Below are 72,089 nucleotides of genomic sequence, written 5' to 3'. Positions count from 1 at the left end.
ATAAATGAAAGAAAAAGACTGACCTTGGTACAAAAATCTAGCTAATTTAATTTATCATTGGGAACCATATCTATTCCCACCAGACCAGTCTCTCTGCTGCATCATCCCATAGGAGTTCGCTTCGTACCCATTCTGATGGTGATGTTGTCTTTGTTGATGATACAATCCTTGATGCATCCCCACATGTCCACACATCGGCATCGGTACCGGCATCATTGGTGCCCCATAAGGCATCGGTATAGCCATACCCAAATGCCCATTCCCATTGGCACCAGCACCACCACTTCCTCCTCCTCCTCCACCGCCACCGCCACCACTTCCAGTCTCGTGAAGACTCTGCGGCACCGGTGTTGATGCAAAAAGCTGATCGGAAGCTGAAGGGCCTTCGTTGCTTAACCCTTGCATTCTCTTCAAGTAAAGCCGATATTTTTGCAAATGACTGGCGACGTTCTCGCGGGTCAAGCCTTCCACGTTCATTAACTGCATGATTGTTTTGGGAACCGCGCTTTTAATCCCTAGATGAGCCACCACATCAACGAATCTCTTGTGCAGCTGCGGCGTCCACACTAAACGCTGTCGTTTCAATGTCCTCCCCGACGGATCGTCCGAGTTCTCCGTCGTCCTAACCGCTGAATCCGCTTCCTCTGCAATATCCATCTTCCTCATCTTCTTCGGGTCAGATCCGGAGCCCGACCCCGACCCATATCCTTCCGCTTCAACCACTATCGTATCACGGAAATTGCTATTACTGTTATTGTTATTGGTGGTTGAGGAGTGGGCCCCGGTAGAGCGGAGAGAAGAGAGAGTATTGCGAGAAGCGCGGTTGACATCAACAGTGGTCCGACGAGGCTCCGGCGAGATGCTGAAAGCGGAGGCAAGTTCCGGCGGGATTAAGGATTGGGATAATGGAGTTAAATCATCGCAGTTAGGTAATCCCATCTCCCATTCGATAACTCTTTCTTCAACATCGTCGTCGTCGTCATCAACGATGGTGGTGATGGCGTTTGCGGTTGCTTCTTCATCGTCTCCGCCGTTAGCTTCAAAGTCCCTCATCTTCACTTCTTGACCCATATTTATTGCTTTTGGCCTTGAAAATAGGGATTTAAAAATAATAAGAAATGACTTTTCAGAGATGATTGTTTGGATCGGAAATGAAAGAGTAAAAACTGTAGAGATTTTCAAATATTTGCGTGGAAATCGGGGGCTGTTTGGGAAGTAAGAGGGTAGAAGGAAAATAAGGAAACCGAAGAGAAAAGGCAAAGTGCAATATCTGATTCCAGATGGGTCTAGCGGTGGTGCCGACGTGGACGAGTTTTCCAGATATTTTTGATCCGCTAAATATCTCCCTCCCTTCTCCTATAAATCTCAAAATCAGCATTTATCCAATTAGGTTTGGCCACGTAAGTGACATCTGTGCTGTTCGGATGGAACCGGCCGTGCTGGATCATCTTAAATTGATATCGTCGACAATCCGTATTTCTTTCCTTCTATAAGAAAACATTTTATATCTTATCGCATTCTAGGATACTGTTAGTATTTTAATTACATTAAATAAATTTAATTCTCAAGATTTTTTTAATCTATATAAGCTCACTTTTGAGGGTGATTTTGGGAAAGAGCGGATTGGGATTAATGTTAGGACGGTTTTGTCCTTTTAAAGCCAACTAACGAATGAGAGAAGAGAATGTTGGTGAACAGCGTGGAAGGTTGTAAACCGTTGGATGATAAGCATGAAGGAAGACCAAAGTCTGTCCACTTGGACACCAATATTATTTATTGTAAGATTCTGGTAACACTCATTTTTAAACTTATCATCATCTATATTAAATTACAATTCTAGAAAAGCTTTTTATACATGCAAACTCCTGTATTATATTATCCTTCATCATCTACATTGAATATTCAGTCAAATAAAATGTGAAAACTGTAGAAAATTAATGTAGTATGGGTTAAATATACCTCAACTAATGACTTTCTTCTTCTTTTTTTGGAATAATATAAAAAACAATTATTTACTTAACTAGTATTTCTTTTTTTTACTAAAATAGCATGACACATAATTTTTGAACCTCAAATCACATCGCAACTGTTAATTTAGGATTGACAAATATGCACCTGATTCATTGGGACACCAAATCAATAACTACCATATCGATTTGGTGTTTCTCATTTCTTGTCATGTTCGTGCAAAGAGCAAAGATTCTTTGCTGCCTAGAAAGCCCAAATCGACAACCGCTATGCTGATTTGGGATTCGTAGGCATCATAAGATCTTTGCCCCTACATCGACATGACTAAAAGTGTGGGATTTCTGGACCTACCAGACTAAGGGTCTTTGAAGACCCCCAATATTTTGGGAACATTTGGATAAGTTTGAAAAAGAAAATCTAAGAGTTATTCTTGAAAAAAAAACTGAAAGTTAAGTGAAGTGAAGGAAAAAAAAACAAGTTAATAGAGTTTTAAAATTTGTTAGAAGATAGTTTTGCTTAGAGAAGGAGGATTAATATTCCGAGGTGCCGAAAACCAATCACTAGTTTATTGGTAAAAAATACTTTGATTATTATGCATAGATTTAAATTGTAAATGTTTTTTACTTTTTTCAGTCAAAAGAAAATAGTTTACCTAGAAAATATATGAAATTGTAAATGTTACAATGATATATCGATTTTAAATGTTTTAATTTTCTTTAGAAAAAATCGGATTATTAAAGTAAAAAATATGGAAAATTATAAATGCTATTTAGGCTCTCTTTTTTCCTGAATAATATAGAAAAAAAATTAATATACCTAGGTAATATGAGAAATTTTAAATATTATAGACAATTAGTTGGTTATTATTGTATTAATTGGTGGAAGTAATATACTTTTCATAGGAGCAAGGTTAGAAGAGGCAAGTGTCGAGATAAAAAAAGCTAAAAAAAATTTATAATGTAATTATACTATGGTTTTACGATTTACAAATAGTATAAAATGGCATTATATGAAATTATTTGTGACATGAGATAGTAGGGTTTAGACTTTATGTAATATGGTTAGTTTGAAATGGTTAGATGATTTAGGGTTAGGGTATATATTTTAATAAATACAATGCCATATAAATGCTTTCTACAGAGAAAAATGGTTAGGATTATCCAAATTGCGAAAAAGATAAGAATTGAACAACAACGAGAGATTGTTGCTAGTTTGGTAGAAAATTAAGAAATTCTAGGATGGATTCAAACAATGATTGTGTTGTTTCCCACATAATTGCTATGAACCTCATTATGTAGGAGTTAATTTGGTCATGTTATATCGGTCTTAAGTGGGAAGTTCAAAAATTTTATTTCCTAAGGGAAACATTTATATACGTCGAACATCTAGGTTGGATAGTTTGTGGTTTAAGGTATCTTCCAAAAAAATAGAACAAAACGATATGAGATCTTAATCAAAGAATTTGTGAAGGTTGTTGCAGAGGATGGTGCAAAGATAACTTCCCAGTTGATTACGGGTAACCATATGCGAACGAGAAATCCAAATCCTCCTTATTTTCCATGGATGAGGAATTCAAACATCGATGGGCTTCCGGACAATTTTATAGACTCCATTCTTAAGCTTTGTAAAGAGATTAAATCGAAGAAATACGGAGGTGCATAGGGTTTTTGGTTTATATAATTAGTGTTTTGTGAACTAGGATTTATGCTTGTTTGAAATGTATTTTCCTGTATTGAAAAATGCGACATTATTATTGTATGAACTTGGTTTGGTTATTATATGATAAGGAATTTGTGTTGAAGCTTTAATATCATGTTTGCCTTGTTTTTTAATTAATTTGGATTAATAAAAAAACTCATTTATTATTTCTATGAAACGTGAAATATAAAGGTTATTAGCATTTTTGGGTTTGTTAACAACTATATTAATTTAAATTGCAGTTATACTAAAGATGAACAACCAGATCACAACATTTATCTACTACGATGGGTAAATTATGGATTCTAATGTGAGTGCTATTTTTAAATCCAACCATCATGTAGGCATAAGCTTTATAAATTTTGTGACACTTGATGATATAAAGACAAAGATTGGACAAAAAATAGCTAGTCGTTGTAGAAGAGCTATTTTGAAACTATACTATAGATTTCCTACGACATCCAATCCTTGAACATACAATATATTGGAATTCTTTATAATGATGATGTGGAGACATGCATGTTGTGGAGTTGTATGTGGAGTTACATGACAATAGTCCTACTCCCAAGGTATACACTCAACCATTGCCATCAACAGCTCCATTAATCGGTGCTACTTCTTTAAATCAATGGGCTTCAAATTTTAACCAAAATATTGATAAAGCTACATCCTCCTTGGGTAGACGATCATTTGCATTTTGACATGAGCTCAACTTGAATGTGGGATTAGAATATTGCGAATATTATGGAGCCATATCGTCATTTACTGACAACACCTTCAATTATCCAACACAAACTATGGGTACTGATATACAACCATTAGTTTTTGGTTTTCAGCACAATTTTTGGATGCCAGATGTATAAGGTGAAGTACCCGAGAAGGAGGAGATCTCAAATGCTAATGTGGATGATTTCAATAACACTGAATCCGATGAAGTTGTTGATGACGATGTAAATGAAAATCTAGTTCATGAATTCGCTGACTTCCCTAACCCTGTGAGGGTGGCAGTGGCATGGTGATCAAATTCGATTTGTAATGTATGAGTTGCAACGCCACAAGTCAACCAAAGAATGGAGAGGATTCATTCTAAGGCTGACGATAAAGCAGTGAATTGGTTTAACAATATGGAACCATATCAGTAGGCACAAATCTTCAACGATGGCTCTCGATACGGCCATTTGATGACTAATATGGCCAAGACAATAAATTTCATTTTGAAAGGAGTTAGACATCTACTAGTATTTATTGTATTCTCTACAACATTCTATATATTGGTCGCATTTATGCCAAATATGAGGGTTAAACAGGAAACTCAAATGGTGACTGGCCTCATTTACTGTGAGGGTGTTAGAACAGTGCATTAGATGTTAACAAACAAAAGCTAACTCGATGTCTGTTCAAACCTTCTCACACATTGAGCAAACTTTTCAAGTCACCAAATTTGTCAATCATCGAGCAGGTATCCCTACTAGGCCTTTTCGCGTTGATCTACTAAACCAGTTCTGTGATTGCAGGAGGTTTCAAACACTCCATTACCAATGTTCACACGTGGCTTCATGTGTCCATGGCCATATGGACCTTATGTAATTTATCGGTGATGTGTATAAACTTGAGAGAATTAAGCACATTTGGGAGAATGAGTATCGACCAATGAGCAATAAATTCATATGAGACACCGACAAACATATTGATCCTTAACAAAGGATTACGTCAAAATCCTAAAGGACATCCCAAATCAACTAGGATCAGAACGAATATGGACAAGAGGGAGTCACATGAATCGAAACGATGTGGGTTGGGTTAAACGGTTGGTCATAGCTAGAATAAGTGCCCATATCACAATCTTAGTATGGGTTAGTCGTCGAGGTCCTAATTTTAGTGCCTTTATGTTCTGTAACATTTGAATTGTTTACCTATATAAACTTGTTGATATCAAATACACCTAGTTATCTTATACTCGTATAAATTGTTAACACCTAAAATAAGTGTCTATATTTGAATAGTTCAGTTTGAACTTTAGACAATCAATGAACTAATATTTGTTTGTCACAATTTCGCTATGCATGCAAAATATAAAAGACATAAATACAAAAGGCACAATAGTGAAATGTGAAATTAACTTTATTTATTTATTCATCGTTCAAATAAATAGAAAATAGTTACATGTTTACTAAAATATGGGCACATTTCCCAATAGATTCAGAGAATTGCAACGGCGGCGTCCTGGCGGCCAGCGGCGGTTGGTCGTCGGTGGTTGAGCAGTGGAAGAGTTGTGTAATAGCTCAATTTTGACCCTAATCGGACATAGTGATTTCGAGACAACGAATTCGAGTCAAAAAATTATTTTAATATTATTTTTAGTGGCTATTGCATGTTAAGTTATTTGTGTGAAAATTTCGTGTGAAAATTTAATCGTTTGAAGGCTCAATTCGATAAAAAGAGCTTTATCGCATAAAATAAAAATTTAGAGGTTAAATTTTAAAAGCTCCTATTTGTTGTTGTCTTTTTAAGTGGGAGGTCTAAAGATGCAATTAGACCAAGAAATAGTTAGTGGGTGCCATATGACAACATTGTCCTTAATATATATGTTATATATATTTATTATAATAAGGTTAATTTAGTAAATTATTAAATTATATCATATAATTAAAATAAGTAAAGAAAACATGAAAACATTCTTCATCTTGGCCGAATATTAATCTTGGAGAACTCATCTATGGCTTCCTAGGGTTTCGGCATTTCTATTGTAGATTAAGGTATGTATTGGTTTTGGTTTTTGATAATTTTTATGTTTTTGAGATCATTGTTTTGTGTACTACAAGACCCATGCTTGAATTTTTGTAATTGTTGATTATTTTGTGTTTTTCCATTGATGATAATTTGTGATTTGTGATATTAGTTGATGAAATATGAAAGATAGGTGTTAGATTAACATGTTTTGTCTTTGAATTTTTGGTGAAATTGAGTAAATAGGGCTAAATTGTGAAAATAATTTTTTGAGGGACTAAAATGTGAAATAAAAGAAATGTGTGGACTTGTATGAAGTCTATGAACATTCGGCCCTAGCATAGTGTGGGCAAATTTTGTGTATTTTGTGCTTTATGCAATAGGGACTAAATTGCAAATAGTGCAAATGTCAAGGGAAAAATGTTAATTTTCCCAATTATGTGTTTTTGGACTAAATTGAATGTGATAATATTTAAACTAGCTCATTTTGAATATATTTAGATCAAGAACCAAAGAAATCGAAGTTAGATCAGGGAAAAGCTAAAGTCGTCGAATAATCGTCCGATTTCGATTTTTCATCGTCCGAGGTAAGTCAATTAGCAAGTAAATGTTTTCTAAACTTAATCTATATACATGTATTTATCATGAATATGATTAGCTAGAACTTAAAATGTGTAAATTGAATGAAACTGTAACAGCCCAATTTTGACCCTAATCGGACAAAGTGGTTTCGAGACCACGAATCCGAGTCTAAAAATATTTTAATATTATTTTCTGTGTTAAATATGTGTGAAATTATATATGTGAAAGTTTCGTGAAATAATTTTACTGTTTGTATGCTTAATTTGAGAAAATGACTAAATCGCGTAAAGTGAAAATTTGAGGGTTAAATATGAAAGTGCTTAATTGTTTTTGTCTTTATAAATTGGAGGTTCTATGTGGCAATTAAGCCATTTTCCAAGTTAGTGGACGGCATTAGGTGATATATATGGTTTTCTTATATTATTAATATAATATATATGTTATAATAAGGTATAATATATTATTATGTTATAATAAACATTAAAAAAAAAGCCATTATCATTTTTTTTCCCTTCATCTTCATCACGAAACAAAACAAAAGAAATTAAAGAAACAAAGCTAGGGTATTCGGCCATTGTTGAGCTTGATTCAAGGTGAGTTCTAGCTCGGTTTTTGATAATTTTTATATTTTTGAGATCGTTGCTTCGAATACTATCTGACCCATGCTAGAATTTTTTATTTTGATGAATATTTTGAGTTATGCCATTAATGAATAATTGTGTTCTATGATGTTTGATGATGGATTATGAAATATATGTGTTAGATTAACATGTTTTGTCTTTAAATTTTTGGTAAATTTGAGTAATTAGGACTAAATTAAAAAAATAAATTTTTGAGGGACTAAAATGAAAATAAATGAAATGCATGGACTTGTATGAATACAAGGAAGATTCGGCCTAGCTATGTTGTTGTGAGATTTTGTGTAAATTGTGTTTTATGCAATTGGGATTAAATTGCAAAAAGTGTAAAATATTAGGGGCAAAATGGTAATTTTCCTATTTATGTTTTTTTGGATTAAATTGAATGTTTTAATATTTAAATTAGCTCATTCTGGATATATTTAGATCAAGAACCAAAGAAATCGGAATTTGATCGGGGGAAAGATAAAATCGTCGAATAATCGTCCGATTTCGATTTTTCACCGTCCGAGGTAAGTCAACTAGCAATTTAATGTTATTAATTAATATACATATATATATTGTATTTGGATGAGCTTAAATTGAAAGTATATAGCTTGAATTTAGTCAAAGTAAAATGATATGTATATATATAAATATATGATTAATGTTCGAATATACATATATGTATACACATATATGTAAGCTCTTGAATTTAGTTGAAGAATGAATATGGCTTATGTATAAATTCTTGGTTATTAATCGAAAGGTATGTATAGTGTATATATATATAAGGTTCGAATGTATATATATATGTAAGTACATATATGTACAAACTATTGGATTGATTAAAAATATATATGTTATATTTGCATAAGTAGTTTTGAAATGGTATGTACATGTGAGTTGAAATTTATATGTATATGATAGAATTGAATGAGCACATAAATATATATTTACATGTATATGTTTTTGTATTGAGTTTGGGTATAATTTTTATATAAGTTTATATGAAGTTCGGAAATACAAATATAATTGAATATGTTTTTGTGTTAAATTTAGGTATGACTATTTTATAAAGTATGTATGAGACTCGAATATATACAAACTTATATATGTACATGTTTATGTATTGAATTTAGGTATGATAATTATATAAGTTTATGTGAGATTCAATTATGTAATTATATTCATGTGAAGCTTTTGAATGGAGTTGAAGGTACAAAATTGTTAGCTTGGATTACTATGAGATGTTCGAATGCATGATATTAATAGTAGCCCTTAATGTATTAAGTTATATATCTGTATATGATCATATGTATAATTAAGTTATTGAGCTGGATTCAATATCTGAACTTTATATACCTATGTGGTTTAAAGGCATAATTTATATATATTGAGCTAAATTTTTATACATGGAATCTTATATACATATACATTTTGAAAGTGATTTGTATTTATTTAAATTGAGTGTTCAGGCTCGGTGCCTAGCAGGCTTGATGCCAGTGATATGTTTCAGACCTTAAGTCTAGCAGGCTTGTCGACGGTGAAACATTTCAGACTTTAAGTCTAGCAGGCTTGACACCGGTGAAACATTTCAGACTTTAAGTCTAGCAGGCTTGACGCCGGTGAAACATTTCAGACTTTATGTCCAGCAGGCTAAGTGCCAGTGTATTGAATCAGGCCTTAAGCCTAGCAGGTTTTTGTGCCGGTGAATCTATTCATATCATGTGTTTACATGTATCGAATATGTGTATGATTTAGTCATATGGATTTATAGAATATGTATATACATTTGGTCATTGTGTTTGATGAGCATATAAACATTAGTTTATATGTATTTGATGAGTATGGATTTATATATATTCAATTTTATGAAATTGTTAGGTATATTCGCGTTCAGATAGATGTATGTGAGAAATCTATATATGCATTTTGGTAAGTATAAATGTATTTGGTTATATTCGTTTGATGTGTATGTATATATATATTCGGATATAAAATTTGTTAAGTACATAAATATGCGTTCGGTTACACACATATGAAGTGTGTATGCATTCGGTTTTAGGTATTTGATAATGATGTATGCATTTGTTTATATGTAAATGATATATAAAAGTATTCGGTTGTAAGTTTTTGATGAGTATTTAAATATACAATTTTTATGCATATTGTATATACATATTTATATATTCATTGGTAAGCATTCTACGATTACATATATTTGATTATAAATAAGATGATTATGAGTAACAAATATTCAAATAGTAATATATGTCGTATTTGAGATTTCAATAAGTTTAATTATGAATTTATATTATTCTTCTTTTATATATATTTTAGTTATGCTATAGACTTACTAAGCTATGTAAGCTTACTTTGTTTGTTTACGTCTATCTGTTTATAGATAAAAAAAAATCAAATCAAGCTTCAAGCTCAGGGATCGTCAGCAAGTTTATCACCTTATCTATTGTCTCGGTATTTAAAATATTTAAATTCTAACTATGGCATGTACAGACTAGATAAATGTTTTGAAGGTCGTACTTTGTTGTATTGTATATGAATATAATAGCCATACTAAAATGGTTTATTTCCTTATAGATTTGTTAGTTTGTAATGTCTTTACTAGTTAGATTATAATGTCTTTGTTTATTAAAAATGGTTAGAAGAGAAGTTTAACATTTTGCATATTTAATGTATATGTATATGTATAATATATATGTATTGATTTTGAGATGGTTGTATTTTGTTCAGTAATGCCTCGTAACCCTAATTCGGCGATGGATATGGGTTAGGGTTGTTACAGAAACCTTGTAATTTTCCTATATGATAGCCAAATATAGGAATTTAATTTAGTTGGGTTGATATTAATGATTTAAGTTATATGTATCTTAGCTAAATATGCTTTTAAGTTTCAATGATTTGAAATTAATAGTTGAACAAATATACATAGACACGTAAATCAAATGTAAGGTTATATTTCTTTGGGTTGAATTTAAGGTTATGAGTTATAAATGTTTAATTCAGAAGTATAATATAAGTTCTTGAGTTAAAATTTATTTTATGAATTACATATGTTTAAAGGTATGAGGTTCGAATATAAATATGTATGCATATAATCAAGTTATTGAGTTGGGAATTAATGTATGAATTTTATAATTATAGGGAGATTCAAACATATATGTATGCATTTAATCAAGTTATTGAGTTGGAAATTAAAGTATGTTTCTTATATTCATAGAGAGGTTCGAATATAGAGATTATAAAATCCCTTGAGCTGAATTAAATGTTTTTGAGTTATATTTAAGTGGTTTGGATGTATGTTTACTATGAAAAATCGAATATAATTCAATGTTATGAATATACGGATATTGAGTAAGACTTATGTAATTATAAAGATCTTTAAGAAAGATCATCTTTGTTTTTGAAACTCTTAGGCTTTGTGCCTAGCAGGCTTAACGCTGGTAAAATATTTCAGACTGTACGTCTTGCAGGCTTAATGCCGGTGAAAATTTTCAGACTATATGTCTAGCAAGCTTAATGTCGGTGTTCTGAATCAGGCTTCAAGCCTAGCAGGCTATGTGCCGGTGAATTTGTTCAAAATATGTGTTTAGAAAGTTCTTGTCGATGAAATATTAGATGCAATTGGACATGTGAATGAATTTTATCAGTAAGTATGTATTAGTTAAATAAATGAATGGAAATAAGGTAAGTTGTCTATTCGAAATGAAATATCATAAGTGTTTGTAATATTATAAATTGGCTTAGTTGATAACTAAGCTACCATAATGAAGGCTTATATGTATTTTTATATGAATGAATTAAGGTATCTTTAGATTAGTAGAAAGGTATATGGAATTAAATGTGTATCAAAGAGACATATATTATCTTTAAAAATAAGTTAATTACTCTTTTATTTTTATTAGTTAAATTTTATCTATGCTATTGACTTACTAAGCTTTTAAATGCTTACTGTATGTGTTTGTGTCTGTTTAATTCGTCTTATAGATTTTGAGGTGGTTACAAGCTCGGGATCGTCAGTATAGTTTATCACGATAATTAAGGTATTCTAAGCTGAAATTTTTCTTTGAGACTATGGCATGTATAGACTAGTTTGAAATTGTTTCTTTTGAGAGTAAATATGTATTAAAGCCATGCGTATGTGGCTTAATTAGTTTGTTATAATCGGTTTTGGTTTGAATGATAATTTATGCACATTTTGGTTTGGTTTGGCATTATAAGAAATATGTAAGGTAAATAAATAATGTGTGTATGGTTTATTCGAACTAGGTTTGAGCTTAATAATCATATATCATGTTAATAGGTGGAAGTGTGCATTGTTTTAGAGTTGAATTTGGTTTTGAATGCTAATGAAGAATTAAATTTGTGAATTAGAATTCTATATGAAAGTATATATGTTTAAATTGAGGTATGAAATGCATTTTTATAAGGTGGTGAAATGAAAACTTTTATAAATGGTATATGTATAATTAATTACTTATGAGTATATGCATTTTTAGTATTTATATATATATATTTATGTATATAAGATATGCTAATTCGATATAGACATATATACTTGGAGTTCAGAAGTATGAAGGTATAGGTTTAATATATGTTGATTATACATATAAAAATATTTACATTCGATCATACCTGGATAAATTGATTTTGGTTGTTTTAACCTTGTTCAAATTTGAATAAGTTCATTAATTTAGCATTTATAAGTACAGAAATGCAAATTTGATATAATGTGATTTATATTTATATTTGCGTAGTGATGACTATGGTTTATATACATATGCATTATCATAATGTTATTTGTAAGATTAAAATTTAATAGATGTAATTGTGTTATTTTGAATTCAACAAGTATAGAATTTGACTTATTGTTTATATGCAAGATATTTAAAATGAGTGATGAATATGTATTTCTTTAAATCAATTTGTGAATTATGATTCTGTATTTATTTGTATTCAATTGTGCTATGTTTTGGTAATGCCTCGTAACCTTAATCTGGCGACGGATACGGGTTAGAGGTGTTACAAGTTGCACTCCTATTAGAACTATATCAGAGATTTTGATTTCAGATTAATTATTCCAAAAATAATATTATTTTAATAGTTTAATATTAAATTTAATTTAATGTTTATCTTAATATTATTTTATTAATTTAATATTAAAGTAATTATCTTAATATTAAATTAAATTTAACGTTTATCTTGTAGATAAACATTCTATTATTTTTATAAAATTTAATATTAAAGTGATTAAATTTAATTATAGTTGAACTCTCTAAACTCTCCCTATATAAAGAGAGCCTTGGGTCATTATTTACAAATACTTGAATTTAAGAAAAAGTTGTAGAGAAAAAATTCTCTAAAGAGATTATTCCAGAAAATTTTTAGAGATATTTTTCTAATTTACAATTTGACCCAAAAATTTAGAGAAATTACAAAATTATCCCACTGGTAATTTTTGTGAAAAAATTTCTGATTTGAAGCAAGGCTACACTCAGTAGACGTGAGCTTGAGGATAGCGGAGAAGACTACTCAGTTGAAGCGCTCATCCTAGACGAATCGAAAAGGTACAATTTTGATTGAGTGTTTATTACTTTATATATCACAACCAAAATCTTATTTTGGAAAAGTTTTTAAAACTTTAGTTTTCCCTAAATTTATTTTCTGCTGCGTTTTCCAAACTTATTTTTTCTGACAGAATCAAGTTCCAATTCCATCTTGTATATGACTAACTCTTTACTTCGTTTCTTACGCCCAGGTGGAAATATCCAATCATTGCAACAACATTTTAAATATGTTACACAAAGTTTATAAATAAATATAAATTTGGTAATTTCAAAATATGTTTAAATAATTCAATACTAACCATAACGCAAGTAGGAATCGATAAATTGTACGACTCAATGGTATTAAGAAAGATATCTTAATATATGCCCAAGTCTGCAATAATATAGTACATCACCCATTTTTGCATAACGGCGCCTTGTTGCTAAGCACAACTCTCGATATAAATGTGCTAGAACAATAGATCTGTAACACTCCTAACCTGATCCGGTCGTTGAACCCGAGCTATAGAATGCTACAACAATCAACAAAACATAACACAAACAAATTCGGCTTTAACATTCAACTAAACAATAAAACATTACATAATCCAAGCATGATATGATTTATAAACAAATCTGAGTCCCAAATGAGCTTATGAAAGCTCTTAAACCAACTCGGGAACAAATTAGGACTCAATTAAAAACTTAGCAAAAAGTAAGAAAAAAATCTGCAAATAGGGGTCACACGACTGTGTGACAAGCTGAACCCGTGTGACAGGAAGTTAGACGACCGTGTGACCGAACCATGTAACTGACTGAGATCGTGTGACTATGAGTAACACGGTCGTGTAACTTACTGATGTCGTGTGCAAAAATAAAGGATTTAACTTCAAAACATACACGGGTGTGTGGCCAGCCCGTGTAACAAACTATGACTGTGTATACAATTGTCCCATAACTTTTAATAAGCACACTGCTGTGTCACCAGTCCGTGTGTGACACATGGTTGTGTGTTAGATCGTGTATAGCAAAATAGGCCATATGATGCACAATACAATCCGACCCTTCCAAAATGGCCTTTAAGCATTCCATAACCAATTTAACCTTCCCAAAACATGTACATTTCAATGTCAAAACTTCAACCTCAATAACCAGCTAAACATACAACAAACATGCCACATTCAACACTGTCACAATCAAAGTTATAAGCATATATCAATTCTTATATTAACTAGATCATATACATATCAACTTCTAAACTATGCCCTTCACTTTCACAAGTCTAAATATCAAACTTTGCATTATACCAATAAGTTACCATATAGAACTATGCATTTATAAGCAAAGATCAACTAAACAAAAAAAAATACATGTGCCTTTACAAGTTTGACCATCTTATGTACATGCCACAAATAACCAAGTTGAAACATTCAAAAGACTATCGAATCGAGAGACGATAGGTGTGTGCTTCTCACTGATCCGATCGACACATTCTGGATGTCCAAAATCTACAGAGAAAGTAGTAATGACGAGTAAGTATTATAAATACTTAGTAAGCTCATACAATATAAACAAATAACTTACCCTGTTTATTTAGCAATTACAATTTAGTATTCACCAAATTTCACCTATCATGGCATTCACAACAACATCAACCAAATGAGATTTGGATCATTACCACATATATAATTTCAAATGGTAAAACGCAAAATTCAATTCAAAATGCTTCATGAATCAATTTCTAATCATCACTTTGCTTATATCCACATCATACATTTTCCCCATTTCATAAGTATCTATTACCAACATCTACTTTGTAACATTAAACTTTTCTCATCTTATAATTTTACCCGATGAAACATCGTAAAAGAGCTTAATACACAAGTGAAATAATATCATATGCTCTTCCAAGCTAAGGTTTTAAGGTTTTTAAAGGTGATCTAGGTTGAAGGTATTTGGCTACTGCTGATTTGGTGAATCGAGGCACCACTAAACTCGACATTCCTCCCATATAGGTTTCAACCCCAAATCGACAGTTGTCAAGTGGATTTTGGATCCAATTTTCATTTTTCATATTATTTTTGTAAAAAAAATCTTATATTATTTAGATAATAATTATTTATTTGGTATTATTTTGGAAAATAAAGCATGAAGTAATAGCATACCTTATCAATAAATGCTATTTTTTTTCCAATTATACCGTGGTCTCTACTCTTCGGCTCTACCTTCAATTTTAGTTAACTTAGTTTTTTAACTCATCATATTTCAAAATTAAGTGTAATTGATAACCTTGTTAATTAACAATTTGGACTTAAAATTTTAAACCAGACCTCTAAATATTAAAATACAGTGCATTCACTAATGATAACATCAATTGGACTTTAATATTTAAATCGAACAAGTAAAGGGACTAATGTCTAAATATTCTAATTTTCAAAGAGTTGAGAGCATGTTAATTTTCCTTTTCATGATAGACAAGCCCAAGACTGAAACTGAAGTCCGAAATCACTGTCAGCCCAAGTGTCTTTGAATTATCATGAAACTACGAATACTGCCATTTATCTCTAAACACAGTGGCAAGCAGGCAGGCAGCCTTTAGCCACGGTGGAATCGAGCGAGCTAGGAAGGAAGGAGAAGAAGAAAGCAGTGGGTGCTTGCTAGTGCTAATGAACTATGGCTTCCATTTCCAGCATGCCCATATCTCTACCTAACCTACCTTCCTTACCTTCCATTTCCAAGTCAACATCTGTAAACACCCAAAGTTCACCTTTACTCTTCCCTTCTTCTCTCTCCTTATCAACAAAACCCATCCTTCTTCACCCAAATTCCCATCAGAAGAAGAAAGGCAGCAAACTTTGGATAACGTTGGCTACTCCCGAAGAGGTTCTGCCATCAGATTCCACCCCACTTGACAACTCGCAGCAAATAGTGTCATCTACGGGTGATGAAGGTGTGGCAACAGTTATACAGGCTCTCCTCTTTGTTGCCTTTGTTGCTCTTTCTATTCTCACCATTGGGGTAATTTTGCTGCTCTTGTTCTTCCCCCCTAATTTGACTTATATTTATGATTTTGAACTATGGATTGTTGTCTCTGAAGTGAAGTGCTTTGAATTGGGTTCCAGGTTATATACATAGCAGTGCAGGACTTCTTGGGGAAGAGAGAGAGAGAGAAGTTCGAAAAAGAAGAGGCTGCCAGAAACAAGTCCGGAAAGAAGAAGAAGAAGAAGAATGTAAGAGCCAGAGCTGGGCCTAGGGGATTTGGTCAAAAGCTTGATGAAGATGATGTTGATGATATTTAGACCACAAATTTCCCTTGCTGACTTTACATTTTCATCCTAAACTAATAAAATTTTGCTTCTTTTTTCATGGAGACTTTGCTCGGACAAAATTGTGTTGGTGTTCCTTTTTTTTTTTTTTCTCTTTTTGCTTGTCTGCTCTTGTTCTGTGAGTTTATTCTACTAAATGGATTCATATGGAAGAAACCCATCCTTTTGCTTGCAGCTCCTTCAAAATCAAATACATCTTTGCAATGCACCATTCAATTCAGTTGATTCATGCAATTATTATTACCTCTTTTGTTAAAGCAACTAAGGTAAACATAAAGTAGGTTGGTAGAAAAATGTAAAATTAAGCATACGTTGCAGGGGGGAAAAGTGTGGCCTCAACTAAAAACATCAACAGATCTTAACATGCCAACAACGTTTTGACTTTGTACAGTCGCTTTATAAATTCATATTAAGCTACAACTACCTCAGCCCTTTAAAATTCTTTTTACACCCTTAAAACTTGTATCAATCATTTTAACTCTTCTGCAGGGGCATCAACATCAGTTGTATGTCTTCAACAGCTCAAACCTCGGCTTTGCTCGATACTCGATTCTATGTATAAAACCCTTAAAGCTACACAATGTACAGTTCCGAGTACAATCAACAATTTTATTTCCATATATCTCTTAAACTTGAACCATAGCTCTAGATACCATACGAAAAGGAAGATGGGGAAGCTCATATAAGCTTCTGTTAGCTGTACAACTGCAAATACATTCTTTCCTACACCGACTAAGCAGGGCGTGGAGACTGCGCGGCAATTCTCCTTTCTGAAAAGGAATTTAAATCACGTGTTAGAAGTGTTAGCTACCAAATTCAAATTGATAAAAAAAGATGGTTTTTGGTATTATAGTTCTATATCCACTAATATAAGCATGTCATATAACTGCACAGCACAACTCCTATGGATTCTTATGACCACAACCAATCATTTATGCAGGAAGTCCGGCAGAGTCGAAAGAACTTAAAAGGAAACTTCAGCCAAAGAGATCCAAAACATGCGGTAGCAAACAGAGATTAAAAACACTCATTTACACAGTACAAGAACAGACAAGTAAATTTAAAATAATAAATTGATAAAGACTAGGAAGAGTTAGTACCCCCAGCAGCAACAAGTTTCTCTACACGCGCAACAATATGCTTTCCGTAAGTGTACTTCTTCAATGCATTTAAATGGACCTTAATTCGAGAAAGGATCAGCTCACGTTGCTGGTCATCACAAGTCTCGAGTACTTTCTGTACCACATAGTTTGCAAACTGATCTTTCATCATTGCCTGGGATGGACTAACAACTGTCAGTAAACAGACTCTGAATGACATGAAATTTATAGAAACTCTTTTTAGAGAAAATTAACCAAAAAGCTGGATCCTGAGCAACATGCAACAACATTTAAGAACTCCATTGGATCACAATCTTGTATCATAACATCCAGATACATTAGTGCGACACAAATTTTACAATCACCGTAAACTTTTAGCAGCATTCCTGTCGAAAGTTTGAGTTCCCATAAACTTTAGCAGCATGTCTGACCGTGAATGGAAGTTGATCATCCAAGCAAGAGACACTCATAGTACAAAATGATTCTCACCAACAAGGAAGATCACCATAATCAGCCAAACCAGGCACAACCGAAGGCAGCCATAGTTCATGGCTTTTCTTCAATGATTTAAAAAACCAGGCAATGTTATCTTGACAATTGTTTCCAAACACAACTCAATTTGAGTTATTTTATTTGAAGTCTAAGAAAAACATCAGCACAAAACATGAACAAACCTGTAGAGGCTCATTCTCATCAGTAGAACCAAGCATTTCATTCACCAATAACAGTCGTTCAGCAGGACCACCAAAAGTTAAGCACTTCTCAACCACATTAGAGGCAAACTTCTGCTGACTCATGTGGACAATCTTTCCAGCTAACTCCTTTATTATAATTGAACGCTCATGAGGCTTTCCATGCTCTAGCACATGCTGTTAAGTGAATCAAAGGGGTCAGTTCTTGAATCAATCAAGCAGAATACAATTGAGATGCCTAATCATAAAACTGAACACCTTTCAAAGACAGAAAATTTTGGACAGCATGTTATGTATGGGGAAAAAGAGTGAAGACCCTCAAGTAGATTTGGTTAATTATTTTGGTCCCAATACACCCTATAACATAGGAACTATAAGCTGCCAGAAAAGAATGACAAACCTGGACAACATAATTGCCATACTGGTCTTGTGCCAACATGCTAACAGATCCTAAAATCTCATCCATAACCTTATTCTGTGTTTTTGGGTTCCTGCAGTGCTCCAGTATCCTCTGCAGTGTCGAAAGAATTTTAATATAGGACACACATTGGTCGTTGTTAACATAGAACAATTGCAAAGGTCAAAAGACCAGCAGCAAAAAAAATTAAATGAGGAGAGTTCCAAACCTGTATCACTCGGCACCCATATGGATGAGTGGAAAGGGTCACAACTTGATCAAAAAACGTTGTAACTATAAATTGAATGTGCTCCTCAGGAACACATTCGATACACTTCTGAATGACATGGTTGCCATTCTGATCACGTACACAACGCATAACACTACCATCAAGCTCTTGAACCATTTTAATCTTCTGATCCGTATCAACAACTTCTATAGCCTTGAGTGTTAAAGAAAGCATAAATTATTATCAGAATGCAGGGCAGAATTCATCAGGTAACCATTGAGATTAGGATCAAAAAGCATAAGTGCTTTTACGAAATCTATATAGAAAGCAAGATAAGGCGATGAAAAATTAAGTGAATGAAGCATATATAGCACATATTTACAAAATAAATATAAACAAGGACACTCATTCACTTAATGAAATCAATATAGAAAGCAAGATAAGGAGATGAAAAATAAAGCTCTATTAACACAATTGAAGCATATATAGCACATATTCAGTATTTAGAACATAAACATAAACAAGGACTCATATGAAATGAAATTTCAAACTCAACCACAGTAGTGACACCTTTTCACTAAATCAATATTTTTGCTGATCTCGATTTAGAACGTAGCTCATAACTGTCAAGAAACCGTAAAATTATTATGAGGAAGAGTTTTATAAGTGAAAAGAATCAACAAGAGAAGTTCTTCAATATAAAACTCCGATTATAAGCACAAAAGAGACACACAGACACAAGAAATAAACTCTAGAAGAAAATAAACCATTTACTGATACCTTCTGGATCACCCGACAACCATACATTTGAAGACTTAGTGTTAAAACATGGCCAAAAAGCTTGTCAGCAAGTTCTCTTCTCTGAGCTGGAAGTCCATGTTCAAAAAACTGTAGGCAGATGCAGATTTTATATGGTAAATAAAATAAACCATAGACTTATACAATGAAGCAGGCATGCAACAAATTATAAGGCATTTACCTTTTGAATGACATAATTACCAAAGACATCAGTCATCAAAGCAAGAGCTTGAGGCATGATCTCCTCATAAACCATATTTTTCTCTTCCGTGGTAGCGGTTTCAAGCTTTTGCTGAATAAATCGGCTGCCATACTGATCCGCGCTGCGCGCAAAAAAGCATAGAAATGTCAGGGTGACAGAATTACAACATAAAAAATTATTTAAGATTTAAGATAGGAGCATACCTGAACTCAACAACATGACCAGCAATTTCCAAAAGTTCAAAACACTTTGTTTTATTGCTTTTAAACTCTTCAAGTAGGGAGGAGGCAAAGCTTTCATCCATGTTACATCCTGCATCGAAATGCCAGGGTCCCATGACACCCCCAGCTAGATTCCTCATCCCGGAAGGAAAACACATATTCAGGTCACTGTGTCTCATAGGACTACCAGGTCCAACTGGAGAATTGGGAATAACAGGATTTGCTAAGGGGCTTCCCGGATACGACATGCCAGCTCCAAAAGTGGGGCTTCCATAAAAACCATGAATATTAGAACTACCAGATTTAGCACCTAAGGGAACACCATAAGGAGATTTCTGAGGTGATAGCAGAGTTCCAAGATAAGCTTTTTGAAGCTCAAGCAAGTTCATGTATGAATTACCCAGGAAGTTCCTATCCATGGAGGGATCATTAAGAGCTGAAAGCTGTGCTGCAGTGTAATCAGAAGTCCTCAGATACTGAAGATACATAGGATCAATCAAAGACGCCTGCAGAGCATTCCCTGCTATTTGGCTTCCAACTCTACCAAAAGTATGCAACTCGGAAGCAGCATTTGAATTGCTTTGTCCAGATCCCAAACCTCTTCCAAGCACTCTGGAGTCCATTCCAGGGACAGCAATAGCTGACGAAGCAGCAACACTTTCAAACAGTGGTGGCAGATTACCAGTTCCAGGTTGGCTAGCCATCACAGAAGCTAAAGCAGGATTTAGAGAGTAACCACTTAACACATTATGCTGATACCAAGCAGGTAAACTGCCTCCACCATTGAGTGTGGAAGTAGGTGGTCCTTTCAAGTAAGAATTGTTAGAGGGAAGGGCAGATTTCTGGAGCTGAGCTTGCCTTTCAGATAGCAAGGATGGGTTTTTGAGGTCTGACCTGACCCCATTACCGTTAGCTGAAGGCATATGTAAATGGCCAGATTCAGATTTCTTCAAGTACGCCTGCTGCTTGATATGACTCTGACCATCTTGAAGGCCAAATAAATAATTCTGATGGTTTTCAACATCTTGTTCAATCTGTGACGGTAATTGGTTATCTTCATCAATCACTCCATTAGATGACAGATTCATGCCAGACATAGCAGCTACCAGATCTCCAGACTCATTGAGACCAGATGTGATACCACCAAATGTGCTTGGACTATTTATGCTTCTTTTGTCCAAGTTACCAACTCTGCCTCCTCCAATAGGTGTAAGACAAGGACTAGGAGCCCTAGCAACAAGTTGAGGATCAGGAGTAGTACTCCTAGACAAGGAAGCCCCTACAGCATCAGCATAAGTGTATGAAGTAGGTGGCCCAATGTTATGGACTGCAGATGATCCTTGAAGATTCACACTTGACTGTAAAGTATCTGAAGATGTCAGTTCAGCAGAACCTCCATTCTCAAGGTTCTCATCAAAAGCATTACAGCTGGCAGGACGAGATGGTATCCTTGCGACTGGAGCAGTGTGTCCCAAATCATCCTGGAAAAATACTAAATATCAAATCACTGAAACAAAAAAAGGCCTAGTCCCAGAAGTTTTTGATATATGAACAAGAACAACTCTGTGTGATAGTTACAAAGGATTGAGGAAAGAAGAAAAGTTAATAATTTAAATAAGAAAGATTTTGAATCTCATTTTGAAACTTACCATATGCTGTAAACAAGCTAGCTGTAAATAGAAAACAAATTGATCACAAATTTTCCTACTAGTTTCTTACTATTACTACCTCGGAAATCAAAAGAATAGCAAATAATTGTATCAATCATATATAGGGTCATGTTGCGAGTACAAAGTACAGATCTCGAGACAACTCAAAGATGAATGCTAACCATAGAATCCAAAAGAATGGACCCAAGATACTATAAGAGTAACGACATTGACTACAAAAAGCTCAAATAACTGAAATTTAGACATTCTTAAAGAAGGCATGCTAATGGGGAAAGAAATGCTGCACAAACACAACAGTTATCAACTATAAACAAGATAATTTTCAAAACAGCACTTAAATTAGGGAAGTGAAAGTAAGACTACAAATTCGTCTGACTTAAGAGATACACAGCAAACATCGAGATAGTTTACTGATAACAGAGTTCCCTTATACGTATATCATTATTGTACGTGAAGGATGAGCTAGAACCTGTACTTATAACTCCAAAGCACAGGTACACGTCAAAACATAAAAATGAAGTGAAAAAAGGTCACCATAAATAATCCATAAAGCAAGAACCCTAGGACAAGCAACTTGTTATCAGCAACAAAAGGCAGAGACCATACAAAAATAATAAACCTCAGAACGAATGGATAAATATTAAACAACTGGTAATCACCTGAAAATTTTCAGCAAGGCTTTTCTGTTTGCTTCCAAGTCCGATACCAGATATACCAATCAGTCCATTGCCACCCCACTCCGCTGAGCTACGACCCTTCTCTACCTCTACTTCAATCTCTTGTTTCCTTGAATCAAACCCTGGTGGCGTCGAAAACATCGACCTACTACTACCATTATCAACCCTATTCATTTTTCTCCTATCTCCAACCCCACCTATGACTGAATTCCCTCCTTTCAACCTCTGTGCATACTTCCAATCCTCCTTGGAAAGCAAAGGGGGTGGAAGCCTCGGGTTGAGATTCACATTTGAGTAATAGTATGAATGATATGATGGATCAGACCTAAGCTCTTCCTCCGACGCAAACCCATTTCCATTTTTTATCCCATGAAAAGCTGAAAAGGGGGTAGCCCCACTACCACCAGAAGCAGCAGCTCCTCCCCCAAACAACCCACCAACTGCACTCAGTGAGCCGTCCACGGTAGGAGGCGCGGAGCCACTTCTGTACAAGTTTAGCTCACGTTCGAGATCATCAGCGTCTTGCCTACAACGCTGTTCACGGAGCAAAAGGTCTATCTCCTCCAAATCATCCCCAAATGATCCTTCACTATTTTGTATCATCGGTCTCCTGCCCAGTTCAGATAACATCCTTAAACACAATAACTGATAATTACATCTACCAGAACTCCCAAAATGATCACTACCCAAAGCCAATAACCAGACTCCAAACCCAAAATTTCCAAAACTTTTCTAGACTACTACACCTAAACCCATATTTACAAACTTCAAAGATGCTAACTTTAAGCTACCTAAAGGGTCTCAAAGATCAAAACTTTAATCACCCATCTCCTTAAGATTATCGAAACGAAGATAAAAAAAATTAAAAAGTAGCCCAATTTAAAAATCCTTCAAGTTTGATATCAGCAACAGCAAAAAGAAAAATTAAGAGCTAAAGATACAGGTCAATAGCTAGAAAAAGGAGAAAGGTCGAAGAGAGTTAAAAAAATAAGCTTATATATATAAAAGGAAAAAAGAGTTTAACGGCTGAGATAAAATCCGGCGGCGATTGGTTCTTACAAGAACCCTTTTTAGGGTTTTGTTGCCATTAAAGGATATGCCGGGATGGGAATTTTTTTTTTTCTTTTGGTTATTTAACTTCATTGGGGAAAATTATAGCCTATTAAGGGCCAGTAATTAAGTGATAACCAAAACCGATTGATAAAGAAAAAAGAGAAGATAATGATGTTTGTTTACCTGAAAGGAAAGTGAAAACCTAGAACTGACACATCAGCCCGTTAGATCGATGCTTCTTTAAGTCTCCTTAAGACATTGTCTGAGTAAAAACAAAGAAGTACTGTACAGGTAAATCTACCCAAATAACTGAACTACCCCTTTTGGTTACTTCCAATTTTTTTCACTTTGGAATATGCTTTCAACCAAAAACAAAAATTCACATTGGATTTTATGTTTTTTATTTGTCAAGTTATAAATATTACCTTAAACTCTTTTATATTTTTCATACATTTGAAATTTAGCTCTCTTTTATTTCAAGAAATTAAATCCTTTACTTTTCGGATTTAAAAATACAAGTTCAATTGTTAATACCATTATTTTTTTTGGGTAAACTATCATGTTAGTCAACCAACTTTTAGGATGCTTTCATTTTAATCACCCAAAAAAATCCTCACATTTCTGTCACTATTGTTAAATAAAATTTTCATTTTAATCACCCGAGCGTTAAAATCCTTTCTTACCTAATAAGATTTTTTAAAATAATAAATTAATGAACATGTTAATGTCATGAATTTAAGTACTTGTAAATGAATAAATGTGTGAATAATTTAATAAAGTAGTAAATGATTGTGGTTATTGTTGATGTGATTAAATATGTAGAGAAAATGACTAAATTGTAAAATACTGAAAAGTTATGTGTGACCATGAAATTATGAAACTTAATTGTGCTTGTGATGAATATTGATCTTATAATAATGTTAAAACCCTTGTAGACAAGTTTTGAATTTGTGGGATATAGATGGCATGCCATTAGGAATTTCTTAGTGTGCTTGTGAATTTAGCACTTCGGTGCTCGTGTTCTAAAACTATTTAGTGTCATAACAATCTAGCACTTACGAGCTCGTGTACTTTGTGACTACAATCCATATATCTTTCTTGTTCACTCGAGTCTACAAAGGGCAACGTATGTGGTATATAAAAAATAAGTGAATGATGAAAGTATGGTAAGTTAAAATGTGTTAATTAACCTTGTTGTTACTATGAACTTTATCTTTGGTTTAATTATTATAAATATGTTAATAATATTTATTTATTCATAGAATTAGCTAACTGAATTCAAATGTAATATATGAATTCTTGAGTACTTACTAAGCCTTCTCGAGCTTAACGTGTTGTTTTGAACGCATAGGCAAAGATCGTTTTGAATACATCTTTTGAAGTGATTGTCCCAATACTCATCTCATCATCAATCAAAGATTGAAATGTATGGAACTTAGATTTGGTAATAGAGTGGCATGTACACAGGATTGGAACCATATGAGTTTTTGTTGTAAAGCAACTAAGTGGTTCCAAAACTATGTCATGCATGCCTAATATCATTTTGTACGTTGGGATAATCTTCCTTAGATGAATATACTAATATGTGATATGAAGTTTTTGAATGATAATTTGACATATTTTGAGTCTTAAAAATGTTTAAAGGTGTTATGGAATGATTGATGATAGTTTAGACTTGGTTTTAGATGTTTCAGACATGTTTTGGGTAATTTGTCCTCAGTGTCGCGACATTGGAGATGAAAATAAAGTAATATGCTCTTGGTGTTGCAACACCCATTTCCCAATGTCGCAACATTGACTTTGTTTACCTTGTTTTGACTCGAATAAGCCTTGAATGGTCTTCGTTTGTAACCAAACTTTTAAAAAAGTCTAAATGAGTTAAATAACTACAAAAGAGTCTATTTAGGTTAAATCAAAGTTTTGAAATTGATTTTTGAGTTAAGTAGCCTTAGTGCCCAAATGTAACATTCTTTGCTTGTAATGTATCAGTTCATTTCAGTTGAGGGGTGTTACACCTTTAGTACCTATTAAGTTGACCCTTGATCTAGGTGGTGATTCGTTTTATGTTGATTGTAACCGAGACTATGTCCCATCTTCATGCAAGCTCGTCCGTTATAACTCGTCTCCATGCCACTTGGCTTATGAGTTGCATTGTAGAGATTGTGAAGCCCCCCTCCCCCAAGCTAGAAAATGTTGGTGGAAGCAAAGTTTCTGAGTTGCCAAACTCTGTTGGTATTACTAGTAACAATGGAAACAAGTAGAATAATTGACTCAAGAGAAGTGAGTAGGAAAAACTCTGTTGGTATTACTAGGAGGATAATTACATTTTAACGCGCTTAAACTTACATCCGCTTGTATTGGCAATAATGTTGATGTGCTTTATTACCTATTAAGTGGCACGTGATTGAAACATACTTTTAACTACATTTTCAATCAAATCATATTCTTTTTGTGTGAGACGCCAAATTAAAAATGTATTTACTAATCCCATTTAATTGTAATCATATCTATTCATATTCTTTGAGTTATTTGAAAACCAAAAATATTATATTATTTAAATGTTTCCATGAGGTAATGTAGGATTGGTTTGAATTTAAACATAACAAAACATTTAGATTTGGGATCATGAAAATTAAATCCTAAAATGGAAAAATTGGGTATGAAAAGCTTAAGGCTTAAGTTTGTTTGAGAAATAACCCAAAAGTGAAAAAAAGAAAACCTATTTAGAGAGGAAAAGAGAAATATCACGTGCACATCCATCATCTCTTGCTTTTAATGCTAATGGCTAAGCACGTGATGCGTAAAGCTTATTTTAGATTATCTCTTCCGTTTATCTGACAAAAAGTACAACACCTTACCTATAAATATTCCACCACATGTACGGTGCTGATCTTAGTATCTACTTTTTATGCCCGTCTTGGGAAACCCTACTAAATTCCAAGTTTAGTCACTCCTATTTTCTTAAATTTATGTTTTGGTCATTCAATTTTCCTTTTTTACACCTCTCTCTTTGGCATATGAAATGACTATGTAGTCGATTTGGGTCAAATGTTCCTATTTTTTTAATTTTCTCCACTGTTACTTTCATTTCTTCCTATTCCCAACATGAAGATTCAAATTACATGCAAGTCAGCTCCTCTAATCCAGCACTTTGCAAAATCAACAACAACAAGGTATGACTTCTTTCTTTGTTTACCAGCCAAGCCATCTATGAGTTGCAGCCACCAAAGTTGCTACTTTTTTGCACGGGGTTTTATTTCTTTGATTTCCATATTTAAACATCTTGCTCTAAATTCATTGCTCCATCGGCTTACTTGGTTTAGATTTGTAAATTGAGATAAGACTGCGACGACCATTCCTGGACAAGCACTTTGTTGTTACTTTAAATTTCTCCTACTCTTATGCATCACCCTGGCAAGCCAAGGGAGAGTTAAATTGGAATCAAAGCTGTCCTGCTTTCTTTTTTGGTATCAAAGCATGCTGCTGTTTATCGTCTTCCCACTGCTAAATGGTTCTGGAGAAAAAGAAAGGGAGAAGAAGAAGAGAAGGATAATAAAGAAATGAACGCTGCTAAAAAAATAATACAAGAACTATATCTACAGTTTGACTTAAATTAATAATATTAACATGCCACACCGTAAACAGCATTAACAAATTGATAATATTAGTTATCATATGCTAATTTTAAAATTTCAGTGATCAAAGATTAATAATCTTTAAGTAAACTTAAGTAATTAAATTTGTTGTTAACTCTTCTTTATGGGCATAATTCAATACTGATTTCCCATCTACGTGACAATTCATTTGTATGCCACGTCAGCAAATTTAATAAATGTTAATTTTTTCATCTATTATAAGGTGGTTTGACAAAAAAAAATATGAGTTTAAAGATTAAAAGAGGCATAATTTTAAATAAGGCTTTTTTTATAAGTTGGAGGGCAAAAAAATATTATGCCTATTAAATATATTTGTTTTTTTTTAAATTTCATGTTATGAATTTTTATAGGATAATGAAGGGTGAACAAACCATCAATTCAATAATTTTTTAACTTAATCAACTTATAGTATAAAATAATCAAAGCAATCAACTTAATCGAACCAACTTAACATTGGATAGTTCGATCAATTAAATTAATTAACTAAATTATTTAAAATATATAATAAAATATATATATTTAAAATAATATATTATAAATATATTTAACTAACTTAATCTACTTACATATTATAAAATATAATTATATTTAAAATAATTAAAAATATTAAATATTAAGTCAACTAAGTTAACCGATTCGGTAATGAAATTCAATAGTCGATAGTCGATCGACATAACTAAATAACTCGACCCTACAATTAATTTAACTATCAGAACCGCCTAAACCAGAATCGACTTATGCTATTTCCTAAGGATAATGACATCAATAGCTCTTTAATTCTAGCAAATCTTTTAATATGCTTCTATTTCATTTCGTTTATTAAAGTCGTATTGATTTTTAATTCTTTTCTTAAGGTTGTTGAAATTGGATTGAGTCAGTCGATTGGCTCAGGAATCAGACGGTACATGAGTTTGAAGTAAGATAAAAAATTAGTTAACTCGTGAATCAGTTGAATCAAACTAAAGAATTGGGTGAACCACGATTTATACTTTTTAATATTTTTTAAAAAAATTATGAATTTTTTAATTACTTAATTTGCGTTGAACATTGATGGTTTCCACTGTTACTCCAATTCTAAAGTTATCTTTTATTCTTTTTAAACGATTTGATAATAGATCAATTATGATATTACATGTGAGAATATATTTATGTTATTTTACACATCGCCAGTCATAAATGTAACATTTAAAGTCCCAAAAATCAATTATGGAACCAAAATGTAAAAAATAGAAAAAAACGCATAATCCATAAAAAGCATCCCCATTGAAAAGGAACCCTAGGTTTAACTTCTGGATTTTTCTTCCCCTTGCAGATTCAATTGGTTAGTATCTTCTTCCTTTCTTGTTTTTAGTATTCTAAATTTGATTCACACGTAGCTCATGTAATGTCACTGCATGTGGTTGAGCTTTGGAAATGGCTAAAAAAATATATGGTTAATCATGTTGAGTAAAAATGCCATGTTTTTCAAGTTAAACACTCAAGCAAGAAAAATAAAATGCTTTTGTTTATGCAGTGTGAAAGCAACAATTCATGTATCAAATAGTTTTAAGAATCCAAGAAAATTTTATTGTTTTTAAAAACACTAAGCAAGCTGGATGGGCCGCACAACTGTAAGGTCCTAAGGGGTGATACTTCAAAAGAGGTCTAACGTGTAAAACCATAGCTCGATTATAACAACCTATATTGTCCGTCGGGACAGTAAACACGGGGATATCCGCTGGGATATTAAATATGAGATTTCAAGTGTAAGACCCTGGCTTGGCCATGGCAACATAAGTAGTTCATCGGGACAGTAAACACGAGCGTTCAATTGTGTAAGATCATAGCTTGGCTATGGCATTATAAAGAGTCCACCAAGACATTAAATATGAGATCTTAGGTGTAAGGCCTTGGCTTGACCCTGGCAACATAGGTAGTCCATCGGGATAGTAAACACGGGCATTCAATTGTGTAAGACCATAGCTTGACTATGGCATTATAAATAGTCCGCCAGGACATTAAACATGAGTTCAATCTGGGTAAGACCATAGCTCGGCTATGACTTATAGGGAAAAAGATGGCAGTACAAGGAAAGAGAGAGGTTGAAATATGATCTACTTGAAGAGTAACACGAAAGGATGAGTATGACTTGTCCGAGGACGCGGGTAAATGGGATAGTCCAAGGATCCACCAGATTAAAAGGATGAAAAATGCGAGTAAGAACATATAAGTCTGCAAGATTGGGCAAACAAATATCAGTAGGGGTGAAAATAAGATGACTAAACGAAACCTAAAATTAATGATCCATGGGTAAAAAGAGGTATTTAAAGGCTAGTAAGTCTGTTGAGGTCCACGCGGGATTAATGGTCACCCAGACAATCAAGTGGTGGAGAATGCCAGAACATTCACCAATTAAGGGGTGAGCTAACTAGGGTTATATAATGCAGAATAAGCCATATAGAAGTCTGCCAAAGACGACTTGGACGGAATCCCACCGAAAGGCTACAGAAAGTATAGAATAATAGGGATTTATCTATTGTCATCAATCGTTCTGATGACTAGGAATAGGACGATTAGTTAGCCAAGACTAGATGGTATAATGCAAGGCTACCATGACGGTAAGGCACCCCTTCAGATGGCTTATACACATAGTTGAAATCGTGAATGCAAAGCGAGTTAAAGTAAAAAGGAAAAATTAGAATAAGGCGAAATCAGACCTGTACCATAGAGGACCAGTTCCGTAAAGAACATGTTTATGACTCAGATAGAGAGTAAGTTCGCCAACGGTAAGCTGCAGAAAGAGAGGAGGGCATCAACCTCACTAGTGAATTTTGCGAATAGCCAAATATGAACAGAGAGTTGAAATCTCTACTAAATTCTTTGTTCCTTATAGTTTTTAATTTTTTTAGGGCCATTATGCAGAATCTTACTAAGTTCAATGAAACTTACGAATTGTCTGCTTATTTACAGGATAAAGTTTTCATTTGAAAATTGACTGGAGGGCAAAGCCAGGCAACGTCAGGTTGATGGAGAGGCGCAGACATCGTTCATGTGTATAGAGGGGCTCCTTTAGAGGTCACACCTCGAGATCGAGACAAGTATAACAATTTTAATTTAAATTCTGGTGTTGTAAACACTGTAGATGTGAGACCGAAATTTGGTAGAATTTTACTTCTTAGTACAAATTTGATATGTAAATTAAGACTTTAAGTAAGTTAATTATAGTAGAATTGTTGTCGTAGATATATTATTCGGGTCCTTGTATGACCCAATACCCAAGTTTGGCAAACGGGTCGGGTCTAGGGTGCTCCATGATACTATTGAATTTGTTAAACATTTCAAAACATCGAAACTAAAAACAATATCAATACTTGACAGGGGTACCATGCTTCATGTATTGGTACTGATACCTTGTGCCCAATATCGATCCATAGTGCTTGTACCATAATTACATTTAAAAGTATGAATGTTCGAAAAATTTTATCCGAGTTTATTTTGAATATTGACGTTTGGAATGATATGATAGTGTAAATCAAAATATATGTGATTCCATTAATTAGAGTATTACTATTCGTTACTTTGATAACCAATGTAGCATTTTTATACTTGATCCAATAGTCAGATCGGGTATAGGATGTTACAAGCTAGCAAGGCAAGAGAAGTAGTATAATCCATTTGACTCATATCATTTGCCAATATCTTTCCAGAACTCTGATTTTGCACATAAACGGTGGGAATAAAAAATGACTTGACAGTTAAGTTGTTTAGAGAGTTTACTAATAAAAATCAAGTTCTAAAAAAATTGAATAAAGGAGTTTGTCAAAAAAATCAGCACAAACAAACCATGCCACTCCAAAATGACAAAAAAAAACACAAAAAATGCATAAAATGCCACAAAATACTTGAGACAAAAGATTACATAGATAAAACTTGTGATAACACTCTAGAATAACGCATTTTTATGTATTAATTATGTATTTATTCTGATTATGGTCATGCTAATTTAAGCTATTTATGATCTTTTATCTTATAGGGATTAAATTTGAGGCAAAAGCAAAATTAAGGGCCAAAAGCGTGAATTTAGAGATAAAATGGGCCAATATGCGACACAAGGAAAAGTTGGTGCCAAAAGTGCAAGCATGGAGGACACAAGGGTTGAAATGCAAAAAGAAGAGATTTTATTCTATCATACTCTATTTTAATTATATTAGGATAATTAATATTAAGATAATTATTAAGGATTATTTAATTTTAGGATTTTATTTTATTTATCTTTATTTATCTTCAATTAAATGTATTTATCTTTTGGAAATTTAAGTAGGATTAGACTATCTCCCCTAGCACTATAAATAGGGGGTGAAGTGACTCAAAAGATATTGATCTTTTTTCTGTAAACACTCCCTCCCCAAAAGTCTAGGCTTTTGTTCTTCTCATATTTCCTTCCAATAAAATTTTTATTTTTGTTTTATTTATTTTCTTTTCCACCACAACCATGAGCCACTAAACTCATCTAGCTGAAGGTTGTCGATATTCCCCAAAAAGGGTTCTTGAGGCTTAGAGTCCGTACTTAGCCTCCTCGCCGAGTATTCATCATTTCTCCACACTACAGGGCTGACGCTTCCGTCTATGTCCCTTAAGAAGTAAGCTTTTCAACGTATGCAAAGGCGACGATTTTGTATGTTTTGGAAAGATTGCACAGTCGATTCGTTAGCTTACTGTGTCAGAGGTTGGCAAGCCCAAGAGACAAAATGGTGTGGGATTCGCCATTAAGAAGCGCTAATCTAGCATAAGATGATCCAACAAAAGCGATTATTGGCTAGAGTCAGGTTCCACTAAACCGTTAGTCTAAATCTTTGGAGCTGGTGGTCGTAGGCATCCTCTTCCACTATAACTGGCTTATTCGGTTTAGGAAGGATCATCTAAAAGTCGAAGATTGAACCCAGGGCGGAACGAGACAACTAGAGGCTAGAATCTCCCATAAGAATTTTCTTTCTCTCAACTCTATTTTTAATTTATCGAATTTTCGATTCAATATTCTTAATTCTGTTTTTACTTTATTTTTCATTTCCAGATCCAAACTTTTAATTCTGTTATTTTTATTTTTTTCAGGCATGCAGGTTTTCTTAGGCAAGATTCTGCCGGAATTTCACAGAACAAGATATTGTGCAAATCCAATCCCTGAGGATTCGACCTTACCTCCCTTTTACTATTCTTTTTCATTATTTATTAGGGATAAGATATTTTTGGTGATTTCAACGATCGCATCAAATTTTGGTGCCGTTACCAGGGACTGGCAACGTACTAATCTTTTTTTTTGTTTCTTATGACCAGATCTACTCTAGGTACTCTTGCGTTTGATTCAGAAATTGAGAAGACTGCTAGAGCCAATCGGAAGGAGACAAAGTTACGAAAAAAACAGTCAGCGGTGGTTGAAACTCAAAGTAACCCACCACCAGAAATCAAAGTTGACGACGAAGCTGAGTCTAGGGTTAACGAAAACCCTACTCGAACACTTGAAAGTGAAAAAGTAGAAGTCGATTCACCAGAAGAAGTGCTTAACGCTAGGGTTAACGAAAACCTGAATCTAGCACACCAACCAATGGCTCAAACGATTCGGCAACTGGCCGAAGCTCCGACAGAACAACCGCCATTGTGCATCGCGTATCCTACTGTGGATACTAATTTTGAGTTGAAGTCAATTTTAATCCAGTTACTGCCAACTTTTCATGGGTTGCAAAATGAAAATCCCTAGAAGCATATGAAAGAGTTTCATATAGTTTGTCTTAGCATGAAACCTCAGGGGGTAACTGAGGATCAGATTAAATTGCGTGCTTTCCCTTTCTCCCTAGTAGATTCCGCTAAGGAATGGTTATTTTATTTACCCCCTAGATCTATTACAACTTGGGCTGATCTATCTCGTTTGTTTCTGAACAAGTTTTTTCCAACTTCTCGAGCAGCTTAGCTAAGAAAAGATATCATTGGAATAAGGCAAAAAGAAACTGAGTCCCTTTACGATTATTGGAGTGGTTTAAGAAGTTGTGTGCAAGCTGCCCACAACATGGTATGACGGAACAATCTCTCCTCCAATACTTTTACGAAGGTTTGAAACCTATGGAGATGAATATGGTAGACGCCGCTAGTGGAGGAGCATTGGTCAACATGACTCCCCAACAAGCGAGAGACTTGATCTCCACGATGGCTACAAATTCTCAGCAGTTTCGAGCCAATACTGAACCTCCTAAAAGGGTTCACCAGCTAAGTAATTCAACCTTAGAGGTTAAATTTAATAGACTTACTAATATTAAGAACTCTCTTATTGCAGAAAAAACGAAGATAGCCCGGTTATGCAGAATATGTGCTACACCTCATCATGCAACTGATACATGTCCCAGTTTGTATGATGATACCACGGCTCATCTAGATGTTGTAAGAAATTTTCTTGGGCCGCTACAAAGGCGATATAACCCCTATGCTAATACCTACAACCTAGGGTGGAAGGACCATCCTAACTTAAGTTATGAGGCCAATCCACGAAGTAACCAGCCATACCAAAATTGGTTTCCGCAACAGCTGCAAGGTTCAGGTAATTTTCTAGAAGCAGCTAATGTTTTTGATTTTCAACAGCAAACTCTTAATTTCGAAAAAGAGACGAAGGATTTCCAACAGAAAATCAAGGTGTCCATCAGAGAGTTGACCACATCGATCGAGAAATTATCCTCTCAAGGGAAGTTGTCGTCACAAACAGAACCAAACCCTAGAAAAAATGCAAATATAGTAACGTTGTGAAGCGGAAAGGTACTGGAACCAATTCTTGACAAGAATCTTGGCCAAGAAATTGCCTAGGAAAAACCCGAGAAAGATGAACAGGTCTGACCGAAGCCTCTATTGCCTAAAATTCAACCTCTATTTCCAAAATGATTCAACCAGTGTCGAAGAGGTAAAGAGGACAAGGAAATCTTCGAAACATTTAGGAATGTCGAGATCAACATTCTACTGTTGGACGTCATCAAGCAAATACCGTGGTATGCTAAATTTCTTAAAGACTTTTGTACCAACAAGCGAAAATTAACAGGTAATGAAACGGTGAATGTTGGTGAGAATGTATCCGCAGTGTTACAGCGAAAAATACCGGTAAAATGCAAGGATAGGGGCATGTTTGCAATACCATACAAATTAGGCCATCTGGGAATTAAGAAGGCTATGTGTGATCTAGAGGCTTCTATAAATGTAATGTCATATTCTATCTATGAATCACTTAACACAGGTTTTTTTAACAAAAATAGGTGTTATCATTCAATTGGCGGATAGGTCTGTTGTGCATCCAGAATGAGTCCTTGAGGATGTTTTGGTAAAAGTTAATGAGCTTATTTTCCCTACAGATTTTTATGTGATCAAAATGGAGGAGGATAGCACTCTTGGATCTTCAGATCTCCTGCTGGGTCGACCGTTCCTTAGTATAGCTAGTACTAAAATTGACGTTCGAAGTGTAACTCTCACGATAGATTTTGATGGAGAGATCATAAAGTTTAATGTCTACGACGCCATTAGCCATCCAAGCGAAATCTTGAGCGTAAATCGTATCGACATAATTGACTCTTTGGTAGAGGAGAATTTTGAGTCAATTTATGAAGATAATTCTGAACTTGATGAATTTGAATTTGTTAATAAGTTATTATCTCCAAATACTAAACTGTTACTTTCTGTTATACAGGCACCAGAGTTAGAGTTGAAACCGCTTCTTGAGCATTTGAAATATGCATTTTTGGGGAAGGGTAATACCCTACCAGTCATAATCTCCAATAGACTCTCCACACATGAAGAGGAAAGTTTGGTTCATATACTAAAAAGTTATAAGGAGGCGATTGGCTAAACCATTACAGACTTAAAAGGGATAAGCCTTTTGATGTGCACACACAGGATCTACTTGGAGGAAGATAAAAAACCGAGGCGAGAGGCACAAAGACGGCTAAATTTAAATATGATGGAGGTAGTAAAAAAAGAAATAATCAAGCTTCTGGACACTGACGTAATTTACCCTATTTCTGATAGTAGGTGGGTAAGTTCGGTACAAGTCGTACCTAAAAAAACGGACGTGACAATAATGAAAAATGCTGAAGGTGACTTGGTACCTACCCGAGTACAAAATGGGTGGCGCGTCTGCATTGATTACAGGAAGTTGAACTCATATACTAGAAAAGATCATTTCTCTCTTCCTTTTATATATCAAATGTTTGAAAGATTAGCCGGAATAACTCACTTTTATTGTCTTGATGGATACTTAGGTTTCTTGCAAATTCGAGTCGCACCAGAGGACCAAGAAAATACCACTTTTACATAATCATTCGGTACATTTGCGTACAGAAGGATGCTATTCGGTCTTTGCAATGCGCCAACCACCTTCCAAAGATGTATGATGAATATATTTTCCGAATATGTGGAAAAAATTGTTTAAGTTTTTATGGATGATTTTACTGTATATGGGAGTTTTTTTGATGAATGCCTTAAAAACCTAACGATAATTTTGAGTAGGTGCATAAAATTTAATCTTGTCTTAAATTATGAAAAGTGTCATTTTATGGTAGACAAGAGTTTAATTCTGGGTCATGTTATTTCATCTAAAGGAATTGAGGTCGATAAGGCCAAAATTGATATCATAAATTCTTTGCCTTATCCCCTCACTATGAGGGAAATTCTTTCTTTTCTTGGCCATGCAGGGTTTTACAGACGCTCCATAAAAAACTTCTCGAATGTAGCTAAACCACTGTGTGAGTTGTTGCAGAAGGATAAGAAATTTGAGTTTGGCCCAAAATGTAAGGAGGCATTTGATACACTCAAGCAAAAGTTAGTCTCCGCTCCTATAGTGCAACCGTCAGATTGGAAATACCCATTTGAAATTATGTGCGATGCCAGGGAGCGTAGTGTAGGAGCCGTGTTAGGACAAAGGATGGACAAAGAACCATATGTCATATGTTATGCCTCGAAAACCCTAGATGCTAAGCAGAGCAACTACACCACTACGAAAAAAGAACTTTTAGCCGTTGTATTTGCTTTAGATAAATTTTGACCTTATTTATTGGGATCTAAAGTAATTATTTTTTCTGATCATGCATCCCTCAGGTACTTGATCGTGAAGAAGGAAGCAAAACCGAGGCTTATTAGGTGGATTTTACTACTCCAAGAATTTGACATCGAGATTCGAGACAAAAGAGGATGCGAGAGTTTAGTGGCTAACCACTTAAGCAGAATAAAAGTACCTTTTGACGATATCCCTATTAGGGAAGAATTCCCTAATGAGAGCCTATTCTCGACCGAGGCATGTCTCTCATGGTATGCAGATATAGTAAACTTTCTAGCCACAGGATCGTTACCTACTGAGTTAGCATGTTCCGTGAGGGACAAGCTTAGACGCGACGCTCGATATTACATTTGGGATGACCCATACTTGTGGAAACACTGTTCAGACCAAATAATACGAAGATGTGTTCTAGAAACCAAGGTAACTTCTATCCTTAATTTTTGTCATGTTGAAGCTTGCGGAGGTCACTTTGGCCCTAAGCGGACCGCTCATAAGGTGTTAGAATGTGGGCTATATTGGCCCACAATTTTTCGAGATGCATATCACTTCTGTAAGTCTTGTGATAGGTGCCAACATACAGGTAACATCACTAAACGAAATCAAATGCCCCTTTCCCCGATTCATGTATGCGAAATCTTTGATGTATGGGGCATCGATTTCATGGGCCCATTTATTTTTTCATTTAGCAGTGTATATATAATTCTTGCAGTAGACTATGTTTCTAAGTGGATAGAAGCAAATCCTACTCACAATGATAATGCCAAAACTGCTATGGAGTTTTTAAAACGAACTATTTTTTCCAGGTTTGGCACACCTCGAGCCCTAATCAGTGATCGTGGCACCCACTTTTGCAATAAGGTCATGGTGGCACTGTTGGCAAAATACGGAGTCTACCACCGTATAGCTACGGCTTACCATCCCCAAACGAACGGTTAAGTCAAGGTCTCGAATAGGGAAATTAAGACTATTTTGGAGAAAACAAGTCGTCCTAACTGAAAGGATTGGAGCCTTCGGTTAAATGAAGCAATTTGGGCCTATCGGACTGCGTATAAGGGACCGATTGGTATGACCCCGTATCGACTTATTTTTGGCAAAGCTTGCCACCTTCCGGTCGAATTAGAACATAAAGCCTATTGGGCCGTTCGACATTGTAATATGGAGTTAGAACCCGCAGGAAAGGCAATGAAATTATACATTCAAGAGTTAGAAGAAATTCGCAATGATGCCTACGAGAATGCTCACATTTATAAAGACAAGACAAAGTTGTTTCACGATAAGAGAATAGCTCAAAAGCATTTTTCGGTAGGACAAAAAGTTTTTCTTTATAACTCCGTGTTAATGTTATTCCCAGGTAAGCTTCGATCACGATGGCAATGACCTTTTATTGTTACTAAAGTGTTCACACATGGAGCGATTGAAATAGAGAGTGACGAATCTGGAAAGCGGTTCTTAGTCAATGGCCAGCGGCTGAAGTCGTTTTATGAGAATTTTCAAACCCACACGGTTGAGAAAATCCATTTGGAACCACCATAAAATCAATAACAGCGTTGAGCTAACGACGTTAAACAAGCACTTGTTGGGAGCCAAACCAATTTTTATTTTTATTATTTATTATTTATTTCTTTACTTTATTTATTACTTTATTTTATTTTATTATTTATTACTTATTTGGATATTAATAAATTTCTCTTCTTTTGCTTAGATAAAACAGAGCGAAAATGCTAAGAAAACCATTGAGCAACGCTTAGAGCGCATTGAGGCCCGACTTGAAACCTTTGGCCAGCAACTGACCGAGCTCATTGCCATCATATGCGATCGACAGTAACAACACATGGAGTTTTTCTAAACTTTTATACCTATTTATTTCTTTTCGTCCACATTGAGGACAATGTGCTTTCAGTAGGGGGAGGTACTCTTCGTTATTACTATCATTTTCTGGTGTGATTTTGGTTGTTGTCGTTGTTGCTGTGATTATTTTTTGCTTGTGTTGCTGCTTGAGGCTCCATTTTGTCCATATTTATTTTTTTAGAACCTCCTGCCTCTTTTTATGCCCAAGATTTTTACCAAGAATTGCCTACTGTTTGACCTGCAAGCATGATTTTTGTTTTCTGAGGAAATTACGGATTTTCCATAATTGATGTCATCTCCATTGTTTTATTCTTATTAGTCTAAAAATAATTGTGATTCATAGAGTTAACTTTATCTTACTTTTCATAAAATTGATCAAGTTTAATACAAAGTGGACACTTAATAGGTTTGCATGCTAAAATATGTTCATGACTATTAAGGTAATTACTGAAACTTATTTTTGACACTTGATTATTATTATTTTTTCTCTAAAGTCCTCATAAAAAGTTATTATTAAAATGTTGTTTAATGTTTCTGTGGTTATGAGTGCAGCTCAAAAACGTGACTGACTGAGTAACCGGGGTAGGGTGCTTGGGTTGTCATCTTATTTCGCGTCAAAAGGTTGTGTGACGTGTTAGGTAAAACTCCGCTAACCGGACTTAATTTTTAAGAACATGTTGGGCTGAGTAATCGGGGTGGGGTGCTTGGCTATCATCTTTCTTCGCGTCAAAAGGTTCGATGTGTTCTTAAGAAAAAAATTATAATAAATTAGGAGTCTGCTGGGCTGAGTAACCAGGGTGGGGTGCTTGGCTGCCATCTTTCTTCGCGTCAAAAGGTTCAGTATATTCCTAAAGTATAAAAAAATATAAATAATAAATAAATAAAAATAAATAAATAAATAAATAAATAAAAATAAAAAAAAGAAAGAAAAAAAAAGAAAAAAAAGAAAAAGAATATATAATTTGGGGACTAAAGGAGGAAACAAATAGGGTGTCTTGGTAGGTTTGGTAATTTACCTAATTTTCATTAAATAATTCAAGTCGATTCTAATTTTTGTGTGTATTAATTGGAAACCTTTTTTTGTTTTACTTAAAGCAAGCTTAGGGTTCTTTTTATTTTTCATATGCATTTTTGACTGATTTTTATCAAATTTTGGAGTGGTATTTCTTTTATGGCAGAATCTAACTTTCACAATAGATAGAAACCATACTTGAGGGTAAGCATGAGCTAATAGGGGGAATTTGATAACACTCTAGAATAACGTATTTTATGTATTAATTATGTATTTATTCTGAGTATGATCCTGCTAATTTGAGCTATTTATGATCTTTTATCTAATAGAGACTAAATTTGAGGCAAAAGCAAAATTAAAGGCCAAAAGCGTAAATTTAGAGATAAAATGGGCCAATATGCGACACAAGGAAAAGTTGGTGCCAAAAGTGCAAGCATGGATGACACAAGGGTTGAAATGCAAAAAGAAGAGATTTTATTCTATCGGACTCTATTTTAATTATATTAAGATGATTAATATTAAGATAATTATTAAGGATTATTTAATTTTAAGATTTTATTTAATTTATCTTTATTTATCTTCAATTAAATGTATTTATCTTTTGAAAACTTAAGTAGGATTAGACTATCTCCCCTAACACTATAAATAAAGGATGAAGTGGCTCAAAAGAGATTGATCTTTTTCCGTAAACACTCTCTTTTTCCAAAAGTCTAGGCTTTTGTTCTTTGTTCCTCTTCCGCAGGTAAGTTTGTTTTCTTCTTCTTCTCTTTAATTATTAATTATGCTTTGTTTTTAGTTGCTTTTTAGTTCCTCTTCCGCAGGTAAGTAACTCTTCCAACAGAAAAAAAAGAGGGAAAATTCTGGCTTTTGTGCCTGTTTTGCTTTTACTGCTTTGTTCCTCTACTGCTGCTTTGCTCTGCCTCTTTTGCTTCACCGCTTTGTAATTATTCCAAACTATTTTAGTTGATAAAAATAGAAGAAATATAGACTAAATCAAAATTCGTATCCAAATTCCATATCGTTGGTGAATTTTCGGTATCTTTTGTATTTAAAAGTTTTGATGATGTTCTTTTTAATTGTTTCTAGGGTTTAGCTTTACGATAAGAAACATTACTAATTACTCGAATTCAAGCTCTCCAATCTATTGTTGATATTTCGATACTGAAAATTAATTATATAAATGATCATAAAATCACATTCAACGGTTGGATTTTGCAATGAATCAGATTCGTATCCAAGCTAAAGGGGAAGGTTTGATTTGAAAATGCTGTGAAGTACTTTCAAATTGATAACCAGCAAGGCCTTTCTTCTTAGAAAAGTCAAATAGATTGAATGTGCAGATTCCAACTTTGCTCAGTTTATGTAATTGTTCTTAGATCTGTTTGATTATATTAAAGGCTGAAGTCCCTTTTCTTCTTTTAGTAAAATATGGAATTGGTTCTGCTTGTTGCATTCTTTGCATTCGAGAATCGAGAGAAAAATCAAGAAGAAGCAAAGAGTTTTATTTATTAATAATGATATTTAAGTAATGAAAACCTGATTGGTTCTTTCCATTTTTGGTGTTTTTACTTTGTGGTTTGGAAGTAGTTAGTAAGATGCTTTTGGAATTAATTCTTATCTAATATAACAATTGATTTGATCAACGTGATTGCTTGGATTTGAGAATAGATGAACTTGTTTAATGTTGGGAACTTAGTTGGAGAACTTGTGAATAGCTAAACATGGTATATTTCTTTGTTTTGGTAAAAGAATCTAATGCCAGTAAGTGCCCATTGGGGTATATTCCTGTTCCATTTTTTAACATAAGTTTTGGCTTTTCTCTGCTAAAGCTTGATTTATACTTAAAACATTTAATCAGGAGCCATTCTTCTCTCTACGGCGCTTGGCTCACAGCCTTCTGTTTGTAAATTTGTTCCCAGGTAGAATATGATATTCTCAGATGCTAGCATTTGATGTTGGTGAATTATGTGACCTTTGGTGGAGAGTGTGAGGCTCTGCGCTGAGCAAATAGATGCAGGCAGTTGGCTTTTAGTAGTAATGAAGAACATACAGGTGTTTCCCTCTTTTAATAAGTAAATATATGTATATAATTGCTCTCTTTGGTGTCAGCTAAGTAGCCACTGTGTCAAGTTACAAGTGATCATTACTCCTAAGTTAACATATAAAAGAACTGTTCACTCCTAAGTTGCAACTGTTGTATTTTTTGGATTTTTTTTTTTACTTTTAGTAGGAAAAAAGTATGATTAATTCAGTTAAGTGGGACAAAGAGATTGGAAAGCATGGCTTGAACTTTGAAAGGTGATATCATGTGTAACTCAAACCATATTTATGTTTGAGTTCCTTGTTTTAGAAAATGGATATAGCTGCTGCTTGCTGTTGACGATTCTTAACCCAAAGTATTAATGCTTGCTCAGATTCTTAACCCAGTGTTTATTTCATGAAAGGCTCCATCTTAAAGTTGCTTCCTGTTTGACTAGCAATTTTCTAGTATTAATGCTAGTAGATTGGTCTTTGACTAGTAATTTTCTAGGACTATTCAGGTGATTGCTTCTTGACTCTTTGTACATTGTTCTATTTCATTTTCTTTGTCAATGAATTTGATTTTATCATTGGTTAATGTTTTTAGTAGCTTATGTTCTGTTTCTTTTTTGTCAAGGTTGTGGAAGGCTCTCCAGTTTTATGCAGGCTTCAGCATTTTCATGCTTTATGTGTATCAACTCCCTATAGAGTTCTCAAGTATGTTACAGTGGATAGCTAATTTTGTTGGTCTATTCAAAATATGTTCAACATCTGAGTGGACTGAAATTTGCTCTTCTGTTTCTCTTGTACTTTTTTACATCATGGTATGTACCAGTTTTATTACTATAGGTCTGATTCTGTTTAAAGATTTTAGCTGAACCTTTAAATGAAATGCAATACACGCTAAACTGTTCAATTGAAACTATGTTTGCTTTTATAATTCTAAGTATTTTGTTTTATATTCTCAAACATTTAATCTAAAGGGTGATGAAATAGTTAGTTCGATCCATTGTTAATTGAACTATAATTAACTAAACCGTTAGTTGAATTGAGCTTTTTTCTGTTAAAATAATTAACCGAATCGAACCAACTTCAATTAATTTTGTCGGCTTTCTATTGAATTGTTGTTTATATAACTTTTTTTTTTCTTTTGGTCCAAAGTTCATACCATTTTGAAACAATTATTGGCAAACATTACACTAAAATAGTAGTGTGCATTAAATCGGAACAAAAATATGACAAACAATGTGCATTGTCATATAGTAGAACAAAAACATTATAACATTACAATACAATGACAGTTGGAAAGAAATTGATAGGTGTTTAATTAATTAAAAGTAAAAAATAATTTTTATAATAATACAATCGTGTCAATATCTAATTACAATTATTTAATTTTTATATTTAAATATAGTTTATATATTCTAATTAAATTTTATAAATAATTAATATTAATTACTTAGAAATATTTAAAATTAATATTATATATTAAAATATTAACAATAAGTTATAATAAGCTATTTTTTTATATTTTTGCTAAAATATCATAATATTAACTAATTTGAACATTATTTAAATACATATTTGTTACTTTATAATCTCATGTCTAAAATGGACATTTTATTCTTCAAAAGTACTTTTTGACAGCAATGCCAAACACTCAAATTTCTCAAAAGCACTTCTGAAAAGCACTTCTGAAAAGCACTTCTCAAAAGCAATGAAGAACTGGCCCTAAAAACCCAACTCATTTATGACAAGTGTTAACTCCAACAGCACTTCAATCCCAACATGCACGCACATCTGCCGTTTCTTTAATAACCTCTACACCGCCACACCAAATAACACGCTTTGTCTTTCCAACTCATATAATTTTTTTTAACAATTCAACACCAAACCAATGTCCCACAATATGAAATATTAAAATTGTTGGTAATAAGTATCGATAAAAGAGGAGACAAAGAGAAGAAGGTGATGATATAATGGAAGACGGTTTACCTAGATAGGTAGAGAGTTGGAAAAGGACAATTGGAGGAGGAAGGTTGCTATGAAGGTTGAAAGAATTAAGTGCAAGAGTAAGTATTCAAGGTTGCTAATGTGGAAGAAGATCCCTTCCGTTCATCCTAGAGGAAATTTATAGGGAGATACTCCATTGTCTAGTAGTGGTGACATGGCAGGTTGTTACCAAGGGGTTGCCATCATGGAGTGCGAGGGGAATGTACGTGGGCAGGTGCATTCTATTATTCCTTTAAGACAATACTTGGTTATTACACTCAAGTGGGTTTCAATAGTCCCTAAAAGAATGTTCACACTGTAAAACAGTGAGCGGTTGCTTTGATGTTTCCGCTACTAGTGGATGGTCTCACGGAATGTGGTTCTTCTAAGAGGCTGAGCAATTGGTGACGATTCGGAGAACAAGAGATGGTGAATCATCTACGGAAATAATATTATCTTTTAAATAAAATAATCACTAACGAATCATAGGATATATTGTTTAATAACGTAAAACAATATCATTTGTTTTTTTTTCTAACATTGATATCTATTAGTATCATTGTATTTCAATATATCGTTCTCAGATTTATCGATATTTTTAATTTTTTTATATATATTATATATACATTCAAATATAACTCAATTACATACATATGAATATATTAATATACAAATATAAAATTTAAAATTAATAACTTAATTAAATAATTATATTTTATTTTTAAATACAATTATAAAAAATATAAATAGTTGAGTTATACCAAGCAGTAGGTGTTAGTATTTACCCAAACAAGTTGGTATTGGTCAAAATGGATTGAAACATATCAGAACGGCTGAAATACATTGAAATTTTAATCGGATCAAAACTTAAATTGGTATTGATTTAAGATAGAAGAATACATATTGGAATAATATTAACTACTATATTTCGAACTATAAGAATTAGTGAGTGTGATTAAAACATTTTAATTAAACTTAATTAAGTAAGGCTGAATACCCGAAAATATATTTTCCCAAACATATCCTAGATTAAAATGAGTTAGAATTTAGATAAGAAAGTATGTGTTTTACATATTTATATAGAGAGAGAGGATGGTTGTTTTAAGCTTTATAGGAGTAAAGTTTGAAAAGGATTATCCAACAAATATTCTGTCCACTTATGCCATTCATTACTAATGTGGAAGTGTAAAATAAACAAGATTTTGGTATTGCCATCGTCAACTTTGGATAACTCATTGAGAATATAAGTTAGTAAGCCGACTGTTTTGTTGTTTTGTTTATTTAAAGGGAAGTTTAGGTAACACTTGTTCACCGTCTGCCGCTTTTTCTTGTTGTTCACATCACCAATAAGATGAAGATGATGATGATGCATCATCATTCCTTGCTAACCTAATCTTCGATCTATTCTATTTTTGTATGCACATTCGTTAAATTTTCGTTTATTTACGATTCATTTGACAGAATAAAAAATGGGTGATATATTTTTCTGTTTTTTATTGAATAATTATTTTATTCATTATATATATATATATAAAAAGAGCAGAAGAAGAAGCTTCACTAGGTGAATTAGAATATATATTTAAAAAGAAAGATTCATACCTTTTGTGAAGTTTTATTCAATAATCCATTTTTAACTCATATTATTTTCCTTTTTTTAGCTAAATACTCATATTAGGCTAACATTTTTTATTAAATTAAATATATTTTCAAATTAAATTAAATTAAAAAACATGATATTCTTGACCACAAACGTTAAACTCTTATATAATCATTTAAGATGTTGAATCACTAAAAGATTTAGCAATAATTTGAGCATTTTCTTTGTTAAGTAATACAAGAATTATAATTCAACATGATGTGGTTAGGCCCAACCCAATATCTTCTGACCATAAGCCCAAAAATTTTGTACGGTTCAATTTTCTTTGCAAAATACATTAAAAAATTATTTATAAAGAATTCAATTGATGTTTTAGTTAAAATGTTTACTACACGTTAAAATCTTATTATAATTAAATTTTTATTGGTATATTTTTATATAAAAAGATAATTTAATTTGTATATAAGAGAATATTTTAATAATTTTATAATTAAGTTGATACTTGATTAATTCGTGGTTTGAATTCAACAAAACACTTAATATATTAACAAAAATATAACTTAATTTATATATAAAATAATATTTTAATAATTTCACAAATGTGACATTAACTCAATAAATAATTATACAAAAGTTCACTTCTTAACAAATCAATACCCACACAAATGGCCGAAAAAAGTGAAAATAGATTTTTTTTTCCCTCTAGTTTTGAAAGAAGTTTACCTAAAATGGATATTGAATGTAGGTAGGGTTTTAGTTTTGGTGAACGTGAAATGGGTAGGAAAAAAACATGTATAGTGGAGAATGTGACGCGCCATACTGTTTTACCTCGTTTCACAGAATCTAGTTCGTTCTCATCCACGCTTTAAATACGTCGCAACGCCAACGCGCCCCTCATCATTCCACTTGACTGGTCAAACCCTCAACGCCCTTCATTTTTCTCTTTTCTCCACTCTTAAGCTGCCACCTGGAATGAGTGTCCTTACGGCGCTCTAAACTTTAAGCTGACCTTCGGTTCCATTTAAACGAGAGTGAAGTTGTTCTCACTCATTCCTCATTTTTAACCCCTTTCTCTCTTGTTTTTCCATAAGACCTGGACTTCATTCATTCTCGCATAGGTCAACCATGTCTTCAACGTCGTCGTATTGGTGTTACAGCTGTTCCCTTCTGTTTCGCATCTCGGCTTCAGATAACGCAACCAACGAAGCCATTGTATGCCCCTACTGTGACGGAGGTTTCATCGAGGAGATTGAGTCATCCGATGATCATACCCCTCGGTTTCCACCTAGCTACATCATCCCCAGCAACCGTCGAGACTCGGATCGGAACCGGAACCCCGTTTCTCGTCGAAATCGTTGGATTCCTATTGACCACTTAAACATCAATCCAATAATAGTCCTACGTGGAACAACCGGCGACGAGAGCACCACCACCACCGATGGAAACAACAACAACAGCAGCGAATTTGACTTCTTCTATGACGACGGTTCCGGGTCGGGTTTAAGACCCATACCGACCTCCATGTCCGAATCTCTAATGGGATTGGGTTTCAATCGGCTATTAACACATCTTTCCCAGATCGAAATAACTGGATTGCGGCAACACCAGAACCCTCCCGCTTCAAAAACAGCGATCGAATCAATGCCGACGATTCAAATAGAGGCCACCTATGTATGTTCAGAAACTTACTGTGCCGTTTGTAAAGAGCCTTTCGAGCTTGGGACGGAAGCTAGGGAGATGCCATGCAAGCATATTTATCATCAAGATTGTATCATCCCATGGCTTTCCCTCCGAAACTCGTGCCCTATCTGCCGTCACGAAGTGCCATCGGATCGAAGCGAGTCAAACGATGACGTTTTGGAGACGGTGGGATTCAGTATATGGAGGTTGCCTGGTGGGCTTTTTGGGGTGACGAGGGTTAGGGGTGAAAGGGAAGTACCCGTGGTTTACCCGGAGATGGATGGTGGGTTTGGGGAATGGGGGTCGGATTCGGGTCATGGGGATGTGACGACAGTTTCCTGGGGTGGGGTTAGAAGGAGAGAGAATGGGTTTAGGAGAGTTGTGAGGAATGTGACGTCGTTTTTGCGGGGCTTGAGGTCTCGTGGTGGAAGTGAAGAATCTGGCGGTTTGACCAGAATTGGATCAATGTCAACGTTGGGTAGGTTTACAAGAAGTAGAAGCAGAATATCGAGCTCGGGGTTTTGGGGTTAATTACTGGAAAAAAGGAAAAAGAAAAAACTTTTCAGACTTTTGCTTTGTGGGGTTTTGAATTTATGAAAAGAATGTCTTCTTAGATAGCAATTCTCAAGTTGCAATGTCTTCTATTATTTGAATTGTTGAATTGGGTGAAAGATAAAAAGAATCTAAACTTTGGGGTTGGTTCGTTTGTTTGATAAGAAAACAGAAACCTGTGGAGCTAGCCTTGTTCTGGATTGAATTGAGAGTCAAATGAGAAACATAAAATCGAGGGATGTGCTTAATTGGACATTGTTGGTATTCCTTATAGATGTCATTTGTCAAACTGAGAACTGAAAGAAACACCCATTAGTCAAAAGCTTGTACAACAAATCTATGTTTGAGGAAATAACAAACCAGCAATGAGAGAAAAGATGAATCTGTCTATTATTTTATTTTTTATCAAATCATCAATTTAAAATCACGTGAAACTTAAATTTGCTCTACTTCTCTAAAACAATGTCAAAGAATCTTGCATCCTCAAGTTCAGGAGCAAAAACCTTAATTGAGCTTTAGCATGTTTATTATTGGTTTTTTTTTTTTGAAAATAGTTAGTTTAATAGAATACATTTTACGTTATTATCAATTCAACTTCAATTATTATATTAAATTAGTTTTAAAGAAGGATTTTGAAACCGACGATACTTCGATAAAATCATGTTTAGTTATTCGATAAAACGTCTATGTATTATAAAACATGTTCATTATTGAAACCGTTATAAGTTGTTCTTTAAAGTTAAAAGTTTGGAAATTGTTTAAAACAAAACCAAGCTCGTGTTTAAATAAAATCATTTGTTTGCATAATGTTTTTGTCAACATTGCAGAAAAGAAAGCAAAATGAAATCTAAAACCAAAAGTTAAAACCATACAGTCCTGAGAGTCCCAAAAATTACAAACCTCAAAAAAACCAAATTTTAAAATAAAACCATTATTACTAAATAAAAACAGATCTCGATCGAGTGGTCATCGCTGAGCCTCCGTCGCTCCGACCCGCCTAAGTCTGTGGATTACCTGAACAGAACAGACAAACAGATATGAGTTTTCGTAAACTCAGTGTGTAAGCCAATAGAAATAGTTATACAACATACACAAAATTTCATATACAATCATAGAGATCCAGGCCTAAGTTTATGACAGATATAGATAGCAGAATCAGATAAGCAGAACAAAATCCTACCCCCATTGTAATGGCCTAAATTCAAGGTTATCAGAACAATGGTTTCGTAGCCACAAATTCGATTTAAAGATAAATTTATTTTAATATTTTTGTATGAATATTGATATGATAGGAAAATCGTATGAAAATATAGATAGAAGAATTTTACCGATTTAGTGGTTAGTTAGAAAAAAAAATTATTGAAGAAATTAGATAAAAATAAGGTATCGAGACCTCGATCTCGTAAAACCGAGTCAAAAATATTTTTATAAATATTTATGAAATGTTAGTAATATGGTATTAAAATTTCGTTACATCAGTCCACAAGCATACCTCTGTTTAAAATTCCCAAGCGGAAATCTGTAACCTCGTCTGTCACGATATGCCAAAACTATTGGAAAAACAATACCGAAAAGTCATCCTCGCCCGACGCCTTTGTAGGACCCATCTCCTTAAGGGCCACAAAACCTCCACATTCGTATAATTTTTAATCAAAAGCTAGTTGTCATAATCAGAAATACATCTTTCAATCCCAGCAAGAATATGCTCATTATCCCTCCCCACCATTTGATGAAAAGAGATTTTGAAAATAATTCCTTGCAACTTCCTCCATCTCCTCTTCATTACAAGATACTCTTCCATCATCGAATCTTAAGTTGAGAATAGTATTCCTTCTTTATTTTTTACGTGGCATAATTATGAAAGAAATTTATATTTTTATCCCCTAATTTCAACCAGTTCACCTGAGCTATTTGCTCCCGATACATTTTGTCTTTATCAATCTTTAAATTAAGATGTATTCTTGTATCAATCAATTTGTCCAAGCTTTCATTAGTTCTGTCTTTATCTAAGAGAAACTTTATTTTTTCTGTCAGCTTTTTCTTTTAACCTTCTCTTTTTTGTCTAATATCCATAGCCCATCTTGTGAGCCCAATTTATAAGAATTCCAATTTTGCAAAAATATCTCCACGATCAGCTTGCCATAATCGTTTGATTTCATCCACACAACTTTCTTCCTTCACCCACCACGCTTCAAATCGAAATACCTTCCTAAACATGTTCTTTGATTCAATATTAGTATCCAGTAAAATGGGACAATGATTTGAGAAAGAATATGGTAAATGATGAAAATCTGTTGTTGGAAACATATCCCTCCACTCCAAGTTTGCCACACCCCTATCTAGCCTTTCACATATATTAGTCTCCGGCAAATTCCCTCTTTCCCAAGTAAACCAAGTATCTAAGAAGTTAATATCCGTCAGTTGACATCCCTCCAAAAATCCCCTAAACTTTGCCATCATCCTTTCCTCTCTTGGCGTACCACCTACCTTCTTGAAAAAATAAAGAATCTCATGAAAATTTCCACAGACCATCCATGGTAAACCTTGGCTTCAATTTAGTTTTTTCAGTATGCCCCAAGTAATCCCTCTATTCATCGCATAAGGGGAGCCATAAAAACCCGTAAGCCTCCATTCCTTGCCATCATTGTTATCCTTTAGAGTGACGTCAATATGATAGGCCGAAAAACTTTTTAAACATAAATTCGTAGTGTCCTTCCATGCCAAGCACAAACCTCCCCTTGAGCCCTCCGCTCCAATATCAATTCCGTTTAGAAAACCACACTTCCTCCTTACATTTTCCATTCGTAACTTGCTTAGTTTAGTCTCCATAATGAAGACTATTTGAGGATTGTAAAGTTACCTATGAATAACCTGCAGGCTCCCCAATCCACGAACATTCTAGTTAAAGATTTTCATTGCAACCCATCGGCTTGCCCCTTGGCAGCCGCCTATAAAAAGTGGTTTTTTTCGACCTTTCTCCTATTCCTCACTATCACGGAACTTGTCTCTTCCCCTTCCATAGATTTTTCACTCTCCACTCTAGGCTGTTTTTTCCCATATCCACCTTCCATCACACACAAAACTGAATGTTGATCCATGGCGATTTGTTCTTGTAAAGTTGATTGTTCTACTTCCATATCCAAATTGCGATTTAAGTCTCCTTCCAAGTTCATTCCCAATATGGGGTCGATTTGGCCTCATCCCTCCTTCAAACACTCTCTCCCTTCATAGCCATTCCCCTACATTGTCTCTCCCCCTTCTTTAATATTATAATTTACTTTCTAATATATTTGTAAATTTTTATATAATTTTTAACTTCTTTTATTTATTTTAAATATTAATTATATTAAATATGTTATATATTAATTTATAAAAAATAAATGTGTTTATATTCTTTTGCAACGAACGTGAAAAAGAAATCTAATTTGATAAAAAAATGAATTTTTTTTTCTAATTTCTCAATTGAGTTAAGATCTACTTGATAAGTTTTAATGCTTCATAAGTGTGTGATTAAAGAAATTGAAGGGGAAGCTATGAAATGATCGTAAAGGATGCTTTTGCTTTGCTCAAAAAGATCTGAATAAGCCATTAAAATACAAAGCAGAAAGATGAGAAGCAAAAGAAATGCCATCAATAATATTATCAGTTTCGAAGTGAATTAAGCAAGATTAAAAGCAATTATTGAAAAAGGATTTCTATAATTTTCTTCATATTTTTTTTATGACTTTTAAAATTCTTCTAAATATATACCAATATGGATATCATGTCAATAACTTGCCTATGTGGCATGTTATTTATTAGTTTTTCGTTGCTTCCGTCAATTATGTTAGCGACTATTAGCGTCAGTGACAACTTCCATTAATAGAAAAGCCTAATTAATTTTTTTTGAATCATCGAATTGAAATTTTTTTATAAAGATTTAATATATTTTATGTCTTTTTTCATTTTTTTTAATATATCTTTCTCTTATTCAGAGTAAAAGCATCCTTCAATTCCTTTTCAATTTCTTTAGTCACACACTTTTTAAGAAATATAAAATCTCATCTTGAGAAATTATTAAAAATTCATTTTTTTTATAAAACTAGATTTCTTTTCCGCCTACAATGAAGGGGAATAAATGTAAGTATTTTTTATAAATTAAAAATAAATCAATAATATAATATGTATAACATATTTAATATAAATAATGTTTTAAAAATAAAACATGTTAACACTTACATAAAAATTTACAACTATATTAGAAAGTAAAACAAAATTCTTCAATTATAATAATGATTCGAGATAAGTGCAAAAGATATTTACATTAAATTTATTAAATATGAAATATATTTATATTAAATTAATTAACACGTTTAATAATGATGATACATCTTTTATTTCATTTAAAGTGATCATTTTAGGGTCTGCTCTATTGGCCCATCTTTGAGTTCTACTTGGTTACTGAGTGGTTTCGATTGTTGGTGGTTTACACGTGTATGGCTGTTGAGATGGGGAGCAGTGGTGATAACATTGGGATGCAGAGGGGGATGGCAGTGCTCTCGCTAGAAGGGGGAGAGGAGGAGGGATTGCAAGTCAATTTGGGAGGGGAGGAGAGTGAGTAGGTGGATGATCTCTGCGTAGTTAGCAGTTTTTTGCCTGCCAGCGTTATTCAGTTCCAGGCAATGAAATCGACTTTAGCCAATCTATGGCGTCCACATGGTGGGGTGATGATCTCAAATCTAGGAGATAAGCTATTACTGTTTCGATTTTATTATGAAATCGATTTTGATAGACTCCAGAATGGTCATTTTTTGGTGGAGGGAAGTCCTTGGACTTTTAATGGTCATTTGTTAGTTTTTCATAGATTGCCAAAAGGGGAAGATTCGATGGAGGTGCTATTAGTTTTTACAGATTTTTGGGTTTAGATCCATGATCTACCATTAGGGTTGATGTTTGAGGTTATGGCAAGGTAGTTTAGAAACTTTATTGGGCAGTTTTTAGAGTATGATACAAAAGTTGTGAGTAGGGGCCATAGGGGTTTTATGTGAATCGGGGTTGGAATCGAGTTAGCATTAGATGTTTTCTTTTTCTTTTAATTATTTTTGTTTTAACATTATTTTAGTTTCCTTTAATAATAACTCAAATATCAAAGCAACATCAAAGTGTAACCAAATAAAGGGGAAGACAACTAAAACCTTACTCAATAGGTATACTCCATACAACCGATCTTAAATTTTTGTACTTTATCGGCATACAGAAAATTAGCATTAGAAGCAGGAATTAACATGAGAGCGTTTAAAGGCATATCGCATGATAAGATCGCCTTAACTAAATTATGAGTTGCCCTATTTGTTGATGTGGCACTCCCATAGCAGTCCACGTCAATAAAGTTAACATTTGTTAATTTTTTTCATTTATTTTGAGATGATTTGACAAAAAACGCAAGTTTAAGAGCTAAGAGAAGCAAAAAATTAAATAGAGGGTTAAAATGATTTTTTTGTAAAGTTAGAAGATTAAATAAGTCATTATGCTCTTTTTTTTAATTTTTAGACTCCACAAGAAGTGTTATTTTTTTTTACATATTTAACTTTTTTTAAATATTTTACCATACCCTATTAGACTTATGTCAACCTCAACTTGCTTGCGAAATAGTCTAAAAATATTCCATAGGTGGTGTATGAGATAAATTTTCATGATTTGATGAAAAAAAAATTCATTTAGAGAAATGAGTTGATATTTAGTTGCTAATCTAGAAATTCACTATGTGATTTATTTATTATTAGATTTATGGCACATTCTTGATATGACTTGAAAAAATTCTATAATAAATATACTCTATTAAAAATTCATTTAAAAATCATCAATAAATACTTAGCTCACATGGCATTATTGATATTACAACAATTAAGAGAAGGTGGGTTTCAACGCTCTTAAGTGCATATTTTCTTCTGATTTAAGGTGAGAAGGGGTTATGAGTAGAAGTAGGCTTTGTATAGAAAAAATTCATAGTTAGAATGATAAAAGTTAAAGGCTTGATATACAAAAAGACAAAAACGTTATTTTAACAATATAATTTATCTATAATATATATAAAAGCACAAGTTGGAAAAAGTTTTGAACTAACGATAATACCCTTTAGTTTCTACCATATTACTAGACTGACATCTAAAAATATTTAGAATTTAATTTAGAAAATGGTTGGGATAATTTGAATAACTCTAGCATAGAGTTATAACTTGAATACCATGTATATTACTTAGGTTCCACATGGCTATAATCAAATTTAAAGAAATTCGATGGTATGAATTATTAAAACAAAAGAAAAGGGATAGTAAGTTATTGAAGGAATAAATTTCAAAAGTATAAAGAATAAAGTAAAAGGAGTAGAAACCAGTATAATTTTGGACATTGTTTTAGTGTAATTGATTAAAAGTCGATACTGAAATTAAAAGCAAATAAAATAAAAACTTTGACAGCTGTGGGATTTGAACCCACGCCCTAAGACCACTCGGCCAAACTGTCGAGTTGTTACATCTTCAAAAATTAAAACTATAACAAACTTAAAATTAAGGTGAGCAATCATTATTTTATGGAGAAATTTGAATTTCTGCAAGCCCATTAATGGCCCAATTTATGATAAACTTAATAATACTTATATTTCAAAAGATAAGTTCGAACAATGAATTTAAAACAAAGCCACAAATTTGGCTTTGGATCTGAAGTTGATGAAACTCTTAACTTGTATATAAAAAATGTTTCAAATCTTAAACCCTAAAATATCAACCTCTAAAATCCAGCATCCCAATTTATGTGCATACTTATCTCAAATCCTGGATACAACCAAAGAAGAAACACAAAAAAACAATGCCTACCCATCTAAAACTAATTTGTATGAATGACTGGCCAGGCCGACCCGAAATTTAATCTTTCAGTCAAAAAAAAGTAGATTCATATTTCAATTCTACTCTATCTTGGATAATATTGAAGTGTATCATTATTTATCGTAACTTGGACATATCAATAAATATTTAATCAAGCTAGGGGCAGTGCCGAAGGGTTGCACGGGACTTAGCCCCCTAAAAATGTAAAATTTAATTTAGTAAAAGGTGAAATTATTTTTTGGCCTCTAAAAAATAATAAAATTTTGATTTAGTCCTTTAAAAGTTATAAAATAGAAACTATTAGAATTGTGACTGTACGGCTCCGTTTGTCTCATTGAAAATGGCTTCCAGAAATTGACTCACTTTTCTGGAAAAGCTAATATTTTCTAGTGTTTGGATAAAATTGCGTAAAATATTTTCTGTTGTTTGGGAGATTTCCTAAAAATATTTCATAAAAACTATTTTCAGTGAAACAAACAGACATTTGAGATTTTCTTATCTTTTCATTGTTTAATTGATTTTATTTCATATCTATAAATTTATATTTTACATTGTTTTTTTTTGTAAAACAAACGCGACATAAATATATTTTTTATAAAATATTATAATGCAATTTCGTTTTATCAATCGAAATTTGTTTTATAATAAGAAAATATTTTGTAATAATCAATGCTTAATCAATAATTTAAACTTAATTTATTTTATATAAACTTAATAATAAATAATGCTTAATCAAAACTTAATTTAAATTACATATATTACATATATGGGAGTACATATTGACACATTAGAGTTGTAAGAGATAAATGAAGCTAAACATTCATATTTATATAATTAAAATATTCATATTTTATACTAGGTTAAAATATGTCATAAGTCCTTGTATTCTTTGTAAATTTGAAATTTAGCCAATCTACTTTGATTTTTGGGTTAGTCCTGTTAGAACTGTAAATAATATCTAATATAAAATTGGAACTGTAAATCAGGATCTGTTATGTCAAATCATCAAGAATAAATCAAGAACAAAACTAGATACAGAAGTGTATCTGAATTCATCGATTTCTTGAAATCTACAGATTTTGGGGTTTTGATCTTCTAAATTAGCACACAAGTAATTTAAAGAATGTGACTCTCTTTTCTAAAGATGGGATATTAGAAAAGCTACATTGTGTGTAATTTGGAGACCGTAACCCTAATATATATAACTTTGACACATTAACCCTAATTTCTAATCAACCCATCATCAATTAGAAATTAGTTACTAGAGTATCTACACATATTTCACCCATACTTTATTTAACAACTAAAGCCCAATAAACCAGAACCAAATCAAATCACTTTTAATTTGGGCTAACCTATTATGATAGTAAGTAATAACATGTAATTACCCTTATTATATATATGATGTCCATATTTTCCAACAATCTCCCACTTGGACCACATATATATACTATTTACTCTATAATTACATGTTATTATATAACCTTATGAGCTCAAAATTTTACTATCATATTCAAAAGGTATTTTGAACAATCTCGTCCATTAATTATGTTAACATAGAACCAATGCGACTTTCGTTACATATGCCGTAACTAAATCCATCCCTGATCACGTATATTAACACAACCGATTGACATAGATCAAGTATGAATGTGTAGCATGGATATTACATGCAATATGATCTAAACAGGTCTATTTCCAACTGGTCCCCTTTAAACCTTAATGAGATTAAATCTTACCAAAACTAGAGTGTGAATAAACCAAATAAACTTTATTTCTATAGAAAATAAACTTAATATCCATAAACTAAAATAACTAAAAATGTGTCTATAACATAAAAATATTTAAAAGTACAAACTGCCACTAAAACCAAATATCCTTAAATGATAATACACCCATATGAGCAATGTGCTTATGAAAAACCTTGGTGTAGTCCCTTAGTAAGCGAATCCACAATTATGGAGTTTGTCCCAATATGCTTTATAAACACCTAGCACTCTGAACTTTTACTTTAACAACCAAGAACTTTAAGTCTATGCACTTTGACTTTGATGTCACAATTTTTAGAATTTTTATTGGAATAAATGACTACCAATTATTGTCACAATTTGCACCCCGGTGACAAAATTTTGCATCAATATTCCATCAAAATTGGATTTTGTATACTTGATGATCTCTAACTTATCAGACTTCCGATATGTGAGCATGTAATATTTTGTTCTCTGAAGATACCTCATAACCCTCTTGCTTGCTAACCAATGGTTCATACCAAGGTTGCTTAAATATTTGCCTAACATCCCAACAATGTACGCAATGTCTGGATGCATACATACTTGAGCATACATTAGACTCCCACTCTTGAGACATAGGGAATCTTATGCATTTCCTTAATCTCAAAATCATTCTTGAGGTATTGGTCGAGACTTAACTTATTATTGACAAGTAGTATGTCATTAACATATAAAACCAAATATAGAACCTTACTCTCACTGAATTTGTGGTATATACAATTATCGACCAAATTCATCTCTAAACTGAATGAGATAATCATTTGGTAAAATTTGTAATACTATTGACAAGTAGTCTGCTTAAGCCTATAGATAAAGTTTTTTAATTTGTAAATCATTAACTTTGTATCATTAGACAAAAATTTTCTAGTTGCACTATATAAATGTATGACCAATGTTACCATTGAGAAACCATTAACTTAATATTTATCTAATGCAGCTTAAGGTTAAAATATTCCACTAAAGCCATTATAATCCTTTCTTTAGTGGACCTTTTTTTAATGACATTCATTCTTGAGGTTGTTGAGTTTGTTTTTCTGGAATAATTACCTCATCTTGAATAAGGAGTTGTTCAACATTGTCTTATTAAGTTTCTGGATTTACTTCTTGATCAGTGATAGGTATGAGAACCTAAATTTCACCAAAAGTGATAGCAGGAATTGAGTTAGAATTCAATTCCTCCTCAAAAGCAATGTCTCTAACTTTATTTCTCTCTCCACACTCAATATCCTCAAAAAATATTACAGTTCTTGTCTCAAAAATATTCCTTATTGTGGGATCATAAAAATCATAATCCCTAGATCACTCAAAATAACCAATAAAGTAGTTGTTCACTATTTTAGAGTCCAATTTCTTTTCATGTGGCCTATAAGGCCTTGCCTCAAGTGGACATCCCTAAATGTGAAAGTGCTTTAAACTAGGTTTTCGACCTGTCCAAAGCTCATAAGGTGTTTTTACAACTGCTTTAATGGATATTCTATTCAGAATGTAAGTTGTTGTCTTTAGAGGCACTGGCCAAATGAGCAATTTCACACTTATCATGTTTCAACCTTTCTTCTTTTTACACACAATAAGAAATAAGCTCATTTAGAGTCCATTTCTCCTATTGACAGATGTAACCAATTTTAAATTGGTTAAACTGTGCAGGAAGTAATACCAAAACCATAAGAACAAGTAATTTCTCAAAAAGCTCGATCTTAAGTGCCTTAAGTCTTGAGGCAACATGAAACATCTCCTTAATGTACTCCCCCATGTTTCCTTGACATTTATACTCCATAGATATCAAAGAATTTAGAAATGATGTCATCTCAACCTTATTTTTTTTAGCAAAACGTTTCTCAATTTCATCAAGGAAACATTTGGCCTGAGTAATCTTTTTAGATTCTATGTCCCTAAAGGCTTCTGGAATGCTGTGTTTCAAGATCATTAGACTCATACGATTTGAACGATCCCATCTTTCAAAATCTCTCTTAACATCAAGGTTGCTTTCCGCAGTGAGAGGTGTAGGTTGTTCTTCCCTTAGTGCAAGGTCTATGTCCATACAACCAAGCATTATAAATGCCTTTTCCATTCCTTAAAATTAGTCTCACTAAACATGGGTATAGAATTAGCAGATATTGTGGTAGCAAAAGATAAACTAGTTGAATCCAGAACAAAATAGATAAAAATAAGCTCACATCAATATTCATAATTAAACAATAAAATCAAAATAACGGCTAATCTCATCTCAAGATACCAAACACAACATTAATATCAAGTCTTTGGACAGTAATATTAACAATAAACTATAAATTATGTCAAACAATGAATTAATCTTTGGACTAACTTATTGTTCACATAAATTACCTTATAATTGTTACACATTTATCACCACAGATGTTATTGAAATTCTGCCAAATATTAACCCACCTTTGGGTCAATTAATAAATACATGAATCACAAAAATATATAATCATCTTGATATTTTAAATAAACTAATCTACACAAAAGAGGTCATTTTGGCGGCATTTTGTTTCAACTAATCTATTTAAAATATTAGATATCCTTAATTAAAACCTAAAGCCAAAATCTGAATTTATTTATTTCAAAATATTTCTCTTAATTTCATCTTTCAATCAAATTAAAAGATAATAGTATATATATGTATATATATTTATCCCAAAACAACATACAATGATGTTGACAAATATAATAATAGTTGAATAAATCATAAACCATAAGCAACTTCACATAAGACTTCAAATTTAAACCAAAATAATTTGAATAAAGGTAAACATCATCTCAAAATATTGGACACTACATTAATATTTCATCTTTGAATAAAATATTAACTTGTAAGTGATATATTGGTGTAATAATCAAACATTGACAATAAGAACATGTCGAACCATAAATCTTCCTTTAGGCCAATTTATTGCTCACATGTAAAACCGAATAATTGTCACATGTTTATTACCATAGTTGCACATGTAATATTATTATCCTTCATTTGGGCCGATCAGTATTAACATAACTTAAGTTACATGCACATAACCTTTTATATTTTAAAACAAAATAATTTATACAAAAACACTTTGGTGACTTATTGCTTCAATTAAGTTATTTTAAAAAATATATAAATATATCAATATTCAAATTTAAAATTTCTCCAATAGTCAAATGTCAAAACTATTTTTTATTGCTTTATGGACTCTAAAATAACCCAAAATAAGGTTGTCTTAATAATGCAATAAAAAACCGAAAACCTTAATATTTAACTCTCTCTTTTTGTTCCAAAACCATATATATCAAAATCAAACAGAAATAATGTAGTGGTTCAAAGTCAAATAATTAACAAGCACATGTATTTATAATTTTGGCATAGAGAAAAACACCAAAGCAATTTACGCATATACATGTATTCATAATCAAATAGAAAAACTTAACTTGAATATACTATGTAAATCCAAAGTTGTATTTATGATTAAACAGAGATTCGCATGAATACTTGAAAAATATTTTCGAGTAAATAAATCTAAAAAATAAAATCATAATAGTTGGTATATCCTACAATTCAAACTATATATCATTTCATCATAATCTAACTATATATTGAGAACCAAACTTAAAACCAAATACTTTAAACATATATCATGATTAACATCAAATTGCATCAAAACCTAATTTCATCATAATTAAACCATAAAAATATAACCCTGATCAACTTACCTTACATATCCCAAGTAAATCTAAATCCAAAATATATGCTTAAACTGAATAGTATGAAAAGAATAAGCACATAAACTCAATAATAAATATCAATAGACTAATATTATTCCCACAACCAAGCCAAAAACAAATAAAACCTTAAACATGCCATTAACAAAAATTTTACAATAAAATTAAATATTCTATTTATCCTAAAGCCACAATAACTAAGAAAAAAAGAGAGTTAAAGACCGAGGGTGAAAGAGTAAACGAAATATATATTCCTTAATAGCATAAAAATCAATAACCAAATCAGCCTTTATGCGCATTCTACAGTCTTTTTTTTTTTTAACAATAATAACCTTTGCGACATCAATGAAAGAAGAAGAAAAAACAATAGCCAAATACATGCATAAATCAAGAACCAAATAAATTATAGTCTTTAATCTTTCATTGAATCACATATTCAAATATTAATCCAACCTATATTTATAACATAAACTTAAAAGGTTTCTATCAATATTTTCAATACGCAAAATTGATGGAATATTTAACGAATATAAAGAACCAAAATATTTATTAATCAATACACCAAATCAATATTTTAAATCCTTAAAATTTTAAAACAAATCAAAACCCTAAAAAATTGGACATAAATCCAAAAGATTTGGCATGTATGATAATAAAAAACACTGAATCCAAATATCAAATCCATAAAATTTGAAAAATGAATAAATCCAAAAATAATAGAGAATCAATTTGTTCTCAATAATTCAACATGACAAGGCTCGGATGCCACTTGTTAGAAATGTAAATAATATCTAATATAAAATTAGAACTGTAAACCAGGATCTGTCATGTCAAATCATCAAGAATAAATCAATAACAAAACTAGATGCAGAAGCGTACCTAAATTCATTGATTTCTTGAAATCTACGAATCTTGAGGTTTTGATCTTCCAAATTAGCACACAAGTAATCTAGAGAGGGTGTATCTCTCTTTTCTAAAGACGAGATATTAGAAAAGTTACATTGTGTGTAATTTGGGGACCATAACCCTAATATATATAACTTTGGCACATTAGCCCTAATTTCTAATCAGCCCATCATCAATTAGAAATTAGTTAATAGAGTATCTACACATATTTGACTCATACTTTATTTAATAATTAAAGCCCAATAAACCATAACCAAAATAGATCACTTTTAATTTGGGCTAACCTATTATGACAGTAAATAATAACATGTAATTACCCTTATTATATATGTGATGTCCATATTTTCCAACAAGTCCTACTTTTTAGATATCAAAATTTAGGTTTAGCTGTTAGCATTATTAAAAATATTTGGTTAAATTCATGTTCATTATAAAGTCATTTTTTAGTTATATGAATACCAGATATTTTTTATTTAAAAATGCGACATCAACAAAATTAACAAAAAAAAAACAATGTTAACAATTGGACTTTATTTTCAAATTTGAAAAGTAGAGGGACTAAATTCTTGAAAATAAAAGTACAGAGATTAAATTTCAAATTTGTGAAGAGTACATAGACGTATGACATATTTAACATTTATATTACAAAATATTTATGATTAGTATATTTATGATTGTAATAAATATTTATTATTAAAATATTAATATTGAATATTTTCAATAATATATGAAGAATATTATTTAAAATTTATTATTAAAATAAAATTTAAATATTTAATAAATATATGATTAGATATAGATAATTAAATATGTATGTTTGATAATATTGAAAATATTAATATTTTATTAATTTTAAATATATTTAAAAATAAAACTTATTATTAATATAATAATATTAAGATTAATTTAAGTTAATTTTTATATAAAAATAAAATCACGCGTAAAGGAGCTCTTTTCTGGAAAATGAGTTATGCTTCTCAAAAGAGCAAGTCATTTTACAGGAAAAAAAAGCTTATTTTCCGTTGACCAAACAGTTTTCTATGAAACAAGCACAAGAAAATGTAAAAAAACATTTTGCGAAAATCATTTTCAATGAAACAAACGGAACCTACATTTTAACTTTTATACAGATATACAACTTAATTTCGATAAAAAAAATTCTGATTTTACCCCAGAATCAAGCATAGGTCTTTCCATAACAAATTGTTTATTAAAGAAGAGGTAAAAGAAATCAAATTGAGGTCATAAATATTAGAGTTTTTGAGTGAATCTCATTTCTCATTTTAAGCTAATAAATGATGCTCATCCTAGTAACTCGAACCCTCAACTAGTTGTTGTAAAGGAGAGATGCAATGATATGATTAAAAAGAACACATGGGGGAGATGTGTCTGTGTTTTGATTTAAAAAAAAGCCAAAAAGGCAAAACTTAGAGGATGATGAGTTAGTGTCATGGAACTTTTGGAAAGTGTAAAATGATGTTTGCATTGGTGGCATGGTCGAGTTAGGTTGTGTGGACTCCCTTTCAGCCCATAAACAACAAAAGCTAAACTATCCTACTTGCCTACCATTTTAGGGTTTCAAACTTGCATTCCTGATTACATACTAAAACATGTATTCCACCTCCATTTTAAAATCAAAATCTCATAAAAACTATTAATTATTCCATGTTGACCTATCTTATCTTATCTTATCTTTTGGGATCATTCACGTCACTTCTAATATGTCTCCTCTCTACGACTCCAATTTTTTATAACCTTCTTAATTAACATATTTCCAATCAACAGCATCAATTTAATTCAAGAAAATACATATTTAATATAAGGTTTTATGATTTTTTAAAAAATAAATAAATAATTTAGATAATGTAAAATTTGAATCCATAACTTTACTACTCAACCAAAGCTTTATTTTGAAATGGTTTGCACATTTTAATTTTATTTATATATTAATTGAATTGGTATCACAAGATAACTCGACATCAACAACAATACCATTATAAACAATTGTAGTATATTTAATATTCTTAAATTGATGTATTTAAATTTTATTTTACTCACAATTTAGTCTATATATATATTTTAGTATCTCACATATTAATGTGTTGTTATTATTAATACTAGTTTCAAATTTATTATATATATTATTTTTAAACACATATCTATATTAGACATGCACTTGTAATAGAATTTATAATATTATATAATTAGATTTAATTATCATTTAACATCTTTCACCCATAAATTTTCCTTCTTACTAGAATTAAGAAGTTGAATTTAAATATTTTAAATTTTGAAAGAAGTCAATTTGTATGTGAAATAATAAAGTAATGTTGGTGGTTTATATTGGGTATAGAATTCACTAAATGTATTTTTTTTTGTAATATTAATGAGGTATATAATTATTTTTCTTTTTGAAAGTAATGTTAAATAAGTAACATTCTATATTTTAATTTGTAAAGACTATGTCTATACACAATTTTAATATTTAAAATATGATTTAAATATTTAAATAATGTTTTACATGCAATTTATATTAGTTGATCAAAAGTATTTTAAATTTATATTATATATTATAAATTAATGAAATTAAATATCATTTAAATTAACTTTTTTTTTCAAATCAAGCTTTTAAGAGTATTTTTCAACAACAAAAGCGAAACTAACATTTAATGTTACTAAATATAATTTCATTTGTGTTGTTCTAGAGACGGATCTTCGTTTCTGTAAACCTTATATGTTACGTTTGGTACGAGTAGTATTTTCTATATATGTTTTAGTATTTGGATTAGTAATAAATTAACTCAATTGGTAATATTTAGTCATTTCATGACTAATTTTTAGTAAAGAGAAAGAAAAAATTCGCTTATTTTGAAGATGTCTTATTTTCTACTAGAATTGTTACATCTTTTTAGTTTCAAGTTTAAATTAATATTAACTATTCTTTACTTTGTGTAACTATTGTAATACTCATGTAATAAATAAGCTTTTCCCATGTTAATACATTAGTAATCAAACAAAATATATTAGAGTTTTAAATCTTTACAGGCATGCGAGGACAACTAGTTTAATTGGTATTCGTAGGGTTGGCTACTTTGGATTTTTTTTCCCTCCTCAACTTGGAACGTGAAATGTGGGTTTATTTTGTTATAATTAAGGGCAAACCCCACAAGAAATATGTAGCCAAATTCATATATATTTGTCGTTGCATGCATAGAAAGTCGAAATTGGGTAATAAAAAAGGGAATTTGAACGATGCAAAAACCATGAGGACTCATCAATGAAACCTTGCTTCCAGACAACGTAAGTGAAAGATCGGGAAATATAAATATGTATAGAGTGAGAGAAAGTTCAGTCTTTGTTGAGTGTAAGGGATGGAAGTCGGGAGGGCACATGTTGATGCTGGTGGCTAGGGACAATGTTAAGATCCATCAACTTATCCAATCATTCTTAATCAACATCCACATTCAATGCGTTCCCCACTTTGCTCAGTCATTTCTATCCATTTCTACATTACTTTGAGAGAGAGAGAGAGGGCCTTTTTATCAATGTAATTTTGCTTCCACTTAATTATTTTCATCATACTGACATTCAGCTCTAGTTGGATTCATAAACCAAAAAAAAAAACAAAATAAATTATTTGTTAATAATGAGTTCCATCAAGGACCATCTCGAATGAGCCAATAATAAAAAGATCAAAATTGATTTTCTTTGCTTCCAAACGTCCATATATTGCTTTAATTGAAAGACTTTCATTGAATGGTCAATTTGTTAAATGGGGATAATCTAAGCATTGATGTGAATCAGGCAATGGTCCCATTGGTTGCCTCTTCCCATCGATCTCTACAGTAAGATCTTTTATAAAATATCTAAAAAAATATATTTACAAAAAGATCTTCAATTGGGTAAATATTATAATTTGATTGATAAATGCATTTATATATATATATATATATATATAAAATTTATTTTAGATGATCAAACTAGTTTCTTAAGCTCATGGGATCGAATCTTCAACAAATATATCTTTTTATTTTTTATTTGGACAGATGTTTCAATTTAGTCATAATATTCTTTAGAAGATTAATTTTCCATCATATAAGCAGAATCAAAATATCAAATCATGTATTTCAAATTGCATACATATCACCATGAACAAATAGAGGTCGCAATAGGAACATGCAGATGCCTTAGCTTCCCAAAAGTGATAAATTGGTATTTTAATGTTTTAAAAAATTATAAATTTTTAAATTAATATAATAATATTGCATCACTTCAAAAATTCATACTTCAGTTTTATCTCATAATATAAAACTTTTGCCTTTATTCCTATGAATTATGATAATAATAACATCGTAATTGTGTTGGTAAGATTGAGGTTATAGGATTTTAAGTATTTAAAATTTAATCACACCTTTAAAAAAATTATGTTTGACTAGTTAATTTATTAGATTTGGATAAGTTTTTATGTTAAATATTTATAATTATTAACCTACCTGTAATTAAAAAAATTAATTGGAAAAGAATAAATTTAAATACACCTAGAATGTAATCTCTTCAACCCCGCTTAGACGTTAGGTCCGAATTTGGGAGATTACATCGGTCATCGAGATGACCTAGTACAATCAGAGCTTATAAAACAATCAATTTAAAATATTTATTTATTTTAGAAGAAAATTTAGTCTATTTTCAGAAAAACTAGCGAGTTAACAAAATAAAACTATATTTCATGCTTAATTAATTAAAAATCATGTCTTAAATTAAGTTAAATGTCATGAATGCTAAATAAAACCAAAACCTAAGTCTCATGCCACAATTTTCAAAAAGTAAATCCATACAATCTCTAAATAATAAATAAAAAAATATTTATATAGAAAAATAGATTCGAGTTAGGCCCCTCTAAATGTTGTGTCTGCGTTCTGACCTGGTGGGTAACTGAAAAGATGGAAATTTAAAAAGGAGTAAGCTATGAAGCTTAGTGTGAGTTCCATCACAAGCAAAACCAATGCAAACAGTCGATAAGTTTTACTAAATAATAACACATAGAATAATTGCGAATAACTCACAAATTAGAGTATCGATTTTTCAGATTAACCATCAATAGTATCTCAGAATTCATAACAACAATTTTAGAATATTGGTATTTCAGTTCACTCAGCAATTTATACATAAGTATAAATATGTCATCACATAAAATTCAGTTTGTATGCACATGCTTTATGAATGTCATATAGTTTCAGTTTAACAAAAAATATCTTACCTTTTCGCTACACATCACACTATGAGTTTCCCAGAACTCATCCAACCTTATATATCTGGGTTGTGGATAAACCACCATTGATATGCAGTTACTGCCACTTGTTGTGGGTGCACAACATATTTACAGATTAAACAAACTACCACTTGGTTCATGATTGAACCAGATATTTTCAGTTACTACCACTAGTTGTGAGTGCACAACATATTTGCAGATTAAACAAATTGCCACTTGGTTCATAACCGAATCACACTGTTTGCAGATTAAACTGTCACTTTTCCTCCGTACATATCATTCCACCCCATGCAATGCAATACGACACGATTTGTAATAGAATAAATCAACACTACCAGTACTTATGCTTAACATGCATTCAATTCATCACTAGCACTTAACATGCTTTAACAGGTATTTCAATAGGGTAGTGTCAATATTAACACTAACATATTATCTGTTTCATTATGTTGATAACATGTAATATACACTTCACATACGATATAACCATTACACTTTAGTCATTAAATCGCAACTTCCAGGATAACACAATATTAGGGACTAAATTGAACACATAAAAACTCTAAAGACAATTTTAGGCATCTACAGGGACTGAATTGAACATATCATACATATACATAATATTAATAATCTAGTCAACTGAATCATGGATTCTAACATTATTTATATTATCATGGACTTCATTGGATAAAGTAAAACACTACAAATAATTCAAAAATCAAACAGGGACTAGACTGGTCACAACATAAAATTCTAGGTCCAAACTATAAAATATGAATAACAAGGGAAAAACTGTAAAATCTGGAAAATAAAGGCAAATTTGTAAAATCTAAAAATTAGGGGTAAAATTGTAAAATTTAAAAAATAGAGGTAAAACTATAAAATCTGAAAAATAAGGGCAAAACTATAAAATTTGAAAACAGTGGACACACGGCCATGTGACCGGACCGTGTGGAAAGCCTTGGACCCTGTGGAGTATTGGGAAATGTGCCAATATTGTAGTAAATATATAATTATTTTCTATTTATTTGAACAACGAATAAATAATAAAGTTAATTTCACATTTCACTATTATGTTTTTTGTATTTATGTCTTTTATATTTTGCATGCATAGCGAAATTGTGACAAGCAAATATTAGCTCATTGATTGTCTAAAGTTCAAACTGAAGATAAGTGGCATTGTAAAGAGCATTTACATTGCGAGAAAGACAACTTACTTCAGTAGATAATCTAAATGAGTCTGTAATCTTGTAAAAGAATCAACTTGAACATTTGATTCAAATACTGAGAAGGAATATTATGTCGTCTACAATTCCAATTAGGGAGATGGCTAGTTTTGGCTACCAGAGTTGTTGACTCCATGAGTAGAGACATAGATGTATTCATTGGTAGAATGATATATTGGACTGGACCCAAGATGAATTAATTCTGAATCTGTTTATGAATTAGTTCACTTGTAATGTTCATGGTGTGATTTACCTAAATCCTGAATTAGTCACTGACCATGCATATGCAACTCATATACTTTGATATAAGTGGAGGTTTATGCTCTAAAGATGATCAAGCCCAAAGCTGGTATGTTGGGTACATGACTTATGTATGACATGGCTTTACTAGCAACAGTTGAATTGACAGCTCAATTAAAGAGTTAATGATATCCTCTCATTGGCATTGTGTGGATTGATAAATATAGAACGTGACCACGGGTTGCTTATTCTCGAACGAGCAATTTATCATAGTAATTTGTTGACGGTGACCATATTAATCATTAAGAAGACACAATTGTGACAATGAGATAAAATAAGATTGTATTGAGTGAACGAATTTAACTCAAATGAATTAAGGATATCATATGAGGGTAACACACATGACGAGGTCATTGGACAAAGTAGTTGGATGAATTGCTTCCGTAAATAGTATACAATAAGGAATTTTCAATCATGGTACTTCTTGTGGACTGACCCCATGATTAAGTAATTCTGAATTATTGGAACAATGCTTATGGACATAATTACAATCACTAGAGCCTACTTGTATATGTCCAATTGGTCCCTCCTCTAGCTTAATAAAAGCTTGATCGGACTGCATTTGAATCAGAAGAAAAATTTACGACTTTAGGAATAATTTAATTGAGTCGATTTATTCGATGTGGAATTAAATTAAGTGGTCGTGAGAATTGTTCAACTAGAGAATTTGATTAAAGAATTTTCTTAAAAAATTAATTTGGGAAATCTAAGTGATTTTTAGAAAAATTAATTTTGATCAAGTAAAATTAAATTAATCAAATCAATTAAAATTAATATGATATTTTTGAAAGTTAATTTTCAAGTCAGACAATTGACCCAATAGATAATTGAACTTTAAAATTGAACCAGAGATCGTAATTTGGGCTCGGGAGCCCAAAACCAAGACTAAGACCGAAAAGTTGGTCGAACGAAGCCCGATATATGAAACCGGGATAACAGTCCAACTGGTGGTTAGACCGGACCGGTCAGGTCGTCACTGGTCCAGACCGTACCGGCAACAATCGAACCGCCTAGGGGTGCCGTAAGGATGTCGTACCTGCATCATCGAACACGATGGCGTTCTGGTGGTCGTGACGACTAGTCATCGGTGGTTGAGCAGTTGTAGTGTTACACTCCTACTAAGACTCTACCAATGAATTTGATTTCAATTTCATTATTCTAAAAATAATATTATTTTAATAGTTTAATATTAAATTTAATTAATACTTATCTTAATTGTATTTTATTAATTTAATATTAAAATGATTATTTTAATATTAAATTTAATTTAATGTTTATATACAAGAGAAACATTCTATTATTTTAATAAGATTTAATATTAAATTTAATCTAATATTTATATTGATAAATGTTATATTAATTTAATATTAAAGTGATTTAGTTTAATTATAGTTGAACTCTCTAAACTCTCTTTATATAAAAGAGCCTTGGGTCATTATTTACACACACTTGAATTTAAGAGAAAGTTGTAGAGAGAAAATTATCTAAAGAGATTATTTTTAGAAAATTTCTAGAGATATTTTTCTGATTTACAACTTGACCCAAAAGTTTAGAGAAATTGCAAAATTACTCTTCTGGTAATTTTTGTGAAAAAATTTCTGATTCAAAGTAAGACCACACTTGGCAAACGTGAGCTTGAAGATAGTGGAGAAGACTACTTGGTCGAAGCGCTCATCTTAGATGAATCGAAAATGTACAATTTTGATTAAGTGTTTATTACTTTAGATATCACAACCAAGATCCTATTTTGGAAAAAAAATTAAAACTATGATTTTTCCTTAAATTTATTTGCCGCTGCATTTTTCAAACTCGTTTTCCAACATGGAGGGGTTACACGACCGTGTGGCTAGGCCGTGTGGAAATTGAAAAATCAAGGTGCAAAGGAGACATGAACGAGTGGAAGGTTCTAGCCGTGTGAGAATAAAAAACCTAGGGTTTTAGGGGGACATGATCGTGTGAGTGGCCGTGTGGTCCACACGCCCATGTGGTTGGTTGTGTGGCCCTGTTTTGAGGCACGATTTGTCCCGATTCGCTTGTAAAAGAAAACACACCTATTTCCGGGATCTCGGTCGACATTCCTTGTGCTTAAATCTGGTCTGGGGTACCTCAAACAGGTTCTCCAAACAGGATTTACACATGAATCAATAACAAATTCCGAGATTAAACAAGATTATTAATAGTTTTGACAAAATTCACAATTGATCGTAATCGAATTGAAAGACTAGCAATATCTGACGCGATTTCAGAACTTACAAGTTCTTACAAGTCGAAACAAGAATACTTACCTAACTATTGATGAAAATACAGGATGTGATTGTCAAAAATTACAAAATCGATAAAGAAAATGAGTTAACGTAAATCAATTTTGGATCAAAATAGTAAAATAATTCTAAAAAAAAAGATGTAAATTTTGATAAAAGAAAAGGAAAAATAAGAGAAAAAGCAAAATATATAGAGAATAGAGGGAAAATCCTATTTAGGATTGGAAAGAAATTAAAATTCATGTCTAATTAGAAGAGATTGGAGTAAATACTAATTATTTAAACTTAGATTATAAGGGAGGATGGAGTGATACTTAACCCACACTTGGTTATTTTCTACTCCATTAAATATATATTCAAATATGATTTGATCATAGGTTACTGAAAAAACAAAAAAAATAATTAGTTAAAGTGTGGGTTGGACCTAAGAACTTTTGAAAATACATTAAACATTTAACCATTTACTCAATCATTTTTTTACAATTAACCCCCTATATTTTGGGGTGTTACATAGAAATTTTGTCACACCTGCATACGTATAGGAATCACATATTTAAAATATAAGTTTGCTTTTAAAAATAACATATAATAAACAATGAAATATAAGATTTGAAACTAACAACAACACATATACAAAATTAAAATAAAAATTAACTTTAAATAGTGAGTAAAAGGATATTTGAATAAGTAAATACATCATATTTAGAATATGAAATAGGCTTTAAGTGTTTATCATTGTATTGTAATTTTTTTAAAGTTGATATCAGGATAACTTATAACACTAACTCAATTAATGATATTATCAGTACATACAAATAATGTGGATAAAATAATTTATGTAATCACATTGAAATGTATAAAAATATTAAAATAAAACTTTAGTTGAAGTAGTTTTATTAAGGTTAGTGATATGAGTTTAAATTTTAAAATATGTAAAATTTATATTAATTATTTTAATAATTTCTGTGGAAAGTAAATTAAAAGTTAAATATTAGTATAAATTAATCAACAAAGCATACTACATCGAGTTTCCAACCAGAGTTTTAGACTTGCACATCCCGATAATGATCACGTAAAGATCCTCCATATCATCTCATCAGAAGATTTTCTACAGGAAAAAACTAAGAGATAATATTAAATAATTTATAACAATCGGGGCGGGGCCTGAAGTGAAGATGTACCAGCCGACCCGACCCGCCGTTGGGGTATTCATTTTTAATGTCGACCTTACAGGGAATGACGTCTCACTTACATAAGAAAAGAGCAATGGGCTCCCCCGTAATGGCCACCGCCACGTGTACATGAGCAATTGTCAAAATTCAAAGTGCTGACCGTCATCTTGGTACAAGATCCAATCAGAATCAATCACATGGCTTATCTACTCCTCCGAAAGTCCACCTCGGAGGCATGACGTGTTGGGAATTTCGTTGCGGCCGCCCGCATTTAATTCCTGCCCATTTTCACTTTCTCTTGCCTATCTATCTTTTTAATTGTGAAATCACAAGTGCACACGTGTACAGTAGCAAGTGCTAAGTACGGTTGGGCCCACGGTGGATGTGGACGACACGCGCGGATGGGTAGATAGAATTAAGGAAAAGGGAGTCGAAGGGTGATTGAGACAAGGTGGCGGTAGAGGGAGTCCAGAGTGAAAAGTTGGACAGCTAGTAGCACGCGCCTGTGGGGTTGCTTCCCTTTACTTTCACGTGTTTTTTTTCATCGAGCAATGTAGGTGTTATTTTGTTATGCATAAATCATGGTTAATTTTTTTTTTAAGTTAGATGTAATATTGGGACTTAAATTAGATAATTATTTTCTTATTTAATTTTTTAAAATTAATCCTTAAGCTTAATATTTTTTTTATATTAAATTTTGAACTTGACCATTTTTCCACACTAAGGTTAGACACCTTTAGAATTTTTAAAGAAATATTAAGAACTAACTTAAATAAAAGAAAGTTTAAGCCTCAATATGTATATAGTTACTAAGTTCAAGAGTCAAAAATTATTAATTTTAATCTTTTGTTATTAGATTTCAATTTGAAATTTTGATATTATATTAATTATGTCACATTTACTACGTGGATGAAAATTTTTATATAAAAAAGTATGTTTATAAAAATTTTATATTAAAACTAAATGAAGTTTTTTTTTTGATTTTTTCAAATTCATAGGTCTTAAATTCAAATTCAATGAAAAGGTAAAAATATTTTTTTATTAATATTTTTTCATTTTATATATAAATGTGTATTTTAATAAATTTTTAATTAATTTAATTTTCGGTTGACTCATGACACTAACTCAATTAAATATTTAAGTATAAATATTCATGTAACATTCCAAGTCTAGTTATGAATTTCATTTTTTTATGAAAATTAAGAAATTATTCTTTATTTTAATTCGTTAAAATTTTATCTTGGTATTTAAAAGAAAAATTGGGTAATACTATTAAATATTTTTATTAAATCAATGAGGTAAAAATCAATGTTTTAGCGATTTATATATAAAAAATTAGGAAAAAGATAATTGATTAACAATTTATTTGCAACTAATTAACGAAAAACAATAATTCAGATTTAGGTATTTATCAATAAACATAATCGATATTTTAATTTTTGTAAAGTACCATAATTAAAATTTAATAAATTAAAATAAAGTGATTATTTTAAAATATTTTGTAAATTAAAAAATAAAATAAATTCAGACCTAACTTTTTGTGTTTTTTTTTAACATTAATATTGCCAGCATTTTGACCATATTATATGTGAATTCACATGGAATGTTTCAAAATTAATTTCTCACATTCGTAATGGGGACATAAGTCAATATTGT

The 72,089-nt window shown here is 32.1% G+C and overlaps 4 protein-coding genes and 2 long non-coding RNA genes across 10 annotated transcripts in view; 4 read left to right on the top strand and 2 right to left on the bottom strand.

The window, feature by feature from the left end:
* The window catches only part of LOC107954100 (transcription factor PCL1), a 2,681-nt gene extending 1,175 nt beyond the window's left edge, over positions 1-1,506 (bottom strand). For both annotated transcript variants that reach the window (XR_001699412.2, XM_016889577.2), the window contains exon 1: positions 24-1,506. Coding sequence is in view for 1 of the 2 variants with exons in the window: in XM_016889577.2 (XP_016745066.1) it covers positions 55-1,071 (1,017 nt within the window). In the remaining variant the exon portion in view is untranslated. The remainder of the gene's footprint in view (positions 1-23) is intronic.
* A 6,013-nt stretch (positions 1,507-7,519) lies between these two features.
* Positions 7,520-9,129, top strand: LOC107956635 (uncharacterized). Its single transcript, XR_001700179.2, has 3 exons — positions 7,520-7,568; positions 8,040-8,125; positions 9,071-9,129. It is a non-coding gene; the product is annotated as an uncharacterized lncRNA (long non-coding RNA).
* A 6,375-nt stretch (positions 9,130-15,504) lies between these two features.
* On the top strand, positions 15,505-16,525 carry LOC107954099 (uncharacterized). The gene is made up of 2 exons (XM_016889576.2): positions 15,505-16,177; positions 16,282-16,525. The coding sequence occupies exons 1-2, from the start codon at positions 15,833-15,835 to the stop codon at positions 16,456-16,458; spliced, it is 522 nt and encodes a 173-aa protein (XP_016745065.1). The 5' UTR covers positions 15,505-15,832; the 3' UTR covers positions 16,459-16,525.
* Positions 16,526-16,797: 272 nt separating this feature from the next.
* LOC107954098 (pumilio homolog 2) lies at positions 16,798-23,742 on the bottom strand. 2 transcript variants are annotated; one of them, XM_016889574.2, is made up of 9 exons: positions 22,454-23,742; positions 20,107-21,605; positions 19,883-20,024; positions 19,684-19,791; positions 18,904-19,116; positions 18,678-18,788; positions 18,260-18,454; positions 17,586-17,760; positions 16,798-17,255 (listed from the first exon to the last, which is right to left on the bottom strand). In XM_016889574.2, the coding sequence occupies exons 1-9, from the start codon at positions 23,099-23,101 to the stop codon at positions 17,218-17,220; spliced, it is 3,129 nt and encodes a 1,042-aa protein (XP_016745063.2). In that variant the 5' UTR covers positions 23,102-23,742; the 3' UTR covers positions 16,798-17,217. The 2 variants fall into 2 exon arrangements, 1 of the variants encoding a protein (XP_016745063.2); XR_005916143.1 differs by lacking the exon at positions 16,798-17,255 and adding an exon at positions 17,951-18,142.
* Positions 23,743-39,742: 16,000 nt separating this feature from the next.
* Positions 39,743-42,036, top strand: LOC107954097 (uncharacterized). 3 transcript variants are annotated; one of them, XR_001699409.2, is made up of 3 exons: positions 39,743-39,837; positions 41,015-41,147; positions 41,752-42,036. It is a non-coding gene; the product is annotated as an uncharacterized lncRNA (long non-coding RNA). The 3 variants fall into 3 exon arrangements; XR_005916141.1 differs by lacking the exon at positions 39,743-39,837 and adding an exon at positions 39,844-39,916; XR_005916142.1 differs by lacking the exon at positions 39,743-39,837 and adding an exon at positions 39,917-40,035.
* A 3,392-nt stretch (positions 42,037-45,428) lies between these two features.
* LOC107954096 (E3 ubiquitin-protein ligase RDUF1) lies at positions 45,429-47,311 on the top strand. The gene has a single exon (XM_016889573.2). It carries the CDS (start codon positions 45,829-45,831, stop codon positions 46,912-46,914), a length of 1,086 nt encoding a protein of 361 aa, XP_016745062.1. The 5' UTR covers positions 45,429-45,828; the 3' UTR covers positions 46,915-47,311.
* Positions 47,312-72,089: the final 24,778 nt, after the last annotated feature.

Source organism: Gossypium hirsutum, chromosome D07, assembly GCF_007990345.1.
Source record: "Gossypium hirsutum isolate 1008001.06 chromosome D07, Gossypium_hirsutum_v2.1, whole genome shotgun sequence".
Taxonomy (NCBI): Eukaryota; Viridiplantae; Streptophyta; class Magnoliopsida; order Malvales; family Malvaceae; genus Gossypium; species Gossypium hirsutum.
This window is presented reverse-complemented; position numbering and strand designations above follow the sequence as displayed.

What these genes read in the sequence shown, in the direction of transcription:
- LOC107954099 (XM_016889576.2), top strand. Translation starts at nt 15,833, where the DNA reads ATGGCTTCCATTTCCAGCATGCCCATATCTCTACCTAACCTACCTTCC. An exon ending in TTTCTATTCTCACCATTGGG is followed by an intron (nt 16,178 to 16,281) that starts GTAATTTTGCTG and finishes ATTGGGTTCCAG; the next exon opens with GTTATATACATAGCAGTGCA.
- LOC107954096 (XM_016889573.2), top strand. Translation starts at nt 45,829, where the DNA reads ATGTCTTCAACGTCGTCGTATTGGTGTTACAGCTGTTCCCTTCTGTTT.
- LOC107954098 (XM_016889574.2), bottom strand. Translation starts at nt 23,101, where the DNA reads ATGTTATCTGAACTGGGCAGGAGACCGATGATACAAAATAGTGAAGGA. An exon ending in GTAATTATGTCATTCAAAAG is followed by an intron (nt 19,792 to 19,882) that starts GTAAATGCCTTA and finishes ATCTGCCTACAG; the next exon opens with TTTTTTGAACATGGACTTCC. An exon ending in ATGGGTGCCGAGTGATACAG is followed by an intron (nt 18,789 to 18,903) that starts GTTTGGAACTCT and finishes TCGACACTGCAG; the next exon opens with AGGATACTGGAGCACTGCAG.